At 41.2% G+C, this 72,089-nt stretch overlaps 5 protein-coding genes across 5 annotated transcripts in view; 4 read left to right on the top strand and 1 right to left on the bottom strand.

Annotated features, from left to right (window-relative positions):
* Window positions 1-415, bottom strand: part of LOC106398928 (F-box/LRR-repeat protein At1g48400-like) — a 1,399-nt gene extending 984 nt beyond the window's left edge. Inside the window, exons 1-2 of the mRNA XM_048766672.1 lie at window positions 279-415; window positions 1-165 (exon numbers count right to left, since the gene is read on the bottom strand). The exon at window positions 1-165 is cut by the window's left edge and continues 760 nt beyond it. Of these exons, the coding sequence (XP_048622629.1) occupies window positions 1-165; window positions 279-400 (287 nt within the window). The 5' untranslated portion in view covers window positions 401-415. The remainder of the gene's footprint in view (window positions 166-278) is intronic.
* A 12,315-nt stretch (window positions 416-12,730) lies between these two features.
* Window positions 12,731-13,150, top strand: LOC125591811. The gene has a single exon (XM_048766671.1). The coding sequence runs from the start codon at window positions 12,731-12,733 to the stop codon at window positions 13,148-13,150; it is 420 nt and encodes a 139-aa protein (XP_048622628.1).
* Window positions 13,151-24,229: 11,079 nt separating this feature from the next.
* Window positions 24,230-26,592, top strand: LOC106363332. Its single transcript, XM_022697856.2, has 3 exons — window positions 24,230-25,259; window positions 25,346-25,813; window positions 25,877-26,592. The coding sequence occupies exons 1-3, from the start codon at window positions 24,230-24,232 to the stop codon at window positions 26,590-26,592; spliced, it is 2,214 nt and encodes a 737-aa protein (XP_022553577.2).
* Window positions 26,593-27,248: 656 nt separating this feature from the next.
* On the top strand, window positions 27,249-28,019 carry LOC106398929 (zinc finger protein CONSTANS-LIKE 16-like). The gene is made up of 2 exons (XM_022698282.2): window positions 27,249-27,469; window positions 27,594-28,019. The coding sequence occupies exons 1-2, from the start codon at window positions 27,350-27,352 to the stop codon at window positions 27,849-27,851; spliced, it is 378 nt and encodes a 125-aa protein (XP_022554003.2). The 5' UTR covers window positions 27,249-27,349; the 3' UTR covers window positions 27,852-28,019.
* Window positions 28,020-32,094: 4,075 nt separating this feature from the next.
* Window positions 32,095-33,951, top strand: LOC125591810. The gene is made up of 4 exons (XM_048766670.1): window positions 32,095-33,079; window positions 33,252-33,649; window positions 33,764-33,824; window positions 33,911-33,951. Exons 1-4 carry the CDS (start codon window positions 32,095-32,097, stop codon window positions 33,949-33,951), a joined length of 1,485 nt encoding a protein of 494 aa, XP_048622627.1.
* Window positions 33,952-72,089: the final 38,138 nt, after the last annotated feature.

Here is a 72,089-nt window from a genome sequence, read left to right as displayed (position 1 = left end):
AAGAAGCGATGTGAACCACTTGCTGCTTCTTCTGGCTCTTCAAAGCAAAGGCTGTCGATAAGACCTAGCAGATTCCTCCACCTCTTGGACAGAACCGATGTGGAAGCAGCAACCTTTGTCGGAACTAAAGACAGGATTTTGCCAAGAATCTCATCTGCCAAATTGCTGATCAGATCCACCATACCAAATCAATTACGATTTTACCTAAATCACGATTAGGTGATCAATTCGAATTGAAAGAGATGGTAACTCAGGAAGAGGATTTGAGACAAACTCACAGCGACGGAGGGGACGAAGGAGATCGATTAATCCCTTGGTTTGCTTTAGGAAACAGATATAGTGTTATATTTCCTGTTTTCTGTTGGCTAATTGATAGTTTCCTGTTTTTCTTTTTTGTCATCTATATTATTATTAAACATTGAAAACCCAATACAAAATCCCAAACGTAAGAAAATACAGAGAAAGACCCACGATCGGCCCAGCAAACAAAAGAGCCCAAAGGAAGACGAGGCCCATACGGACACCACGCGTTAGAGATTAGCATGGCTAGGCCACGTGTTAAACTCTCGACAAAGGTGGTACACATGCCACACAAAGAATCCATCCGTCTTCAAAGACTTGCACGTCATCGCCGGAGCTACTAATCGGATTACCACCGGAAACACACCGGAAACAGGCACCGTTCAAAGAGCACCGCCATGACGAGATCTGAAAGTGATAGAGTTCTAAACCACAGCTTTCGTTTTCAACAACAGAAGACCGTAAAGACGCTTTGAAACAAACCAAAAGGATTTCCTTTTCCAGTAGAAAGTTTCAATTAATAACCTTAACGTTGAATCAACCAACGTAAGGAACGCTTGAAACAGAAGGAGCGTAGAGAAGAGAAAATCAAGCGGAATCCAGGAAACCCCGGAGTAAAGCCACCATCAACATCAACGGACGATGCGAGGCGGAGCCAAGTGCCGACAGACCACCACCGAAGAAGATGGCATGGTATCCGGAGGCAAAAGCCAACGACCGCATCAAGGAGATGACGCGCCGTCAGAGTCAAGAGCCGGCCGACCACCAAAGGGAAAGGTGCGACGCCGGAGAGGAGGGCCCAACCTAGGGCGGAGTATCGCCGGAGAGTTACCGGGTTGAAGTTTCTTCTCATCGTCTTTTCCTCTGTGAAGGATTCTAGAGAGAGAACAGAGGAAAAGGAGAGAGGTCAAATGGTCTTTGTCCAAATTTTATGATAGTTTCCTGTTTCAGTTGTGCTTTTTCTAATTTTTTTAAATGGGAAATTAATATACCATATAATTTAACTGTTTCACTGTTTCCCCGGCCAACAAAAAAAAATTTAAATAGCTAGAGTATACCTTATAATTTGTACTTTTCTGTTTTTAAAACATATCTCTTTAAAATACTTCAAATAAAAAAGAAAAATCTTTGTGAAACGGAAATAATATACTAATGCATTTTTATCCTTGTATGTAACCGAAATAACTTGTTGAAAATAAATTATTAAACTAAATAATTATCAAATAGTTTAGTAACTTGTGGATAACTTTTCTTCGCACATTATCTTCTGAGATCTGAAATTATATCAATGCTGACGATTCTGATCATACCCAATGCTTGAGTTGAAGAAGAAGAGAGGGGTGATGCCTTTGTAGATTGAAGAACGACACATTGGCACCACCACCATTACCGATTGTTTCATCGATGCCAAGTGTGCTCCTTGCCTTTGTAGATTGAAGAACGACACATTGGCACCACCACCATTACCGATTGTTTCATCGATGCCAAGTGTGCTCCTCTACTACTGTCGCCACCCATCGTCTCCTCATCTACATTCACCGTCTCTTCTTCTCCGCCACCTCCCATGGTTGTTTCTCCTCATCCTTCATCAACTCCAGAAACAACTCCACTAGATCTCATACAAATCATATCTACTCCTTCGCCTCCTGATTCTTCCCATTCGCTATTCCATGAGCTTCACCTCCGGTCTATTCATTGTGTAGATCCTAAAACTCACACTAAGAATTTGCTAGTGTTTGTTTGTAAAGTTAAAGAATAATAACTTGTGGTTAACAATATCTTTAGAAAACCAATGATGTAATCATATTAAAGTTGACAAAAAAGGATTATATATTAATATAAAAGGGTTTACAAGTGTTGATGAATACAAATAAGACTAAATTAAGAACAATGATTAAAACGAAGTCAAAATGCTTAGGGAGTGAGAGCTCGAAGTCCAAGTTGTTCAGAACTTTCGATAATTCCTCATCCAGTTGCTAATTTGATTGCGAATATCCCACTTTTACCCTCACTTTTTGTGAAGGGTAAAAAACATTTATACCCTTAGGGTTAACTAATCTATACTTAGGGTTTAGAGTTGAGGGGTGAGGTAGGGTTTTTGGAATGTGAATGCAACGTCGATCGACTGAGGATACAAACCATCGATCGACAGTCATCATCATCAGACCAACCGCAGACGAGCATTGACCGACATTGCCTACTACTCATCGATCGACGATGGAGTCGACCATGCACGGGAAGGAAACTATTCTATAGGCAGTTGGGAAGATGATCACTATCACGAGAGTTTTGCAGTAGAGACAGCAATATCTGAGCCACGTGCAGATGAACTTCATGAAGGTTTCACTACTGAGGAACTTCTCAACCTGCAAGAAAGTGAAGAAGTAGATCAACTTCAAGCAGAAGCTTGTGGGGAAGGAACTCGTTTCAGTCGTCCTTTCACCAGAGCCAATCGCCCGTCGATCGACAACAATGCCTCATCATCGATCGACATTCATCCAAAACCACCATCCAATGTAAGTGAAAAAGCTAAACATGATAATAAATATCTAACACCGGATGAGTTTGGTATTTTCAGGGATCCAGATGGATAGGCAAGAGCAATGGATGGACATGAACTGCAAGTATCCAGAGAGGACATTGCAGACATTCTTCAGATGGCTAATGGAGCAGAGAATCTCTTCGTGCAACAACACAACACCCCAGAACACAAGAAGATAGTTTCAAAGGAATCCTACAACACAGCTGGTGGAGTAGATGATCGCTTCAAGCCAAAGTATCAACACCATAATCAACCGTCGATTGACAGCAGAGTCCCACCATCGATCGATAGATGTTCAGAATTTGGAAACACAGCCTACAACCGTGATGGAATAAGGAGATTCCACTGGGAGTAGAAATATGAGTATGGAGTCTATAGAGATGCGCATGGACATGCACGAGGTATAAATGGAGATATCATCCATGTATCCAAAGATGACATCAGAAGCATCCTGGAAAGAGCCTCAATGGATGAGCACAACTACATATGTCTTCTAGAACATGCAGCATCATTCACACAGACCAAACTAGTGCCGGAGATCTACACCAAGGATGAGATAGATGAGATGGTCTATGGAATATGTGGAGCTCAGGGAAAGAACGAAGGTGAATTCCAGATGAAGCTTGATGGTGTATACTATCCATTGAATGAAAACATCAGTTAGTTGAATACATGCTTGGAAGAGATGAGGCAAGACATAGCCAGAATGCAGACACAATGTGAGACCGATGCAATCGCACCACTGTCGATCGACAGAAACATCTCAACATCGATCGACGATGACCCATCACCATCGATTCCAACAGAGTCCAAACCGGATTCTTACACCAGAGCAGAGATTGACCAGATAGTTCAAGAGATCTATGGAACTCTAGGAGCTTCAGAAGATAGACTCGACAGAAGATGTGATGACATCTATTTCCCATGGAATAACACCACCAGTTCTTTGACTTCTCAGACATAAGCAATGAAGAGGGAGATAGGCGAGATTCAGAGATACATCACGAGTCGTCCAGAAGTATCAACATCGATCGACAGACGTATCAACATATCGACCGACAGTCACAACACAACATCGATCGACGAAGCTAAACCAACAGACAGAAGAGAGCTAGTAACAAAGGTGACATCAGATATGTCTGATAGAATCAGCCATGGAAAGGAGATCTCAGACGACACATACGTCACACTTGTCAGAAATCAGTTCCAGCTTGAATGTCTTGGAGACAGATTGCAGAAGATAGAGAATGCAACTGCAACAATGAATGACAAATGGCGCAGAGGAGATGAAGCAATGAGAGACTTCACTGGTACATGGTTCAACAAAAGCAGAGAAGAGATGGAGACTTGCTTCCCAGCAAGTTCATGCCTTCCACCTTACTAGCGAAATCACCTCCAATGTCAAGCTAAATGACTATAACAAAGCGCTGAGTGGGAGGCAACCCACTATTTGGTAATATTTAATTGGTTATTATTAGTTTAGTACTTAAGCTAATTTTTGAATTTTTCTGCAGGTAATAAAAAAAAAAAGATCAGAGTAGACGATTGCCAATAGCATCGACCGACGAAACAGTGCCAACATCGATCGACAGAACATCAATTGCCGCGACCGATGACAACATCTTAACATCGATCGACATCTATTCCGGTCTGGTATATCGTTCTAATTTGTTACATTGAGTCCTTTTGCTTTAGTTATCACCATAACTCCGACTGAATTTACACTCGGGACAGTGTAGTTTAAGTTTGGGGGGGGGGAGGTATACTGATATTAGTTTATTTCATGAGTCTTATTAAAATGTTTTCTAATAAGTTTTATCGAGTCAAGAAAGGGACAATGAACTTATTGATTTTGCTTGTTATCTAACCATACCATTCTAGACTTTCTAGTTGCAGATGGCACTAAGATACTAAAGTGGATCAACTTGTCAACTATGTTACACTTGCTGAAAATGTTTGAAGGAACCAAAGCTGACCTAGCTGACCTCCAACCTAACTGAGCTCAACTTTGCTTGTCTTGGGGCTTGGTATACATGGGATCGAGTTCTTCAAATAAGTCTGGAAGGTAAAGCCTTGTGTAGATATATCACTCTCTCTCTCTCAATTTCGAAATTTAGATTAAAAATAATAATAATAAAAATAATTTATAATTATAGATAGTAATTAGGAAAAGAATTCGAATTTAACTTGGTGGCTACAACCATTAAGGCTTGATTCATAAGAATTCTATAGGTAAATGATAGACTATGAATTTGACCCATTTTCATCCATAGTTTATAGGTGTTTTTACTAATAATTATATTATTATAGAGTCTATTTATTACATTTATAAGATCAGGAATGTTTTGGAGATAAGTGGTGATTTTGGAGCATTTTGGAGATATTTGGAGCAAGCACCCGAGATGACCATCGAGATTGACTATCGGTCGATATTGGAGAGCAAGAATCGATCGATACACAAGACATGGTGTCAATCGACAGCGAAGCGCGCAGGAAGCCCGTTTAGACACAGCCGACTTGACGCCCAAGATTTCACTATTTTACAAGATTGCCCCTGACGAGTTTTTACCCTAATTATATAAGCTTTGCCGCCATGTTAGAGGCAAAGTATGCTTTCTTTGTGTTTCATTGTTTTATTGATAGATAGGAGAGAAGATCCAAAGTTATAATTTGTGATTGGAACTCCATTGATATCTATATTATTATTCTATGAAGTTTTTATACTTAACTGCTGCTATGAATTGCTTAGCCATGTCTGAGTAGTTCTCTTGTTAGATTTTAGGGTTTAAATTGGTTAGGACAGATTAGCCCCAACTATAGATTGCTGAATTGTGATAATCATCTTTAGGATTGTTCATTAATGCCTGTGTCTAGATTAGCTACCTAGAACCTGCCATTGGATTGATTGATAAAAGCAATAGCTTAATTCTCATCCTGAAAACATTCTAATAGAGCTATGTTTCTTGCTATGGGAAAGGCGAGAGCTGATCTAGTAAGCTTAGTAAGCATTCATTCAACCTGCGCATAAAGCTTGACTAGAGCGCGTCGATCGATATCACACTTGAATAATCGATCGACGGTTCAAAAGGTGTAATCGATCGATACGCCCATTGGAATATCGATCGACACTTTCTATAGATCAATATAACGAGAGTTGAGATCATAGATCTAGTTAATAGGCAACAAGTCAATGCCCGCAAGAGCTGAAAGACTTGTTGATCAAATAGTTGAGCTTTACATTATCATGCATGCAACTCATTAGGCATCTATAGGATTATAATTCCAACTATCCTGAATAAAAACCCTAAGTCTAGCTATTTCCTTTTTAAGCACCAAAACCCCAAAAACCTGCTATTGAACAAACACTTGTTCAATATAAAACTGCAATTTATTTTTAAAACTCTTAAAACATCTTTGCTTAACAAATCATATTAGAATCCTTAGGTTCCCTAGCTCCCTGTGAATTCGATCCCTAAGTACTACAACTCGACCTCTTATTTGAGAGAGTATAAATCACTCCTTAGGGTTTTTTGAGTGGTATCAGTAAAGGATTTGAACATGACTTGTGGCTACAAACATTAAGACTTGCTTCACAAAAATCTTAGGATATAGGTCGAAAAGAAGTGAACATGATTTGGTGGCTAAAACCATTAAAGCTTGGTTCATGGAAGCCTGTCCAATCTTGGTCAATGATCTTGCAATAAAGCAGACTTTGACTAAAAGAGAAATTAGTAGAGAGAGAGGAAAGAAACTCTTATTTACCTGCAGGTCCAGATACTTGTTTGAGCATCCTTGCATCCTATGATCGATACTCCCAAGGTAAAGTCTACACTTTTATTTATGCAGGAAATGAGGTTGGTAGAGGGGATTGTATGACATGATTTGCTAAGTTGTTGACTAGGTGAATTTGGTTGCTAGACTAAGATTTGATATAATGTGCTTCTGAGACTAGGATTTCCTAAGGTGATGATTATGAGTTTTAAATTTGTGAGTCCCTACTGTTTTCAAAATCCTTTCAGAGAGACTGCCTGTATGTTTTGCTTCAGGACAAGCAAACGGGTAAGGCTGGGGGAGTTGATATGCCACGGATTTGACCCACTTTTACCCATGGTTTATAAGTGTTTTAATAACTAATTACTATGTTTTAGAGTATATTTAGCATATTTATAGGTTCAGGAGTAATTTTAAGAAAATGACGATTTTGGAGCATTTCAGAGATAAAAGGAGAAGACATCCGAGCTGACCATCGAGCACGACCATCGGTCGACATTTAGAAGCAATAATCGATCGATGTTCACATCGTAACATCGATCGACAGCGAAGCACGCAGAAGCCCGTTTGGTCCAAGCCAACTTAAATCCCAAGGCTTCACCAAATTACAAGATTACCCCTGACGAGTTTTTAACCTAATATTTATAGTTTGCCAAAGTGTTAGAGGCAAAGTGTGCTTTCTTGTTCCCTTGTTTTCACAGCAAAAGGTTTAAAGGTTTTCTAGGATTTTTAGGAGAGTTGGAGAGAAGATCCCGAGAGATTTGTGATTGGAACTCCATTGATTTCTACCTTAATTCTATGCAGTTTTCTTACCTTATCTTAGTTGTTATGAATTGCTTAGCCATGTCTGAGTAGTTCCATTGTTAGATTTAGGGTTCAAATAGGTTATGAGGGATTAGCCCCAACTATAGATTGCTAAGTTGTGATATTCATCATTAGGATTGTCTTTAATGCCTGTTTCTAGTTTAGCTAGCTAGAACTTGACCTAGGAGTTGTAGATATAAGTGATAACTTGCATCTCACCCTGAATCCGTCCTAATTGAGCTAGGATTGCTAGAGTAAGGCGAAAGCTGATCTAGGACGCCTAGTGAGCATAATTCAACCCGTGCTTAAAGCTTGACTTAACGCTTGTCAATCGATATTCTTATAGAATAATCGATCAACAGCGAGATAGGTGTATCGATCGATATTCCTCTAGAATCATCGATTGACACTTTATCTGGTCAATAGACAAATCTAGAAAGCGAACGCCGATCGGTTTGTTGATAAGAGCTTGAGCTCTAAAATATCATGCATACAACTATTAGGCACCTATAGGATTATAATCCTGATTACCTGAATAGAAACCCTAAGTCTAGCTACTTTAATTAATTGTTTAAAACCCAAATCAGTCAACCGAGCAACTACCTTGCTCACTACCTGCTTATTAACATTTAAACATAATCAACCTAGCTTAATCACTCTGACTAGATTTATTAGGTTCTCTAGCTCCTTGTAGATTCGATCCCTAAGTACTATAGCTGAACCTCTTATTTGAGAGAGTAACTCACTCCTTAGGGTAATTTCAGTGAGACCAATTTTGAACCAAAACATGTTTGTTTTGATTTCCTCAGACAAAATTAAACAGAGGCATATTTGTTAACAAACCACGTGATTTTAGGTTCAATCGGTTTTGTTATTTGAGTCAAGTATACGTAAACTTATTAGGTAGAGTTAGTTGTTGGGGTCAAAAACGGTTATCTCGAAATCAACGTCTAAAATCACATTTCCTCGCGGAGACCTTCTCGACACACTCTCGGCAAAAGTTCCCGAGCGTAAGTTTCAAAGAGAGACGAACCCCGGAACTAAAAACAAACAGTCCAGCTTGGCAGATGGCCGAGCTGGTTCGAACACGCAACCAGCTCGGCCAGCTCGACCATCCGCCGAGCTGGACCAGTCCAATTCGACGGATGGCCGAGCTGGATTGAACGCACGACCAGCTCGGCCATCCGCCGAGCTGGATCGAACGCACGACCAGCTCGGCCATCCGCCGAGCTGGACTAGTCCAGTTTGGCGGATGGCCAAGCTGGAACGATCGCTCTGTTCTCGTCCTGACCGCAAGACTCCTCTCCTAGGATTGTATCAGACTCGTTCTTGTTTCGTATCGATCGGAGGTACCGTTGGAACTCTATGATTTAGGAATCGCAAGAACTCATTTTCTCGAATAACATTCGGATTGATCGTATAAAGCGATAACGGTCAGCTAAACACCTAGAATTGCCTATACGAGGAATTTGGATGCTCTTCGGAATCGACGTCATTTCGAAAGCATTCTTTTTATGAAATTGTAAAAACGCTTAAGTCGGAAAACGGCCCGAAAGAGCCTAGGACGCGGCAAAAAGCCCGCTTACAATTTTATGCGGAATCAAGCCCAGACGTTACGACGGTTTATCATTTATTACTCAAAAGAAGATAAATGTCAAGTTCAGAGGATAAATGTGAAGTTTCCGAAGATAAACACAAGGATCAAAGAAAAATGGAAAGTTTCCGCGAAGTGATAAACTCACCCAAAGACGAAAAAGGAAGGAGGAACTGACCTAGGAGGATATATAAGAGGAGCCAAAGCTATGGGAGAGGGAGAGAGAGATTTTTAGACCTAGAAGAACTCTGCTAGCTTAGGAAAACTTAGAATTTAGGCGGCTCGATTTTACTTACTCTTTTCGTTCTTGTTCTAAGACTAATTTGGCTAGCGAAACTCTTCCCGTCTTATCTCTTGCGAATCCTGTAACCACCTTGTTCTTTTATCAATCAATAATATGCCTCTGTGCAATTTACTTTCAATATTCTGTTAGCTTTGCCTCTTTCGTTTTTCGTGTGTTTACGCAGATAATTCGGGACCTCTGGGAAATTTAGGGTTTCTATCTTTCCTTATTTTACGGAAAATCGAAAGTGCGAATTTTGGTTCCCACAGTTTGGCGCTAGAAGGAGGGGGGGGGGGTCGGATTCTCTAACTCAAAAACCACCAAACGTCTGAGGCACATCATGTCTGATCAAACTGGCAACGACGTTATCTCCTTCAAGGAGAGAGCAACGGCCGATCCGGTAAAACCTCTCAATGATCTCCTTGTCGTTGAGCTGACAATCCAGAATATCGATATCGCAAGGATATTGGTCGACACCGGGAGCTCGGCCGATATCATCTTCAAGAGCACCCACGAGAGAATGTAAATCTGCCAATCCGAAATTGCGGATGATCCGAATCTAGTAGTAGGACTTTCGGGGGAAGCAACCATGACTCTCGGCACAATCAACCTCTCGGTTAAAGCCGGAAGCATGACGAAAATCATGGAGTTCTTGGTCATCGATTGACCTGCGTTGTATAACGCGATCGTAGGAACTCCGTGGCTGAATTCAATGCAAGCAGTCCCGTCAACGTACCACATGTGTCTCAAATTCCCAACCACTCGCGGAATCTAGACCATCTGGGGAGATCGGAGAATCTCGCGAGTATGCTTCGCCGCAGAATTAAATTGAAAAAACCCTTTAGCGGAGGTAACGCCTAAAAAGAAAAAGAAATCATCCGCCGTGGACAACGCCCCAGAACAAGACAAAACTGAGGTCTTTTGGCAGTCACGAGTAGCCGAAGCTTTGGAGGGAAAACGCGAACCAACCTGCGAGCCTGTTGTCTCAGTATGCTTAGACGAAGCATTCCCATATCGATGTGTCGAAATCGGAGCGAATCTGAGCGAGTCTCTGAAAATCGAGCTTATAGCCTGTTGTGGGAACCAAAATTCGCACTGTCGATTTCCGTTTAAATTAGGAAACTAGGAAAACCCTAGTTTCCCAGAGGTCCCGGATCTCTGCGGGGCCAACGACAAGTGACCAAATAGATGCGGAAAATATGAAAAGATAACAAAACGTATTTAGAGAAAACAGTAGATCTTATTTCGAATCCACGTAAGAGCGTTACGATCATTACAAGAGATTATAAAAGCTTTGGCCGCAAAGGATTTCAGCGAGTTACCTAGTTCTGGCGACCTAAAACCTTAAACCTAGTTGAGTCGCAGCTCGATAACAAAAGACGAAAAAGATACAAAAAAGGTTTTTGATTGATTTCAGACTAAACCTTATTAAAGGCTGCCTACGTACCCCTTTCGAGGATCAAGCTGAACGTAGGTCAATTGATAGAGCTGGACAAGAGATCGAACTGCCTGGGCGAGTTCGTCTAGTAATTGAGTGCCAGTCATGAAACCGAACTTGTCGAGAATAAAGCCTAAAGTTTCTAAGTGCAGAGAATTCTGACACTAAAAGAGTTCTTTCTCATGCCTCTCGTCTAGGACTCCTTATATACTCCTCCAGGGTCTGTTTATGCTTTTCCCCTTCTGCCCTTAAGCCGTCATAGCTCAAAAATGGAGATATTCCATTTTCCTCTATCTTCATGATTATCTTCGGAAACTTGACATTTATCCGCGGAAACTTGACATTTATCTTGCCTTACGAACCAAGCATAAACCGTCGTAGGGTTTATGGGCTTTTGGTAAGGAAATCGTAAGTGGGCTTCGAGTCGCGTTTTAAGTCTCTTTGGGCCGTCTTTCACTCTAAACGTTTATTATGGTTTCTTCGATAAAAAACAAACTTCCCGCGGTTTTTATCGTAAAGTTTGACTGATGACTCCGATCGATAAGGAACAACGAATGGTTAAACCATGGCCTACGGGAGATATCATTAAAGAGTAGACGAGAATGCATGGATTCGCTACGTAGCGATCGAGATGCGCACGTGCTCGGTCGCTACGCGGTGTACGTTGTTGGGGTCAAAAACGGTTACGACGAATTTAACATTAAAATGTACGTAAAAAGTAAGCAAGATCGTTTTTACGAAAAATAAACCTTCGAAAAAGATTTATTTTTACGAAGAATCTTGCGGATAAAACACATTCACGAAAAATCGAAGAAAGGCTCGAACAAGGTTGCCGCGTAGCAACCAGCGCACAAAGTTTGGTCGCTACGTAGCGACCAAGCATGCACACGGATCGGTCACTACGTAGCGACCGAGCTCTCGCCGAACCTCGGTCACTACGTAGCGACCGACAACGCGTACCACTCGGTCGCTACGTAGCGACCGAGCTCTCCCCGAAGCTTGGTCGCTACGTAGCGACAGAGCACGCATACGACTCGGTCGCTATGTTGCAATCGTGCTTTCTTTAAACGTCGATACGACACGATTCCATGCATTCTTTTCTACTCTTTAATGTCATCTCCCGAAGACCGTGGCATGCCCATTTCATGTTTCTCGTCATTTAAAGTCATCAATCGAACTTTACGATAAAAACCATGGAAAGTTCATTTTTATCGAAAGAAGCCGTAATAAACGTTTCGAGTCAAAAGACGGCCCAAAGAGACCTAAGACGTGACTCGAAACCCACTTACGATTTCTTAACCAAAAGCCCATAAACCGTAGGATGGTTTATGCTTGGTTCGCAAGGAAAGATAAATGTCAAGTTTCCGCGGATAAATACGAAGTTTTCGAAGATAATTACGAAGATCGGAAAAAATGGAATATCTCCATTTTTAAGCTATGACGGCTTAAGTGCATAAAAGGAAAAGGGTAAGCCGACCTAGGAGCGAGTATATAAGGAGTCCTAGGCGAGAGGCACAAGGAGCAACTTTTCACACAAAAAACTTAGCACTTAGAGTAATTAGGCAACTTTCCGTTTTTGTTATTTCGAGCTGCGACACAACTAGGTTTTACAGTCTTAGGTTGTTAGAACTAGGGATCTCGCCGACAGCTCTCATAGCCGAGGCTTCTACCTTGTTCAGATATCCGGGACCTCTGGGAAACTAGGGTTCTCCTACTTTCCTAATTTAAAAGGAAATTGATAGTGCGAATTTCGGTTCCCACAGTTTGGTGCTAGAAGGAGGGGGGGGGGGGTACGGATCAATCTAACCCGCAAAATCCACTCAACGATCAGAAACGATATGCAAAATCTCGTTCAAGGGGTGAGCAACGGTCGATCATGCCAAACCTCGTAACGATCTCCTTGTTATCGAGCTAACGATTCGTGACATCGATATCGCTAGGGTATTAATCGATACTGGAAGTTCGGCTGATATCATCTTCAAAGATACTCTCGAGAAGATGGAGATCGATCCATCCGAAATTGTGGAAAATCCTAGCCCACTATTGGGACTCTCGGGAGAAACCACCATAGCTTTCGGATCGATTAATCTCGCAGTCAAAGCTGGGACCGTGATAGAGTTTCTAGTCGTAGACCGTCCCGCGTCGTACAACGTTATCATGGGAACACCATGGTTGAATTCCATGCGCGCGATCCCATCAACGTACCACTTTTGCCTCAAATTTCCAACTCCTAACGGAATCGAGGTAATATGGGGAAATCCGAGAGTATCGCGGGTGTGTTTCGCAGCAGAACAAAAACGAAACAGGCCAGACCACGAAACCATTCCTAGAAAGGAGAAGAAAATGGCTTCCGACAAAAACACTCGAAGTCAGGATTTAGCGAAACTCTTCTGGCAATCCCATAAAATCGTGGCCTAGATGAAAAACGCGAACCAACTTGCGAACCCGTGGTGACGGTATATCTCGACTAAGCGTTCCAAAAATGGTGTGTCAAGATCGGAGCCAATCTCCGCGAGCCCTTGAGGACATAACTCATAACCTGTCTGAAAAAGAACCTTAATACTTTCGCATGGGCTGTGGAGGATATGCCAGGGATCGACATTAACATAACATGTCACGAACTGAATATCGATCCAACTTTCAAACCAGTCAAACAAAAAAGACGTAAGCTGGGACCCGAACGCGCTTCCGCATCGAACGACAAGGTCGAGAAATTGCTTAAAGTTGGATCGATAACATAAGTGAGATATCCAGACTGGCTCGCCAACCCTGTAGTGGTCAAGAAGAAAAACGGAAAGTGGCGAGTCTGCGTGAACTTTACTGACCTTAACAAAGCCTGTCCAAAGGATAGTTTCCCTTTACCGCACATTGATCGGCTGGTCGAAGCAACAGCGGGAAACGGACTTCTATCTTTCATGGATGCCTTCTCGGGTTACAATCAAATTATGATGAATCCCGACGATCGCGAGAAGACTGCGTTCATTACTGATCGCGGAACTTATTGCTACAAGGTAATGCCCTTCGGCCTCAAAAACGCCGGTGCAACTTACCAATGACTCGTGAACCGTATGTTCTCCGAACAACTCGGTAAAACGATGGAGGTCTATATCGACGGCATGCTCGTCAAATCCCTCCAGGCAAGAGATCACGTATCACATCTTGAGGAATGTTTCGCACAACTAAATTCCCATAACATGAAGCTTAACCCGGCAAAATGTAGATTCGCCGTAGCATCGGGAGAGTTCCTCGGTTACCTAGTGACATACCGCGGTATCGAAGCTAATCCGAAACAAATCAATGCATTGATCGAGATGGCTTCGCCCAAGAATAAGCGGGAAGTTCAGAGATTGACCGGTAGAGTCGCAGCACTTAACCGATTCATTTCACGGTCAACGTACAAGTGTTTACCTTTCTACGATATCCTACGGGGAAATAAAAAATTCGAAAGGTCAGAAGAGTGCAAAAACATTTTCCAACAGCTGAAACGATACTTAGCTACTCCTCTAGTCCTCGCAAAACCCGTGGAAGGAGAACCTTTGTTCTTATACATTGCGGTATCGGCAACATCTGTGAGCGGCGTCCTGATCAGGGAAGAGCGCGGCGAACAGAAACCTATTTTCTATATAAGCAAAACCTTGCTGGACGCTGAATCCAGGTATCCAATAATGGAAAAATTAGCATGCGTAGTCGTAACATCGGCGCGGAAGCTAAGGCCATATTTCCAATCCCACACGATCGTCATCCTCACGACCTTCCCCTACGGACAATTTTGTATAGACCGAGTCAGTCGGGCCGACTAGCCAAATGGGCAGTCGAGTTGAGCGAGTACGATATCGAATACCGACCAAGAATGAGTGCAAAATCCCAAGTACTCGCAGACTTCTTAGTCGAACTACCAACGGGGACCGTAACCAACGAGGAACCAAATTCGACCTGGCTCCTTCACGTCGACGGATCCTCATCCAAGCAAGGAACGGGCATCGGAATCCGCCTCACGTCTCCGACTGGAGAGATCTTAGAACAGTCGTTTAGGCAGGAATTTCATGCCTCAACAACGAGGCCGAGTACGAAGCACTCATCGCAGGGCTGCGTTTAGCTCACGGGTTGAAGATACGCAACATCCACGCCTACTGTGATTCCCAGCTAGTTGCAAGTCAATATAGCGGAGAATATGAAGCACGGGACGAAAGAATGGACGCGTATCTCAAACTAGTCCAAAATCTAGCCCAAGAATTTGACTGCTTCGCTCTTATGCGAATCCCCCGTTCCGAAAACGTCCAGGCCGATGCTCTCGCGGCCCTGGCGTCAAGTTCCGACCCAGGTCTTAAAAGAGTAATTCCGGTCGAATTCATCGAACACCCAAGTATCGGACCACAAATCGTCGTCAACATCATCGGGGATCAAGACGACGAGGTAGAGGAAGTTGCACTACAGCCGGAACCGGAACAATCCGATTACGGCTACGATACCCCATGGCTGCAAACGATTCGAGCCTACATCACCGACGGAAAATTACCTCCAGAAAAATGGGCGGCCCGCAAAATCCGAATGCAGGCCATGCGTTACGTAACGGTCGACGGCGAAATTTACAAATGAAAATTTTCCGGACCACTCATGACCTGTCTGGAAGGAGAGAAGGCGAGAAAGGTTATGGAGGAAGTTCATTCTAGGTCCTGCAGAAACCATTCCGGTGGAAGGTCACTAGCAGTGAAAATTAAACGCCATGGATACTACTGGCCAACGATGATCGGAGATTGTGAGAAATTCGCACGAAAATGCGAAAAATGCCAAAGGCATGCTCCAACCATCCGACAACCAGCAGAAGTTCTTCCCTCTATCACGTCACCATATCCCTTCATGCGCTGGGCCATGGACATCGTCGGACCTCTTCACAATTTAAAGAAAAAGTGTTTCCTCTAGTCCTCACCGATTTCTTCTCAAAATGGGTAGAGGCAGACTCATACGCACGTACACGGCTCGGTCGCTACGTAGTGACCGAGCTCTCCCCAAAGCTCTCCCCGAAGCTTCGTTGCTACGTAGCGACCGAGCTCTCCCCGAAGCTTCGTCGCTACGTAGCGACCGAGCTCTTAGCGAAGCTCGGTAGCTACGTAGCGACCGAGCACGCATATGGCTCGGTCGCTACGTAGCAACCGTGCTTTCTTTAAACGTCGATACGACACGAATCCATGCTTTCTCGTCTACTCTTTAATGCCATCTCCCGAAGACCGTGGCAAGCCCATTTCATGTTTCTTGTCATTTGAAGTCATCAATCGAACTTTACGATAAAAACCGCGAAAAGTTCATTTTTATCGAAAGAAGCCGTAATAAACGTTTCGAGTCAAAAGACGGCCCAAAGAGACCTAAGACATGACTCGAAACCCACTTACGATTTCTTAACCAAAAGCCCATAGACCGTAGGACGGTTTATGCTTGGTTCGCAAGGAAAGATAAATGTCAAGTTTCCGCGGATAAATACGAAGTTTTCGAAGATAATTACGAAGATCGGGAAAAATGGAATATCTCCATTTTTAAGCTATGACGGCTTAAGGGCAGAAGAAGAAAAGCGTAAGCCGACCTAGGAGCGAGTATATAAGGAGTCCTAGGCGAGAGGCACAAGGAGAAACTTTTCACACAAAAGACTTAGCACTTAGAGTAATTAGGCAACTTTTTGTTTTTGTTATTTAACTAGGTTTTGCAGTCTTAGGTTGTTAGAACTAGGGATCTCGCCGACAGCTCTCATAGCCGAGGCTTCTACCTTGTTCAGATATCCGGGACCTCTGGGAAACTAGGGTTCACCTACTTTCCTAATTTAAACGGAAATCGACGGTGCGAATTTCGGCTCCCACATACGTGCTCGGTCGCTACGTTGCGACCGAGCTTGGCTAGAGCTCGATCGCTATGTAGCGATCGAGCCGTGTTCGTGCTCGGTCGCTACGTAGCGATTGAGCTTGGCTAGAGCTCGGTCGCTACATAGTGACCGAGCCGTGTTCGTGCTCGGTCGCTATGTTACGACCGAGGGTGGCTTATGCGTGGTCCGATGGCCATACTTGACCATTGCTTTTGGACAATCGTTGTTTAGTTTTGATGAATTAACCGAGATTAAAACAAGATTTTACCGCAAAGCTCTTTGCAAAGATTCTTTTTACGAAGAGTAACTTTCCTAAAAAATGTTCATGCTTATTTTTAAGGAGATTTGGATGTTAACTTCGTCGTGGCTGTTTTTGACCCCAACAGTTAGCCCCCCAGCCCTTAGAATCGTGGATCGTTGATAAGATTCTAGCGTGCGGTTAGACGAGTTAGGCAAGATAGGCATGTTGGACGAAGTTCGTAGACAAACATTGACGAAGAAAAACTTGTGCATAAAATGAAGAGTTTTTATTTTTGTTTTGTTTTGTTTTGTTTTTTTATTGGGGCTGCGCCTTATGTAGGCTGCCTACGTACCCTTGTCGAAGGGATCAAGCCTTTCGTAGCTCGTCTTGGAGTTAAGATGCTTACGATCTGTTTTCCAATGAGACATTTACGGTTTAGTTATGTGTCATGTAGAGATTATCAGGCATGTTGCTGTTGATGGCATTTTATATCGGACCTTTGTCGGCCTTGAAACTACCCTTGTTGGCTGTTTGCTTTGGCCAAGTGTGGCCGTATTTATGTTTTCGGGACTGAAAGCGTGTGGCTTCGAATCCCAGCCGCTTTGCGACTTTTTTTAACAAATTGTGTTTCGTGTTTTAAGAACATGTTTGTAACATGTTTGTATTCGTTCGATTGTAGAGGGAAGAGTATGAGTTGTCATCTCATATCTAACTCTTTGTAGATCGTTATATTCACTGTTCGTTTTAGATGCGAATGTACAAAAATTTTGCTTTTCGGAACTTCATGAACATTGGAATACAAGCGAAGAGACATATTTTGGGATCTCGTATCTTTTGATATCATGCCTAGAGATGTTAGAGACCAGTGTGCTGGGTTTAGGGCAAGACCTAGGCTTACTTCTGGTTTTAGGGGGTGCGATGACTAATTCGGCTTACGTATCCCGTTACAGTTTCAACCTGATTCCATACCAATTTAAAGTCCGCGATTGGTTCTCGGCTTATATGACTTGTATGGTTGGAACCGAGCATCTCTCCAAGGACAATTTCTAAGTCTCCTGGAAGTACTGACCAAAATTTTGGATTTATTTTATAGCGCTATTACCCTTGTGTCGGGTGTATGAGAGCTATCTCTACGAGATGGCTAAGTCTGTATAGGACTGTTAAGAGTTTGTTGTGATCAGCAACAAACTTATTGGTAGATATTACCGTTTTTGAATCTTCGCGAAGGATACGTGTTTTAAGAGGGTGTTAGTGCGTATGATTGTTTGGTCCTCCAAGATGGTGTTTTTATCGAGGAAGGTATTTTTGTCGAAAAATGTTTCTTCAAGTGTCTGCGACGTCTCGCAATGCTGAAGATTGGTTTCTCTTTCGTATGCCGCATTTCGTGCTCGAAATGTTCGTGGGCTTGAAGATGTTATGTGGTATTGCAAGGGTTTAGTCTTAACCCTGCGTTTGAGAAACATTTTGGTTTGTCTACGGATGTTCGCAGCCAAAATTGTTGTTCCTGTTTGGATTTGATTTGCAATCGAGGAGTTAGGACCAAGGGGTTGGGTAAATTTGTCCCCGGAAAGAGGCATCCTCCTATACTGTGCTTGTGAGGTGTTGGCCTTCCGAGATTTCTTTCGTGTATATTTGAGGATGTTTCGTATAGCTATAGGAGCTCTGTTACGAGTTTTCCTTACATGCCGCATTTTACGAGTAAAACACATCGGGCTTAAAGTGAATCGTAGTATATGGAACTTGGTCGATTTTTGACAAGTTCAACCTTTCCGTTAACTGTTTGGTTGTTAGGACTGAGTTTTGTTATGACGAATTTATCGTATGATTTACGTTTCTGGGTCATACGATAATTGTTTGTGTAATCGTTACTTGGCGTTTCAAGACAAATTGCGGATTACCGTTTAGCCGTCAAGTTATTGGAGCGGTGGTCGCTCAATTGTTTTGGATTTGCAAGAAGGCTGTGCTCAGCTTTATAGCCAAGGACGTTGTTGGTAAAGGATTAAACCATGGCACTTTTGTGTTAACACCAAGGCCGTGTTAGTTTACGATTTTTCCTTAAAGGGATGCCGAATTCTGGTTCGGCCTTTACGGGAAGGCGTAGTTAACCGAGGGCCAAAGGGCGTTTGTCGAGATTGATAGGCCAAGTAAGCCGGAGCTTTCATGTTTTAAGATGGCCCATGGGTGTAGAAAACGATCTTTGCTTTAGGTTTCAGTTATACGACGGATATTTCGTATAATGTTTCCTTTAGTCATATGAAAATTGTTTCCTTTTTATCCGAGGGAGACGAAGCCTAAGAGTCTCGACCCAGAACCCGTGCAGAGTCAGTTTCGAGGTTATTTCCTGCTCGGATATATCAGAGGGAAGTGAAACTTAGAAGTCAGCGCTCTACAATGATAGTAAATCGGATATGTCAAAGTAGCGATGTTTCCACAGATTTTACGGGACGCGTTTCTGCTTTGATTTCGATCTTTGGTGAGATTTCCTTGGAATCACTCATGGAGTTTTACCAAAGGTTATTTTGTTATGATATAGTTGTGAGAAATTTTTTCGATTCTTTTCCGTGACTTACTAGGTTCAACGGAAACTGAATTCAATGCTGGTGGTTGAAGATTTTCTCGTATAATTTTTGACTTTTATACGAAACTCATTTTATTTAAGTCGAAAGGGTCTTCCAGACTTTGGCTAATCGTCAAGTTTTAGTTTGATATTGGTACGGGTTTTCTAAACGCATGATCGCTATAAGCGTTGCTGTATAGTCCTCAAGATTATGTTCGTGATGTTTTAGATATGTTGTTGGCGTTTAGACATACCTACTCCCTCCCTTTTTTTTCGAGGAATAGAATGACCGACAATCCGGGTCGGTTTGAAGACGACACTAGGATTGCGACTTGGTGGTTTTCAGGTTGACAACTTGGAATATGTCGGTTTTTAAGAAAGTTGCTTGGAAAGAACCGATTTTAAGACGATGTGCGTGTCTCTAGTTCTTTTTTTTTGGGAAGCGAGCTAAGTATGCGTGGCAATCGTTTCTCGTTTTTGCGAGAGTTTAGATCGGTTAGCAAGATCTGCCAGAGCAATAGGAAAAATTGCCTATGACTTAATTCACTAGACTATCCACCTAAGTTTTAAATTCCTTAATATTCGATGGCAGTCTCAAAAGCGTTTTATTGCTCAGTACCTTCCTACGAAAATTCCAAGTTTGATCTTGAAACAAGTCGGACATACCTTAGTGTTCTCGGAGATGCAGTTTTGTCTCTTCTCAGTTTTGCTTGCTTATTTCCCCTTCCTCTTCTCGTGTATGTTCGCCATTTTCGATATTGGTGTTTATCCTTCGAAACTTGACATTTATCTTCCGAACTTGACTGTTATCTTCTCCTTAGATACGACGTCAATTTTTATAAAAAGGTTCAACGTAATCATATAGTTGAGGCGGCTAAGGTGTTAAGTTAACCGTTGCCGTTTTATACGATTAATTTGAATTCATGCGAGAAAACAAGTCTTTGCAGTTTTTTATCGTAAAGTTTCAATGGTAACTCCAATCGAGACGACACAAGAGAGGTTTTGATCAAGATTCGAAGGAGAACGCAAAGATGGAGGTAAGGGCGAGTAGGAGCAAGCCAAGGAGTTTAGACGAGTCTTACTTGTTTTCGTCGTAAAATCTCAACGGAAACTCTGATTGAGACGAAACCAAAAGAGTTTCGACCGGGATTCAAAAGAGAACGCAAAGGAGGATCTTTTTGAGGCCTGACAGGTCACTATGTAGCGAGTCTGAGGTCTGACAGGTCGCTATGTAGTGAGTAGGAGCAAGCCAAGAAGTTTAGAGGAGTCTAACTTGTTTTCGTCGTAAAATCTCAACGGAAATTCCAATTGAGACGAAACGAAAAATGTTTCGATGAGGATTCAAAAGAGAACGCAAAGGAGGACCTTTTTGAGGCCTGACAGGTTGTTATGTAGCGACCTGGTTAGGGCACTGGCTGGTCTAACTCGAGTTTTGATGATACGTTGATGCGGTCATTTCATAGATGCTGCCAATTTTTCTACGAAAGTCTCATCATAAAATATTGACTCTTTTCACTTTGCAAATGATGTTCCGTAAAACATTTTCGAGTTTAATTTTACGAAAGCTGTTTCGGAAAATATTGTCAAGCTTTTATGAAAGTTATTCCGCAAAATGTCATTATTTTAGTTTTACGAAAGCTGTGTAAAAAATGTTCCTGAGTTTAATTTACGAATGATGTTTCGTAAAATGTTATCGAGTTCAGATTGACGAAAGCAGTTTGTTAAATGTTGTCAAGCTTAATTTTACGAAAGTTATTCCGGAAAACTATTATGAGTTTAATTTTACGAAAGTTGTTTCATAAACATGTTTTCGAGTTCGGATTGACGAAAGTTGTCTCGTAAAATGTTGTCAAGCTTAATTTTAAGAAAGCTATTCCGCAAAACTAATATGAGTTTAATTTTACGAAAGCTGTTTCGTAAACATGTTTTCGAGTTCGGCTGTGGAAGAGCCCTTTTTCGGAAAAGTAATGTTTTGCGGCTCTTCTGCAACTTTAGTTTCTGGGTTCAAGTACCATAAACTTTGGCTGTGACGAGCTTAATTTATTGCGACTCAACTTAATCAGAAATTTTCTCGTTTTCTGCAGGATTGATCCGAGGAAGTTCTGAGTAATTTTTCCGTAATAAGCTCGAATTCGACGATTTATGTTAACATGGAAGCGAGTCTTAAGTATTTTATGAAACCTTAGGTTACAGAAAACGTTTTAGCAGTGAGGGAAACGATCTCCCGTTTTGCATTGTTTCGTCTCCGTCAACCGTTTTTAGGTTTCGAATGATTTTTAAGAAATCAACTTTGTTTCTCCGAAAGTTATCAAGAAGAAGTACAGCAGTGGGGGTTGTGTACCCGATTTCATGTTCTTCTTCTTTCTGCGAGTAATCTAAGGTTTTTCCGCGAGTAACCTATGGTTTTTCCGTAGTTTCTGGGAGAGCAAGTTTTATTTTTCAAGTTTTCGGAAAGTCTTTTGGTCAAACCCTAATACGCTGAGATTTCTCCAACTCGGTAATAAGAAGAACTTTTCGATTTTGTTGAACACGGCGGTGTTTCCGTAAGCGTTGACCATAGGAGCAGTCAGTGCTGCGAGTTTATCTTTCATATATCCAGACATCGTTTCGATCAAGCGTTTTGTGGTCATGAGTAAGAGTAATCCGTAACCCCCCTCCTTCTAGCGCCAAACTGTGGGAACCGAAATTCGCACTGTCGATTTCCGTTTAAATTAGGAAACTAGGAAAACCCTAATTTCCCAGAGGTCCCGGATCTCTGCGGGGCCAACGACAAGTGACCAAATAGATGCGGAAAATATGAAAAGATAACAAAACAAATTTAGAGAAAATAGTAGATCTTATTTCGAATCTGCGTAAGAGCGTTACGATCATTACAAGAGATTATAAAAGCTTTTGCCGCAAAGGCTGTCAGCGAGTTACCTAGTTCCGGCGACCTAAAACCTTAAACCTAGTTGAGTCGCAGCTTGATAGACCATGGATTTTACCCGTTTTTAACCATGGTTTATGAGTATTTTAAGATATATTATTATTATATAGAGTCTATTTAGAGTAATTACAGGTTCAGGTACTATCTGGAAGAAAGTGATGTATTGGGAGCTATTTGGAGATCTTTTGAGCTTCGCTGGAAGCAAGGGATGGTCGACGGTCAAAACTCAGTATCGACCGACAGTTATCACCAAATATCGATCGATGTTGGACTCCTCACGTCGATCGATTATGAAGCCACCCGAGAGTTAATAACAAATTAGAAGATTCCAAGTTTCAAAAGAGTCTTAATAATTACATCATTAGTCCCTGGCCGCCTGTTAGGCTATTTATTAGGGTTTTGTATCATTTTAGAGGCAGATTTGCCTAGAGACCTTTTTAGACCTAATTTGGAGGAAGCAAGAAGCTACCATTGAAAGAAGAGAGTTTAGAGCTGGAGAGAGAGATCAACACTGCAAAACAGAGAAGATCTTGAACTCCTTTGCTTTATTTCATTTGTTGCTTACTCTATTTATTCATTTTTATTAAGTATTATTCAGACCATCATAACCATGTGTTCCATGCATATGTCTGAGTAGTCCTTACTGTTAGATTTAGGTTTCTCAATAGGTTGATAAATGTATTACTGACAATAATAATTGTTAGGGTGTTTAGAAATATGATTCTTTTAACTAGTTATGCTTAAAGCTAAGTTTAGGATTGATCAGCCTAAAACTTAGATCTTAGGACTAATTGGGATCAAGCCATTGCGTGACTCAATACCTGAAAAAAAACTATAATGATCTATATGATTAGATACGAACGAGAGTTGGTCTAGTGAGTTAGAGAATTTAGATCAAACCTGACCATAAAGCTTTCTGGAAGAAGTATTGATCGACGCAGCGATAGCTCTGTCGATCGATATTTTGAAAGGTGTATCGATCGATATTCACAAAGAATTATCGATCGCCACTTTATCGTGATTAACATACGAGAGTTGAAATCCGAGATCCATATTAGATAATCAATTTGATTATACCTTAGTTTGAATTCAAGAATAATTGATATTATTAAACCTCTAATACTCAAATTAAGTTTTACTTATCACACCTGAGAATAAACCTGAGTCTAGCTATTTCCCTCAACTGTTAACAACCTCAAAACAAATCAAACGAGCAATTTACTTGCTCACCAATCCATTTACTGCTTTAAAACCGTTTAATCTAGATTTATTCCAAGACCATAATCTATTGTGTAATCCTAGAGTCTCTGTGGATTCGATCCCTAAGTACTACATCCGAACCTCTTATTTGAGAGAATAAATCACTCCTTAGGGTAATTTGAGTGATATCAAATTTGGCGCCGTTGCTGGAGACTCTTTCTTATTACCATTAGATTACATTTAGAATTTAATCTAGATTTTGTTACTAAAATTGCTAAAAGTTTTCTCTCTTTTCCTGCTGACACAGGAGTTGCAAGATGGAAAACATGGATTTCGGCTGGACATCGATCGACGAAGCGACAGAAATATCGATCGACAAAGCAAGAGAAATATCGATCGACATGTCGACAGGAATATCGGTTGACACAAAACATCATACATCGATCGATCGAAGTTCGGGTAAGTTTTCTTTTACCAATAATACCAATGAGAAAGTAGTCCTAGGAGAACCTAAAGGTCAACTAAGCAACGCAAACAACCCAATTATAAACGAACAGGGGACTGCAATCCCTGTTCAAATTAATTCAATCTCAAAAAGAGATCATGAATGGAAATTACCTTTGCAAGACTACTTAAACCCTGGCAGAACCTATTCCAATAGGTCCGCCATTAAATTACCAAAAGATGGTACCGAGAAATTCGGGGATAGCCTCGAATACTTATTTATGGTACGTCAAAACCCTTTCCGTGAAACCATCTCAGAGCATCCACACGATCACATCGAGTATCTAGAAGATATGATGGATGACGAATACAATCTTTGTAAACTCTTTCCATTTTCCTTAGAAGGTGACGCCAGAAAATGGCTAGACCAACTACCAACAGGATCGCTGACCTGTTGGAAGGAGATAAGGAGTATCTTCATCAATCAATTCTTCGATGAGACGCGCTATTGGGATATAAGGAAGAAAATCTCCACCTTCTGTCAAGGTCCACGGGAATCATTCAGAAACGCATGGGAGAGATTTAAGAGCTACCAACTTGAATGTCCCCATCACGGCTACTCAGAGCCACAACTCATTAGTACCTTTTACGGGGGTGTTAACTTGCACTACCAGATCACGCTTGACACAGCCCGTGAAGGAAGCTTCAGTACCAGGAACCCTGAAGAAGGGAAGCATCTGATAAAGACTATAGCTACGGGTAGATCCTACGAAATGATGGAGGTAGAGCGAGTAAGGAGAGTTGACTCAATTGATGAGTCACCTTTAGCACAAATCAAAGTATCTCTGGATTCTTTTCATTCCGCTCTTGAGGAACGGAACCAATTTGGGATTTACCAAATTGACGATGACACCCTATCTAAACTAGAACAACAAGTAGATTTCGTGGATATCCGAACTTCGAAAAACGAGTATCCTAACCTCGATAGCTTTACCCAAAATTACGATGCTACTGTTGGATCACGCCAGGGCAGAGCGAAGTTTAGACTAAACCAAGCTTTCACGGGAAATCACAGATTGGCCACTAACCTTAACGGAAAAATAGACATAATGTACAGTGAGCTAATAAGGAAGTTCGACGCTTTAAGTGAACACATTAAGAGACTAGACGGTCAAGTCACGGAAAACGCAACTGCCATCAAAAGAGAGGCAGGACGTCTCCCTGGGCGGACTGACGCGAACCCAAAACGTCAAATTAATGCTGTGTTACTAAGGATCGGAAAACGCCTAATCCCGAGCACGATAGAAATCAGTAACACAGAAAACATGTTATAATTGAGGAAAACGGTGAAAATACGTCACGCCCGATAATCCTCGATGATTCCAATACCGAGTCAGAAATCCCTCGAGAGAAGGAGCTTCCCAACACTGAGGAAACAGCCATCAACCTCGAGGAGGAGGAAGAAGAGTTGGAGGAAGATGTGGAAATCGATCGACAAGAGAGAACCAACGTCGATCGACATGCTATGGGAAATATCTATCGACATTCTGGAAACAATATCGATCGACGATCGACTCCTGCTGAACCAGCTGTGGAAAGAGTATATAGGCCCCTACCACCCTTCCCTCCTAACAAGACGCAGACTAAGCGCGAATTGGATAAAGCTATATGCAAGAAAGCATTCGATAAGATCATGTTGGAAATGCCATTGAGTGATGCCGTAAAGGTATCGCCTTCAATAAAAAAATATGTAAAAGACATAGTATCCAACAGCTTTCCAGCCGCTGAGCGTAGCGTCATGATGGTTTCAGAGGAAGTTAGTGCAATAATCCAAGGAGGAAATCCAATCAAGAGGCCCGATCCGGGTAGTTTCGTTTTGGATTGCAACATATGAAATAAAAATTTTCCTCGATCCCTTTGTGACCTAGGTTCCAGCGTAAACCTCATGCCGCACTCTGTCGCGATATCTCTAGGATACGACAAGTTCAAACCTACCAAATTAACTCTGGTTCTGGCCGATAGATCCGTTAGATTACCTGAGGGAGTGCTCGACGACGTGCCAATAAGGATCAATGATTGCAACGTCCCAACGGATTTCATGGTACTGAAATACCGGAATGAACCAAAAGATCCCTTAATTTTGGGTAGACCATTTCTAGCTACAGCAGGTGCGATAATCGATGTCAAGGAAGGTCGAATATGTCTGAACATTGGGAATATTCCGATGACCTTCGACATGGATAAGATGATAAGTCGACCCTTAGTCGATAAACAGACTTCCTATGTGGATGATATCGGTGAACTGTCTGAAGAGTCTTTCGAAAACCTGCACTCAGATGATCCTCTAGAGAAAGTACTCACATCTAGTGAAGAAAAAACATTCAGTGTCACCAGTAGAGCTGAAGAATACACGCGATTAATGGACGCAAGTATGGAAATAGCAAACGTTGATGACATAGAGGATGACAATTCAGAAATCAACGTCGATCGATATTTGATGGAAGCCGTCGATCGACAGCCATCTTCTTTGGAAAAATGGGATCCCGAGAAGGCACCAAAAAATGAGTTAAAACAGCTACCAGCTGGACTCAAATATGCTTTTCTTTATAAAAATTCCTACTCCGTAATCGTGAACGCCACCTGACCAATGGAGAACTAGCGTTGTTGTTAAATAAACTACGCAAATATAGGAAAGCCCTCGGATACTCTCTCGAGGGTATTCCTGGCATTTCTCCAGATCTGTGTATGCACCGGATTCACCTAGAAGACGTTCAAAATCGCCAGTGGAACACCAAAGGCGGCTGAACTCGAACTTAAAAGAAGTTGTTAAAAAGGAAATAATTAAAATTCTAGACGCCGGAGTCATTTACCCGATTTCGGATAGCAATTGGGTTAGCCCCGTGCATGTTGTACCAAAGAAGGGCGGAATCACTGTAGTGAAGAATGATAAGGACGAACTCATTCCCGCATGAACTGTCACTGGGCATCGAATGTGTATCGACTATAGAAAGCTGAACGCTGCCACCAGAAAAGATCATTTTCCCTTACCCTTCATTGATCAAATGTTGTAGAGATTGACAAATCACCAATACTACTGTTTTCTTGACGGATACCCCAGATTTTTCCAAATCCCTATACATCCTGACGATCAAGAAAAGACCACTTTTACATTCCTTTATGGAACATTCGCATAACGCAGAATACCATTCGGTCTTTGTAACGCCCCCGCCATTTTCCAACGATGCATGATGTCAATCTTTACTGATATGATAGAAGATTTCATGGAAGTCTTTATGGAAGACTTCTCAGTATACAACACATACGAATAAGAGGTAATAAAGAATATTGAAGGTAGTGGTGAATGTGTAAAGGTGAAGGAGGAAGAGAAAAAGAATGTTCTGATGCTGAGATTAAACTATGACTCGGTGATATCAACTTGGGGAGGCGAAGGTCCACCGTGGACATCAGGAGAGCCACCAGAACGTGACATAGATATCAGCAGTTGGCCATTTGTTTCCATGGTATGTTATATAAACTCATTATTTATTAATCTAAAGTGAGTTTCGCTAATAGCTATATTTATATATTTAACTTAGGTCCAAGTTAATCCTAACAAACTAAAGTTGAATTTTTTTGTGTTTTAAGGGGGGAAATGTTAGAGAAAATCAGCAGAAGCATCACGTTGGTGGATGTTTACCCTCGAGTGGGTTTGGGGATGGAGGAAGAGAAGCTAGAGTCTCGAGGTACAGGGAGAAGAGGAGGACGAGATTGTTTTCGAAGAAGATAAGGTACGAAGTACGTAAACTGAATGCAGAGAAAAGACCTCGAATGAAAGGAAGATTCGTTAAGAGAGCTTCCCTTGCTGTTTCTGTTATGAACTCACCATTAGGTGTGAATTACTGAATATTCCTGTTATATCTCACTTTAGCTTTTTATTTTAAAGAAGCTGAAGTTTTTGTAAGTTTTTTTTTCTTCTGCAACGACAGAAGTTTTGTTTTTTGCACTTAATTGTGCTTTCTGGACTTGGTATGTGCACAGGAAAACCAATAATGTGACTTTCTTGTCTGGATAGAGCTGACGTATATATTATCTGGTAATAATAATCCCGTTTGGTCACAGCCGATTTCGGCTGCCAAATAGTTGACGTCTCTGAAGAATTTCTTTCTCATATATCCCTTGAGTTCTTCAGGTTCGACTTCGGCTGCCAAATAGTTGACTATATCAGCATACCAGGGTCGATCTTGTGAGTTTCTACCAATTGCGTGCACCTCACGTTGCGTTTCTTCATTAGGTGTGAGATTTATCTTATCACCCGCAACGTTGACCGTTATGTCAATTTTTATTTTTATAGACGAGGTGCTGTGAATGTGGTTACTAGGGATTTGAGGTGTTGCGATATTGTCGTTATCGATCGATGTATCACTACTTGAATTGATCGATATGTTTTCCTTCGCATCGATCGATGTCTCATCGGAGGTGAGAGATATTTGACCTACGACAGATGTGCCTATGTGTGCAACGTTCTATGTTGGGAAGAAATCGTCTATTGGGACGTTATCTTCTATACTGATTCGAGGGAGATGGTCAGCGACTCCATTATCTACTACTCGTTTATCTTTAATTTCAATATCAAACTCTTGGAGTAGTAAAATCCAGCGTATGAGTCGAGGTTTTGCATCTTTCTTCTGCATCAAATATTTAATGGCAGCGTGGTCAGTGTGAACTATCACATGTGTGCCAATTAAATATTGACGGAATTTTTCAAATGCATAAACTACGGCGAGTAGTTCTTTTTCTGTTCTTGCATAATTCCGTTGCGCTTCATCAAGCGTACGACTAGCATAGTAGATGGCATGCAGATTTTCATCTTTCCTTTGGCCCAAAACTGCTCCTATCGCAAAATCACTCGCATCGCACATGATCTCGAAAGGGAGATTCCAGTCGGGGGCTTGAACGACGGGGGCAGTTATAAGGGATTTTTTTAAATCATCGAAAGCTTTCATGCATTCTGGGGTAAAGTCGAACTTTATTTCCTTGCACAAGAGGTTATTTAAAGGTCTAGCGATTTTGCTAAAATCTCGTATAAACCTCCTATAAAATCCGGCGTGTCCGAGAAAACTTCGCACGTCTTTTACATTTTTGGGTGCTGGTAGACCGGTCATCACCTCGATTTTAGCTCTGTCTACCTCTATACCAGTGGCGGAAACCCTATGTCCTAACACGATGCCATCGTTAACCATAAAATGGCATTTTTCCCAATTTAGGACAAGGTTCTTTTCTTCGCATCTTTCCAATACCTTGCATAAATTATCGAGGCAACTCTTAAAATTTGATCCGTAGACTGAAAAGTCATCCATAAAGACTTCCATAAAGTCCTCGGTCATATCTGTAAAGATTGACATCATGCAACGTTGGAAGGTGGCGGGAGCATTACAAAGACCAAATGGCATTCTGCGATACGCAAACGTTCCATAGGGGTATGTAAAGGTTGTCTTTTCTTGATCATCCGGATGTATGGGAATTTGAAAGAATCCGGAATATCCATCAAGAAAACAATAATACTGGTGATTGGTTAAACGCTCCAGCATTTGATCAATAAAGGGCAGGGGAAAGTGATCTTTCCTAGTAGCGGCATTTAATTTCCTATAGTCGATACACATCCTATGTCGAGTAACAGTACGGGTCGGGATGAGTTCATCATTTTCGTTCTTCACTACTGTAATACCTCCTTTTTTGGGTACAACATGTACGGGGCTTACCCATTTACTATCCGAAATAGGATAGATAACTCCAGCATATAGGAATTTAATGATTTCCTTGACTACTTCTTTTAAATTCGGGTTTAATCTCCTTTGCTGTTCTACCGATGTTTTTGCGTCGTCTTCCAAATGAATGCGGTGCATGCAGAGATCAGGAGAAATACCAGGAATATCATCGAGAGAACACCCGATTGCTTTCCTGTGCTTGCGTAGTTTATTTAATAATAACGCAAGTTCTCCGCTAGTGAGAGTAGCATTGACAATAACAGGATAGGATTGGTCATAGAGGAATGCATATTTAAGACCACCGGGGAGGGGTTTTAAATCAACTTTTGGTGCTTTGTCTTTAGACCAATTAGATAATGAGGATGGTTGTCGGTCGACGGCCTCTATGAGGTGTCGATCGACGATAATGTCTGAGTCATCATCTTCTTTGATGTTTGTAACCTCGATACTTGCATCCATCAGTCGCACGTAATCGTCTGTTCTGTTATCTATGATGAAAATATCCCTTTCTACATGGGTAAGAACGTTTTCTAAGGGGTCGTCTGAGCACATGTCTATGAAAGATTCCTTTTCCAGCTCAGAAACTTCTTCCACATAGAAGGCTTGGTCATCTATCAAGGGTTGCTTGATTAGCTTTTCCATATCAAAGACCATCGAGATGTCCCCGATGTTCAAATTTATCCGTCCTTCTTTCACATCAATGATCGCTCCAGCCGTAGCTAGGAATGGCCGACCCAGAATGAGGGGGTCTTTTGGTTCCTGTCTGTATTTTAACACAACAAAATCCGTAGGCATGAAACAATTATTAATTTTTACGGGAACGTCTTCGAGTATTCCTTCAGGTACCCTGATTGATCGATCAGCTAGAACCAAGGTTATCGGAGTTGTCATAAAGTCGTTATATCCCAAGGTTACTGCGACGGAGTAAGGCATAAGATTTACGCTAGAGCCAAGATGACATAGTGATCGAGGAAAGCGCGTGTTATGTATATTGCAATCTAGGACGAAACTACCAGGATCAGGTCTCTTTGCTGGAGTTTCTCCTTGAATCATGGCGCTTACTTCCTCTGACACCATCATCACGCTATGTTCAGCGGTTGGATAATTTGGAGACGTCATATCCTTCACATACTTCTTTATCGAAGGTGCTATTTTCATAGCGTCACTAAGGGACATCTGCATAGTAATTTTATCCAATGCTTTCTTGCAGATCACATATTCTAATGATTTCTTAGTCTGCGATTTAGGAGGATAAGGGGGTAGGGTTCTATAGACTCTCTCAATCGTTGGTTCGGGCCGAGTGGGACGTCGATCGATAGGGTTACTCGGATGTTCACTACAAGAAAGCACGCCTGTTGCAAGGGAAATTTGCGGGGGAAATATTTCCTCGCAAATTCGCAACGGATTCGCAAGGGAATTGCGAGGAAAAAAATTTTCCTCGCAAAACGCTCGCAAATTTGCGTCAAAATATTTTCCTCGCAAAATTGCAACCAATTTGCGAGACTTTTCCGCAAACTCACGCAAAACCGTCGCAAATTTGCGATAGAATCTGTAGTCGCAAATCCGTTACAAATTTGCAAGGAATTTGCGTGTGAATTGCAATACCATATACGTTCTTTGCAATTCTGTCGCAAAAAAAAACAGATAGGTTGGTGATACACGTTTTTAATTTTGTGTAACTAATTTATGAAAGACATTTAATATCGCAAAAAAACGGATAGGTTGGTGATACACGTTTTTTCTAAGTGTATCTAATATTTGCAAGGGACAAATCTCTCTCGCTAATCCCTTGCAAAGGGGAATGGCATCGCAATTCCGTTGCAATATCCGTCGCAATTCCCTTGCAAGTGTCTTGCAAATATTTTTCATATGTCTATATATAGCAGCTGTGAGAAGTGAGCGACCATTGGAAAAAAAAAACGAAAGAAAAAAGAAAAAAAAATGAAAAAAAAAGAAAAATAAAATAAGAAAAAGTTGAGATAAATATATTTCCGTGAGTTGTGAGTAAGAAAAAAATAGAAAGTTGAGAGAAAAATGGCGTCCGGACATGAAATATACGCGCTACGGGCGTGGATGTCAATCATAAAGGTCCGGAGACTGGTGAAGTAACGAAAGAGTATCGTGCTGGACTACGAGGATTCTTACAACAGGCAACCAACCAACCATTCGCAAGGGAACATGGTAAAATCTTTTGTCCCTGTAGAAAATGCAAGAACTAGCCATATTTAGAAATAGATACTGTGAAGAGGCATTTATATAATAGAGGATTTAGACCAAACTACTACATATGGTTTTTGCATGGGGAAGGTGCATCAAGTAGTAGTACGGGTCAGGGATTTGAACTGCCAAATTATAATGCGGGTGATGGATATGAGCAAAATATGTTTGGAAATAATGCGGGGGATGGGTATGAGCAAAATATGTTTGGAAACAATGCGGGGGATGGGTATGAGCAACAGGGAAATAGGTATCATGATATGGTTACAGATACATTGCATGAAGCTGCTATTCCTGATAGTAGTAGGGAAGAACCTAACATAGACGCACAACGATTTTATAATATGTTAGACGCTGCCAATGAACCCATCTACGAAGGATGTAGAGAAGGGCTTTCTAGATTATCACTAGCATCTAGGATGATGACCATTAAAAGTGATCATAATCTAAATGAGAAGTGCATGGATTCGTGGGCTCAACTCATTAATGAGTATTTACCAGAAGGTAATCTTGCTGCGGATAATTTCTATGAAATTCAGAAGCTAGTTGCCGGTCTTGGTCTACCATCTGAAATGATTGATGTATGCGTTGACAACTGCATGATTTACTGGAAAGATGATGAAAAACTGACGGAGTGTCGATTTTGTCAAAAGCCAAGATATCAAGAAACCACAGGAAGGAATCCTGTGCCGTACAAACGTATGTGGTACTTACCGATCACAGATAGATTGAAGCGTTTATACCACTCAGAAAGGACAGCCGCGTCGATGAGATGGCATGCCCAACATTCGGTGAAAGATGGCGAGATTACACATCCCTCAGATGCAAAGGCATGGAAACCCTTTCAAACTGTATATTCCGACTTTGCGAGTGAGTTTAGAAACGTTTATCATGGCTTATGCACGGATGACTTTAGTCCATTTGGTATGTCTGGAAGGCAATACTCTTTATTGCCTGTCATCTTGACGCCATACAATCTCCCTCCGGAGATGTGCATGCAAAGAGAATTTTTGTTCTTGAGTATTCTAGTGCCTGGTCCAAAACATCTAAAGCGAGCACTTGATGTTTTTTTGCAACCTTTGATCCATGAGCTGAAGATGTTCTGGCATTATGGCGTGAAGACATGGGATTACTCGCAGCAACAGAACTGTAAAATGCGTGCAGTACTTATGTGGACCATTAGTGACTTCCCCGCATATGGAATGTTATCGGGTTGGACCACACATGGAAGATTATCATGTCCATATTGTATGGATAGGACAGATGCTTTTCAGCTGAAAAATGGGAGGAAGTCATGTTGGTTTGCATGTTCCTCCCCCAGTATTGCAATCAGAAGCATCTTTGTTAGAGCAGATTGATTATTACGGTGCTAAGGAAACATGTAAAGTTGGAGGAAATTGGCACACTCCACCTACCATGCCAGACGGGTATACGGCATCTCATAATTGGCATAAGAAGAGCATATTTTGGGAACTTCCATATTGGAAGGATCATCTCTTAAGGCACAACCTTGATGTGATGCACATAGAGAAGAATGTTTTTGAGAATATCATGAACACTTTTTTGGATGTGACGGGAAAGAGTAAAGATAATTTGAAATCGAGGTTGGATTTGCCAGAGTTATGTGCAAGACCAGAGCTGCATGTGACAAGAGAAGGAAAATTACCAGTTCTGAATTTTAGATTGCCTGGGGTGGCGAAGCAAAAGTTGTTTGACTGGGTAAATTCTGATGTAAAGTTGCCAGATGGATATGTGTCAAAATTCTCAAGATGCATCGAGCAAGGAAAAAAATTTTCTGGTATGAAGAGTCATGACTGTCACATTTTCATGCAGCGGCTCCTACCGTTCGCAATGACAGAGCTATTAGCAAAACATGTCCATGAAGCAATAGCCGGTAATAAAAGTGACTTTTAAAATTATATATAAATTTATTGTCTTTGTTAATTGTAATAATATTTTTGTTTGATGATGAATTTGTAGGAGTTGGAGCATTTTTAGGGATTTATGCACTCGAACATTGACTGAGGATGGGATCGAGTTGTTAGCCAAGAATATTCCGGTTTTGCTTTGCAATCTGGAAAAAGTCTTCCCCCCATCTTTTTTTGACGTAATGGAACATCTCATGATTCATCTACCTCTTGAAGCAGCTCTTGGGGGCCCTGTGCAATTTCGATGGATGTATGTATTTGAGAGATTCGTGGAATATCTCAAAAAGTTTGCCAAAAATCTGGCCAAAGTCGAGGGCTCGATAGTTGCAGGAAGTTTGACAGTGGAAACTTCGCACTTTACATCCTACTACTTTAGCCCAACCGTTAGAACGAAGAAGACCGCTCCTAGACAATATGACGAGGGAGGAGTTGCGCCTTCATATCTTGTTACAGACGTTCCTGACATATTTTGTCAGATTGGAGGACTTGCTGGCAAAGTGAGAGAAGTTTGGTGGGAAGATCATGCACATGCTCATGCGGCTCGCACATGCTCATGCGGCTCACATTTATATTATGCGAAACATTGACTACTTGCAGGAATTTGAAAGGTACTCATACAACTTGAACATATATAAATTTTATTGATTACTTTGGTTTTATATTTACATATATGCCTGACAAATAACATTTCTTATATGCAGCATATTCAACTTACAAATTCGAGAACACTATCCTAATTTAGAAGAAAAGGATTATTAGCAGTTGAACGAACGAGATTATCCTGGGTGGTTAGAATACTATGTACGTACAATCTTTAGAATTTTAAAAATTAAAATGACTTATTTTAATATTTATATATTTTGAGCAGGTGAAAAATAGATGTCATGACAAACCAATTCCGCGATGGTTGTATCAATTTGTTGACAAACCGGTTGCTAAGATCACTACTGCTCCAATGTACTTCACTCGTGGATACACTTTTCATACGTACACACACGGTTCGAAGAGATCAACCGCAAATTTTGGAATCCAACTCCAAGGTGAAACTGACTTCTACGGTGTATTGCAACAGATCATAGAAGTCACTTACCCGGGAACCATCAACTTAAAATGCGTATTATTTAAGTGTGATTGGTATGATCCAACGAGTGGCCGAGGGGTCCGAAAAAATAACCTTGGGGTCATTGATGTCAATGCAAATAGACGTTATACAAAATTCGAACCATATTGCCTTGCATCACAAGCAGATCAAGTGTGTTTTCTTCCATATCCAAGGATTAGAGAAATGCGTGAAAGGTGGTTATCAGTGATTAAAGTGAATCCGTGAGGGCGTATAATCGTCGGAGAAATTGCCGATATCGCTATGCAGGCCGAAAGAGTTGCTGAAATGTCCGTCCCAACCGAATCGACTGAGAATATCGTACACATCGATCCAGATAACCAAGAAGCAGAAGTCATTGTTGATGATTCCACCGAAGGGTCTGTTTCAGAAGAAGACGAGTTTGATGCTGAAACTGACGAAGATGAAATCACAAATGATGAGGCTGAAAATAGAGACAATGAAAATGTATCTGAAAATGAGTCTTATTAGACAAAATTTCACATTTACGCTGTATTGTCTTGTATTTGAATTTTTTTTTAAAAAAAATATAACAAAATGCGACGGAATTGCGACGGATTTGCATGATTCGCTCGCAATTCCGTCGCAACTCTTCGACACTAGCCAAAACCCTAAACGAATCCCTAAAACACATTCGTTGCAATTCGCTCGCAAATTTGCAAGGGATTTGCGTCGGAGATTAGGTTAATATATAAGGACAGTTAACCCTTCTTCTTCATTAATCTCTGCCGTCAAAGGAAAAAAAAGAATCGAAAGCTCTCCGATCCGTCCTCTCTGCGTCTCCTCTCCGCGTCCCCTCTCCGCGTCTCCTCTCCTCTCCGCGTCTCCTCTCCGCGTTTCCTCTCCGCGTCTCCTCTCCGTGCTCTCTCTCCCCGCAGCCTGACGTCTCCTGTCAAGTCTCGCCGGATTCTCCCGCCTCTCCTCTCCGCCGTATCTCTCTCTCTGTGCCTCTCTTTTCGCAGCCGACGTCTCAGTCTTGCCGGACTCTCCCGCCTCTCCTCTCCGCCGTATCTCCCTCTCTGTGCCTCTCCTCTCCGATGTCTCAGTCTCGCCGGATCTCATTCTCTCCACTCTCTCCTCGCCGATCCACTTCGATCTAGGTCTCCTCGCCGGATCTCCTTCTCTCAACCCGTCCGTCGTCGGATCTCTCTCCTCACGGTCGCCCTCATCTGCCGTCATACTCGCCGGACTTCCACCCTCATTATCTCGAACCGGCTCTGTTTCTTTGAAAGGTTACAAATTTTGGTTTATGTTTAAGTTTAATTATCAGTTTAGGTTTTGATTATCAGTTTAGGTTTTGATTATCAGTTTTGGTTCTCGATTTGTGATGATTCTGTGTTTGGTTAGGGTTTTAACTATTTAGGTTTGGTTAATTTCTTTGCAGATGTCAGGAAATGATTATAGCCGCTATCTATCTGCTGGTAGTAAGAAGAGTTCTGGTAGTACGAAGAGTTCATCCCGTCATACCAATCCGGGTAGTTCTTCTAATTCCCAGATGGCCGAGAGTTTGGTTGTTCCTAATAGCCAGACGCAAGCTTCCCCTCCAGCTCCCACCCCAGCTCCTCCAGCTCCCGCCCCAGCTCCTGCAGCTCCTGCAGCTCCCGCCCCAGCTCCTGCAGCTCCCGCCCCAGCTCCTGCAGCTCCCGTCCCAGCTCCTGCTGCTCCCACCCCAGACCCGGCGGCAGATTTAATGTCAATCAATTTGATTTTGGCTAGTCCGGGACATGATCGTCTTCCTCACCTCCATCCAGATCGCCCTTCAAATACGCTTTGGTAAGCTTTTTAATTTTAATTCATTGTAACTAATTATAATATTTTCATATTTTTATAATATAATTCTCTCAATTGCCTTGAATTTCCTGTGATAGGTTTGATGACGATGTAAGCGTTGCTGCATCGGTCCGTCAAATATTTGAAAGAGATTTCAAAGAACAGCATGCTAATTGGAAGCAAACCCCCGGGGATGTTGTGAGACGTTGGTTTGAATCCTTTGCGGTAATTCATTTAATTTTCTTGAATTTTAAAATTTGTAAAAAATTAATTTTATGTTCATGAATGTCTATTAATTTGCCTTTTTGTTGTGTCAGCAAATGTATCATTTGGATTCCGGTATAACAATCCTCGTTCGCAACTCTTTCGAGGCTAAATTGAAACTCCAGTTGACTCGCCAAGTTAGTCGGTGGAAGAGTAAATGGCGGAAAAAAGGCGATGCAGCTATGCCTTTGTGGTTTGACCCAAATGTTTGGGGTGGTCTTGTTGCTTATTGGTTAGATCCAGAATCTGAAGTCCGGAGTTGTAACAGTCGGGCAGCTCGTTACTCTGACCCTGATGGACATGGATCATCTAAGCATCGTTCAGGTCAGACTTCCTTCAGGGCCCGTGCACGAGTGATTGTAAGTTCTTGTTTTTATTATCTTAGTTAATTCAAGTTGTGGTCTGAAATTGCCTATTTTATCTAAGTTGTGATCTCATTTTTATGGTTTAACTTAATCTTTTAAATTGTAGGCTGAGTAAACTGGATGTTCTATTCCAGACTTGCTTGGGGTTCTCGAGATCACTAAATGAAACCCGGATGGTTCTTTTGTTGACGGCAAATCTCAGCAGCTCTACAATGATGTGACATCTAAACTTCAGGAGTTATCTCAGGCTGCTAGTAATGATCCCGAGAGCACTGGTTCTAATGGCCTCTCTCCAGCGGAAAAGAACAAGATCTATTGTGAGGTAAATTATTACGGCTCTCAAGCTCAAAATTTTTTAAGTCTTCTTTGATATTGATCATTTTCTGATTTTTTATGCAGATCGCTCCCCGCAAAATGGGACGACTGTATGGAGTGGGTTCTCTAAATACATCTTTAGGATCTGTTCCTGCTTCGTTTCCTTCTAGCAGTACTGAAGACCCATCTTTGAAGAAGATCATCTATGACCAAGCTCAAAAGATTGAGAGCCAGGGAAATGAAATTTCGAAGCTGTACAAGATTGTTCGTCATCTCGCTAGCAAAGACCCTACCGTGGCCGACATTCTCCGGTCTGAAGCGTCTTCTGGTTCTGGGGATGATGATGAATCTAATGCTATTTAGTTTGTTTTCTATCTCTTTCAAATGACTTGAAACTTCTATGTATGTGTTTGTGTAATGACTCTTGAATTTCTTTCTATTTCAGTAATATTTTCGTTAACTATTTAATTTTCTTCAGAATTTTATAAATATATAACAATTTATAAAATTTCAAATTCTGCAAGAAAAAACAAGTACTCGCAAATGACTTGCAAAATTGCAATGGAACGACCCTCGCAATTTTGCAACGAAATAACACCCTTGCAAAATTGCGACGGAACTCTTAATTGCAAATTTGCGAGGAAAACAATCCTTGCAAAATTGCGACGAAATAGTTAATAGCAAATTTGCGAGGAACAACTAAACCGTTGCAAATGTTTGCGAGAAAATCAGTTCCGTCGCAATTTTGCAAGAAACACATTTCCGTCGCAAATTTGCAAGGAATTTATCTCCGTCGCAAATTTGCGAGCGTTTTGCGAGTGATTTTCATTTGCGACAAGCGATTTGCGAGGGAACGTGGTTTCTCGCAAAACCCTCGCAATAAGCGATTTGCAACGGAATTGCGATGCAATTTTCCCTTGCAACTGACGTGTTTTCTTGTAGTGGTTGATCGACGACAGGATCCACTGGTCGATCGACGTGGGTGCCATACTGTCGATCGATTTCGGCCTCAATTTCCGAATCGTCTTCTACTTCTAAGTCTATAGTTTTTTCCTTATTAATATCAGCGGTAGACTTCCCGTTTTCGCGAGAAGGTTTTGGGTCAGGGTCATCAAGAAGTATAGGCTGAGAATCGCTCTTACCTGTTTCATCAGCATTGGAAGAATTGCCAATTTCGGTGTTGCTCTTTGTGTTGGTCGCGAGACGTTTTCCGCTACGCAACATTACGGCACTGACTTGACGTCTCGGGTTTAAATCAGTTCTACCGGGAAGACGTCCTGTTTCTCTTTTGATGGCAGTCGTAATTTCAGCTACTTGACTTTCTAATTTTCGAATAAGTTCACCCAAAGAATCTGCTTTCTCCATTAACTTTCCGTAAACCATATTTATTTTTCCAAAAAAATTTGACTTTGCTTTACGGTTGCCAGTGAGTGCTTGTCGGATATTGAACTTTTCCTTTCCAGTGCGTGATTTCACAGCAATGTCATAGGCTTGGGTGAAACTATCTATGTTAAACACGGGATAGGGGTCTGAATAGTTTTTCTCTTCTTCTAATTGATTTTCCATATCAGACAAGGCATCATCTTCGACCTGGGCTATATCAGATCGGTGTTGATTCTGAAGAAAAGAGTGGAGTGAATTGAGGGAATTCTTGATCTCTTCCAATTCGGAATTATCTTTTGAATTTATCGAATTTCCTATTTCTTCATCCATCTTTTCATAGGATTTTCCCGTTGCTACATTTTCGATAAGGCGTCTAGCATCTTCGGGGCTCCTAGTGACGAAATTTCCTTCACTCGCCGTGTTGAGTGTGGTCTTGTAGCTCAGGTTAACACCTCCATAGAAGATGTTAAGGAATTGTGGTTCTGAATAACCATGATGGGGACATTCAAGTTCATAGCTCTTGAATCTTCCCCAGGCGTTTTTAAACGATTCACGTGGATCTTGGCGGAATGTAAAGATTTGTCTCCTTACTTCCCAATAGCAATCATCATCGAAAAATTTCTTAAGGAAGGCGTTTCTATTCTCTTCCCAACAAGTAAGGGATCCTGTTGTTAAACAGTTTAGCCATCTGAGAGCTTCTCCCTCTAAGGAAAATGAGAATTGTTTGCAACGATTGTATTCATCTGGGATTAATTCTTCCAAACCTTCGATGTGATCATGTGGGTGCTCAGAGAGAGATCCACGGAATGGGTTTCGACGAACCATACAGTAGTAATCTGCGTTAAACTTAGATTTCTTGGTATCGTCTCCTGGTATTTTAATAGCGGACCTATTGGAATAGGTTCTACCAGGGTCTAGGTAGTCTTGCATAGGCAATCTGATCTCTTCACCTTTTTATCAAGGTGGGATTTATCTTAACAGGGATTTCAGTCCCCTGTTTAGTTTGGCTAGTTTCATTGCTTAATTGACCTATTGGTTCAGTTTGGGCTACCTCCTCATTAATAAGCTCGGTAAGAGAAGACTTACATGCTTCCTGCTGGGCGGTGTCGAACGATGTCGGGAGCTCCGTGTCAGTCGATTCTTTGGTCTCCACGTCGCTTGACAACATTACATCTTTGTCGATCGATGCTCGGCCGAGTTCTTTGTTCTCCATTCTTAAGCTGTGTAGACAAGGAAAGAAAGAAAACTTAGCAAGTTTTTCGTAACAAGTCTATACCAAATTCTAAATTAAATCTAATGGTAATAAGAAAGAGTCGATATTTGCGAAAGGTGTATCGATCGATATCCCTATAGGACCATCGATCGACACTTTCTTGTGGTCAAAAAACGACAGTTGAGATCCAAGATCTAGTTAGTTAACCAGTGAAACATTGCCAACGCTGATCACTGTGTTTAAGGGGTTGAGCTCTAATATATCATGCATGCAACTGATAGGCATCTATAGGATTATAATCTCCAACACCTGAATAGAAACCCTGCATCTAATACCTTTCCAATAAGTTACACCCCAATCATCTTGTTAGTCGAGCAATAGACTTGCTCAATTAGGATTGTTATTTCCTTTAAAACCATAAAACAACAAACACTTAGAATTAATAAATTACTAGATTTAATAGGTTCCCTAGCTCCTTGTGGATTCGATCCCTAAGTACTACAATTGAACCTCTTATTTGAGAGAGTAATTCACTCCTTAGGGTAATTTGAGTGGTATCAAATTTGGCGCCGTTGCCAGGGATTGAACCCGGGTCACCCGCATGACAGGCGGGAATACTTACCACTATACTAGTTGTTTATAGAGTCTATTTAGCATATTTATAGGATGAGGAGTGATTTGGAGATAAGTGATGATTTTGGAGCATTTTGGGGATATTTGGAGCAATCACCCGAGATGACCATCGAGCTCGACCATCGATCGATACTGAAGAGGAATAATCGATCGATGTTCATGTCTTGACATCGATCGACGGCGAAGCGCGTAGAAAGCCCGTTTGGTCACAGCCGACTTGAAGCCCAAGTCTTCACCAATTTACAAGATTACCCCTGACGAGTTTTAACCTAATAATATAAGCTTTGCCACCATGTTATAGGAAAGTGTGCTTTCTTGTTTTATTATTTTCACAGCAAGGTTTTTTAGGATTTTGATAGATTGGAGGGACGATCTAAAGATATAATTTGTGATTGAAACTCCATTAATATCTAATTACTATTCTAATGAAGTTTTCTTACCTAATTGCTGTTATGAATTGCTTAGCAATGTCTTAGTAGTTCCATTGTTAGATTTTAGGGTTTAAATAGGCTAGGAGGGATTAGCCCCAACTATAGATTGCTGAGTTGTGGTAATTGTCATTAGGATTATTCATTAATGCCTGTTTCTAGATTAGCTACCTAGAACTTGCCCGAGGATTGATAGATAAAAGCGAGAGCTTCATTCTCATCCTGAAAACATTCTAACTGAGCTAAGTTTCTTGCTATGAGTAAGGCGAGAGCTGATCTAGTGAGCTTAGTAAGCTATCAATCAACCCGCGCATAAAGCTTAACTAGAAGCTCGTCGATCGATATCATTATTGAATAATCGATCGGTGGAGCGAAAGGTGAATCTATTGATATCCCTATAGGATCATCGATTGATACTTTCTAATTGATCGACAAACAATAGTTGAGATCATTAGATCTAGTTAATAGACAAGTCCAAACATGCGAAAGCTGATAGACCTGTTGACTAAGTAGTTGAGCTTTACATTATCATGCATGCAACTCATTAGGCATCTGTAGGATTATAATCCCAAGTTTCCTAAATAAAAACCCTAAGTCTAGCTATTTCCTTTTAAGCACCAAAACCTCAACCAATCAACTAAGCAAACACTTGCTTGATAAAAACTGCAATTTACATTTTAATCACTAAAACATCTTGCTTAACAAATCATATTAGATTTCTTAGGTTCGCTAGCTCCATGTGAATTCGATCCCTAAGTACTACCACTCGACCTCTTATTTGAGAGAGTATAAATCACTCCTTAAGGTAATTTGAGTGGTATCAAATTTGGCGCCGTTGCCGGGGAGCTTTGATCGCCTATTCAATCTAATTTTTGTTAAGTTTCTGACACAAATTTTTTTTCTTGGATTTTCATGTACATGCCCAGCAGTACTAGAAGCAACAAGGAATCTCACCAGATCCTGCAAGTTTTGAGCGTTCAATCTGCAAAGAAGCGCACTCCTCATCGATCGACAATAACACCTGTTCGTCGCTCGATTTCGTTCAACCACCATCGATCCAGGCACGAGACCCGTCGACCGATACTCGCTCACCATCGTCGATGGAAGATGTCGACCGAAGACATTCATCTTCCACGACCGACATTGATTGATACTCCAGTCCGTACATCGACCGATACTGAGCCGCGAGACATGGTTGCGACTTTGATACTTGTACGAGATGAGAGAGGAGACCTGCATGACCAGGAAAGTCATCTGCGTAATGCAGCAAGTCAGAGGATAGATGCTCAAGGGGTTGCAATCCCTGAGTCTGATGCTAATGATACAGGAACTACTCTACCTGTAGATGAGGCTGCGCGATCCAAAACGTTGGCTGACTAAAACCGTCCAGATCAGTTCTACACCAACAGATCAGCCATTCGTCCTCCCACTATCCAGAGGGATTTTGAGTTGAAGGTGCAGTACTACACACTCGTGGGACAGATACCCTACCATGGATTATCTCACGAGCATCCTATGGACCATCGAGAGAGGTTCGAGGATCTGATATCTGCTATTAAGGTCAAGGGAGTCCCTGGCGATTATCTCTTATGCATGCTCTTCAAGTTCTCACTTGCTGGAGAAGTTTCGAATTGGCTTAAGCAATTACCACCAGGATCTCTCACATCCTGGAGCGACATCAAGAATGCATCCTTATGCAATTTCATTGATGAAGCACGTGCTGAAGACTTGAGGGGCAAGATTGCTACTTTCACTCAGGAGCCTGTAGAATCATTCAGAGGCTCTTAGATCAGATTCAAGTCTTATCAGAGAGACTGTCCACACCATGAATTCAATGAAGTACAACTGCACAATACTTTTTACAGAGGCATCGCGGTGCACTACCAGATGGCTCTTGATGCTTCCAGCAATGGGAACTTCTACACCATGAATCCAGAGGAGGCAGTACAGGTTATTGAAAACCTAGCATCTAGCAACAGCACCAAGAACACTGATTTTGAGAGGAAAAAGTCTGCCACCATCCTTGGGAATGATCAGATGGATGAGGTGAAGGCAAAGCTGGACAGTGTTCACAAGCTTCTCAGGAAGCAGGTCTGCTTGGTTGAAGATGCAGAGGCTGTAAACACAGAGGGTAGAGCAGTGGAAGAAGAAGAGGTGAACTTTGATATCACTCAAATTACCCTAAGAAGTGATTTATACTCTCTCAAATAAGAAGTCGAGTTGTAGTACTTAGGGATCGAATTCACAGGGAGCTAGGGAACCAATTAGATCTAAACAGTTTATGATTAAGCTAGGCTAATAGTTTATAAAGCAGTAAATAAGCAGTAAACAAGTTGAACAAGACAATTGTTCAGCTTGGCAGGGAGTTGTTTGATGGAAGGATGCTTTGCTAGATCTAGGGTTTCTTTTCAGGAAATCAGGATTATAATGATATAAATGCATAAGATGTTTCTTGGATGCACAAGAACTCAAACAATAACAATAATCTACCAGCTCTTGCGTGTCTAGATTATCTATCACTAGATCTAAGATCTCAACTCTCGCATGTTGATCTGTAGAGAGTGTCGATCGACGATTCGATTAGAATGTGGATCGATACACCTTTCAGACCGTCGATCGATATAACTACCGAGTTATCGATCGACAATCCTTCCAGCGAGCTTTACCGAGCAGGTTCGAACTATGTTCACTAGGTTCCTAGATCAACTCTCGTCTTTCTCTAGGAATCCTAGCACAATATGAATTATTCAAGAGATAAACCATGCTCTCGCGTGTGCCTATTCATCTTAACATCATGGTTCTAGTTCGCGACTCTAGAACACAAGCAATAAGTAAAATTCAATTGATGGACATCCTAACAACTTAGCAATCTATATTTGGGGCTAATCCCTCATCCTATCTGAACCCTAAACCTAACAGGTGGATCTATTCAGACATGAAGTTGTCACAGAAAATCATAGATGAATAGAAAAAAGCAATAAAGAATCCAAAAGAGTTCCAGGAGGACTCTGAAGGAGTTCATCCTTTCACTCCTAACTAAGAACAAGAATCAAAGAAAGCTTCGATAGCGTGTAGCCATCAACAAATGCTTATAAATCACATAAATAGGGTTTATGGTCGTCCAAGGGTATTCTGGTAATTTGGGGTTGTTTCTGGGCTTCAGCGGTCGTAAAATATGCTCAGCCCATATTCTGGCATCACTGTCGACCGACACCAATGCTGCAACATCGATCGACAGTCCTTCATCTCCTCGACAGCTTTCAATCGCGAGGCAGACTGACCACTCTTCAGTAAAACTGGCATAAAGTCTGCTACAGAATGCTGATTGACCTCAAACCGGTGGCATTGGAAAGCTAACTCAATACACTATCTTATATCAAAAGATGGGAGAAATATAAAGGTAGAAAAATCTCCATCCATAACTAAACATCTGACGCGTCTGTGCAGTTCTACACCTCAAAAGGCTCCAGAATCACTATATTTCACCAAAACGTACATGAACCTGTAAATACTCTAAATAGACTCTATATAATAGTAATTAGTTATTAAAACACTTATAGACCATGGCTACAAGTGGGTAAAATTCATGGTCTATCAAACTTCATTGGTGGAACTGGATTCCAAGGTTCTGGAAACCAGGGTGGAAACAGAAACTCCTATGGAAATAAGGGTAATTTCAACCAGAGTTTGCAGTACCAGAAACCCTACAGCAACAACTACAACAACAATAGGAATTATGGAAACTCCTTCTACCAGGAGCCACCGCCGCCTACTAAAGAGAGCAAGATTGAAGAGATGCTTGATAGGGTTCTTGAGGCACAGCAGCGCATGACAGTGGACTTCAATGGGAAGATTGATTCTGTCTTCACCAACCTGAACACAAAGCTTGAAACTTTGAGCACTCATGTGAAGAAACTAGAGATGCAGGTTGTTCAGACAGGAGAACCTGTTAAGAGGCAAGAAGCCTTGACAAGAGGGGTAGGAGATGATGTGATGAAACACCACGTGAATGCCATCATTGGGGATGATTTCTGGCAAGTGATGAAGGAAAAGAAGCTGCAAGAAGGAGATTTCGAAGTAGAAAGTCTGACGAGCTTCGGCGGATCACATTGGTGTCGATCGACGCTAGACCATGAACATCGATCGACGGTCCCTAGTCCAAATCGATCGATAGGATCTCCAGAGCATCGATCAATGACACCTACGGAGTCAACCGCATCTTGCTATGCCGTGAGGATTCTGACTAACGAGGAGTTCGCAGCAAAACACCCACATCCGCCCAACCCTGATAACGTAAGAATCGCTCGACGTGCTGCCACCCCCATCGATCGACAAACAGATGTCGATATCGATCGACAACCTCCAGCGCCCATCGATCAACGAGCACCTATTACGTACAGAGTGCAGATGCCAAAGATAGATGTTGCACGTCTTAATGCACTCAGGCCCAAACCCAAACCTTCAGAAAACCCACCAGACACCATCAGGATACCTTCAGATGATGGAGAATATTCGATGGAAGTCGATAGGAAATACCCTAAGGAAAAGAAAGGAAAAAGTGGAGAAGCATCTGAAGAGAGGGGCCAATGATAAGGAAAAGGAAAGCTTCTGAAAAAGAGTCTTCAGAATTCCTCTAGATAAGCCATTCGAGGAGGCTTATGACACTCACAGATTGTGGATGTTCTTCAGAGAAACAAATGAGAAAGAAGAAGACATCAAGAGAATGTTCTGTGAAGCTAGAGAAAAGATGAGGAAGAGGGTTACATTGAAGAAGAAGAGTGATCATGGGCAATTTTCAATACCATGCACGGTGAAGGGTATTGAGTTCCCACATGCCTTGTGCGACACAGGAGAATCAGTCAGTATCTTACCTAGGGTTATGGCAAACCATCTGGGTCTGCAGGTGGAGCCTTCCAACGAATAGTTCACTTTTGTAGATTGTTCTCAGAAAAATTCAAGAGGGATTGTGCGAGACCTAGAGGTGCAGATTGGTAATGCCCTAGTTCCAGTTGATTTCCATGTCCTGGAACATTAAGCTAAACTGGAACTCTTCTCTATTGCTTGGGAGAGCCTTCTTGCCAACAGTAGGAGCAGTGTGCAACCTGCAATCCAATCAGTTGTGCTCGACGCTCATAGATCCTCATACCCACTACGACCCCATTCCAGTCAAGAAGCCACAGACGTCCTCCAAAAGAATCAATGATCCATGAATCATTGCAGCTTTCCATAGTGGAGTGGAATACGAGACAGATTACTTGGAGTGGATCGAAACTCACACAACAACATCGATCGACAGTGGCCATCAGAAATCGACCAATACACCACATGAAGAATCGGTCGACAGTAGTCCAGATGATTGGGAGAACGACTACTACAACCCCATCATGGCAGTAAACGATGCACCACCTGAGACCCCTGATGATTTGTATGATGAAGAATACAGAAAGAAAGAAATTCTAGTCTACAAATTTCGTCCTCTAAGACCCGAGATTCATGCACAAGTGAAAACAGATTCACTTCTTGCAGAAGCTTATGGAAAAGGAACCAGCTCTAGCCGAATCAGTGAAGCAGATAGACGAGCAGCGATCGACAGAGAGATACAAGCATCGATCGACAGAGCCAGGAAGAAACCGTTTGATGTCAACATGCCACCATCGATCGATAGACGTCTAGAATTCGGCAAAAGAGCCTTTGACCTTTTTGGAGCCAGAAAATTCTACTGGGAAGACAAATACGAGTATGGAATCTACAAAGATGATCAGGGATGTTCAAGAGACATTGATGGACACATCATCAGTGTGTCCAAGGAGGAGATCAGAAAGCTAATGGAAATAGCTTCGCGAGATGAGCCAGGTTACATATGTCTTCCTGAACATGCTAGCTCATTCACACAGACCAAGCTGGTACCATAGATCTACACCAAAGATGAGATAAATGAGATGTTCTATGGAGTCTATGGAGCCCAAGAGAAGTATGAGGGTGATTTCCAAATGAAGCTTGATGGTGTCTACCATCCACTGAATGATAGCATCGGTTGGTTAACTACATGCATGGAAGAGATGAGGCAAGATATAGCCAGAATTCAGCAAGCGACCGATGCTTCACGCCATACATCGATCGACAAAAGGCATCATGCATTGATCGATAGTCACTTACCAACATCGATCGACCAACGCTTACCAGCTTTGGTCGACAACAATCCACCACACTCACCTCCGATGAAGTCTCCACAAGATTTTCACACCAGAGAAGAGATAGATCAGTTGGTAGAAGAGATCTATAAAGCTCTGGACACTACAGAAGAGAGGCTAGATGGGAGATGTGATGACATCTATTTCCCAATGGATCTTAGCATTAGTGCTTTGACTTCCAAGATTGAAGCTATACAAGGGGAATTGGTGGAGATTCAGAGTTACATTGCCCGTCGACCAGAAGTATCCGCATCGATCGACAGACACAACAACATCTCGACCGACATTCGTAGACAGACATCGGTCGACGAAGCTGCAAACCAAGGGTGACATCTGACATGTCTGACACACATTACCATGGAGAGGAGATCTCAGCTGACACTTACGCCACACTCAGAAGACATCAGTTCAACCTTGAGAGTCTTGGAGATAGATTGTAGAGGATGGAAAACACAACTGCAACAATGAAGAAAAAATGGCGCAGAGGGGACGAAGCGATGAGAGACTTCACTGGTACATGGTTCAACAAGCGCATAGAAGAGATGGATACTTGTTTTCCAACAAGTTCCAGTTTTCAACACTATAGCCCAATCACCTCCAAAGTCAAGCTAAATGACTATAACAAAGCGCTGAGTGGGAGGCAACCCATTATTAGGTAATATTTTTTTAGTTTTTATTGATATACTATTTGTGTTGATTTTTAATTATTGCAGGTCATAAAAAAAAGAACCGAGTAGACGATTGCCGTGAGTATCGACCGACGAGAAGTTGTCGACATCGATCGACATTGCCTTACCTGCCACGACCGATATCAACATCCTTACATCGGTCGACATCCATTCCGGTCTGGTATATCGTTCTAACTTGTTACATTGAGTCCTTATGATTTAGTTCTCACCATAACTTCGACTGAATTTACACTAGGGACAGTGTAGTTTAAGTCTGGGGGGAGGTTTACTGATAGTAATTTATTTATGAGTCTTATCAAATGTTTTCAAAAAAGTTTTTATTGAGTCAAGAAGGAGATAATGAACTTTTAGATTTTTTCTTGCTATCTAACCACTCTTTAGCACCATTCTAGACTTACTGATTGTAGATAGTACTAAAGATACTAAAGTGGATCAACCTGTCAACTATCCACACTTGCTGGGATTGTGCTATACGATAATTATTCTCTTAATAGCCACACAACGTTTTTAGACAGATCGTAGATTGTCGTTTAGTCGTTAATTGATGGAGCGATGATTTCTCAAATAGTTTGGCTTGGCGTGAAGGATGTGTTCACTTAGATAGCCAAGGGTGTTGTAGGTCAATGATTAGACCATGGTACTTTAATATTTAAGGTCATGTTAGTTTACGATCGTCCTTAAAGGGGATGGCAAATTCTGGTTTGGACCTTTACTGGAAGGCGTAATTGACCGAGGGCCAAAGAGCGCTTGTCGAGATTGATAGGCTAAGTTTGCCAGAGTTTTCCGTGTTAAGATGGCTGATAGTCATAGAAAATGATTCTATGCTTTAGGTTTCAGTTATACGATGAATGTTTCGTATAATGTTACATATAGTCTTAAGAAAATTGATTTTTTTTTTGTCTGAGGAAGACGTAGCCTAAGAGGTTTGATACATAACCAGTGCGGAGTCAGTTGCGGGACGATTGCCTGCTCGGATGTGACTGAGGGGAATGAAACGCAGAAGCCAGTGAGCCGCATGGATAAAATATGAAATCTATTAAATCGTAATGCGAAGAGATCTCTCTTTAGATTTGTCATCCAAAGTCAGATTTTACAGCCTTGTGTTTTCTTTACAAAATATACTTCTGCGTAAAATTAGTTTTACTTTCAAAAGTTTCTTCGTAAGACTTGGTCTGATTGTACGAAGGATTTTTCGTTTAAGTAATGGGGACCACTTTTACGAAGATTGTAAATCGGTGATATGTATACACATGTCAAAGTAGCATTGTTTCTGCGGGTTTTACGAGAAACGTTTCTGCTGTGATTTCGATCTTAGGTGAAAGTTGCTTGGAGTTACTCATGGAGTGTTACCGAAGTTTATTTACTATCATCTAGTCGCAGAACGTTTTTCATTGGTTTTTTGAGAGGATTCTCATGACACATTCGTTTGTGGAACGAATTGGTCAACCAGAGGTAGATCTAGCCAACGATCGGGAAGAAGGTGTTCCCTTTAATGTGCTCGATGCTGCATTTATTCTCGAGTTTTCTTCGTCACAAATGTTTTCGATGCTTTTCCGTGACTCACTTGGTTCAACGGAAACAGAAAGAAATGCTTTGATGCTTGAGGATTTCTTGTAGAAATTTTTATATGAAAATGGGTTTATAAAGCCGGAAAGGGCTTCAAGACTTTGGCTAATCGTCGAGTTTCAGTTTGATATTGGTGCAGGTTTTCTATACGCATGATTGCGGCAAGAAATGTTATATAGTCTTTTGAGATATGTTCATGATCGTCTGGATATGTCGCTAGCGTTTAGACGAATTTTAGATTGTCGTTTGCTTTTTTGGTACGATTTATGGAGGCATCGTATTGCCTAAATGTTTTTCTGCCTATTGTTGTGAGAGTTTGCTTTGACGAAAGTGTTTTCTTGATGACAAGGGAAAAGGTTTTGAAGTTTGGGAGTATACTAGTATAGTATATGTACCTACTCCCCCGCTTTTTTTTTACGAAAGAAAACGGTTGAACCGATACTTTGAAGGGTTGTGTACGTTTCTTCTTCCGAGGATTGGAATGATCGACAGTATTGGTCAATTTAAAGACGACGGTGGGACTGTGAATTGGATGTTGACGACTTGGGATATATCGGCTTTAAGAAAATCACTAGAAACGAATCGGTTTTAAGACGACGTTCGTGTCTCTAGTTCTTTCTTTCTTTAGGAAGTGATCTGAATAATACCGGGCAGGAAAAATCGCCTAGGACTTAGGTCGCTAGACTATCCACCTAGGTTTTAAGTTCCCTAAAGTTCTACGGCAGTCTCAAAGGCGTTTCTATTTCTTAGTAATTTCCTATGAAAATTCGAAGCCTGATTTCAAGTCGGAAATACCTTCGTTCTCTCGAAGATTCGGGTTAGCCTCTTCTCCATTTTGCTTGCTCATTTCCCCTCACTCTTTTCGTGTCTGTCTGCCCATTTCGAATAGCAAGAATATTGATTCTTCCTGGACTTCTCTGCTTTCTTGGCCGTGTTTAGGCTGCTGCCAATATTTGTGGTTTTCGTGATCCATGTTTCAATCTTAGTATCATTGGATTTACAAAAATGAATAAGCATCTCATCGAAAACCTTTTTAGCGTTTTAGGAATAACCAGGGATGATCAAGAGGTGCCAAGGATGATCAGGAAGACTTGCCAGGTGATGATATTTTGGCGACAGATCGAGGCGCGAGAGGAAGGATGGTGAGACCGTGGAGAGAGGCAGATGGGCGAATTTTGATTCTCGGATTTTGCTCCATCTCTTTCCTTATCCGAGATTCTTTTTCTACGATTGTTGTTAGATTTTCGAAGGTTGTCAAATATAGCCAACTTTAGTTTTACGAAAGTTTTTTCGAAAAATAATATCGAGTTAAATTTTAAGAAAGTTATTCCGCAAAATGTTATCGATTTTAATTTTACGAAAGTTGTTTCGTAAAAGGTTGTCGAGCTTAATTTTTGCAAAGGTTATTTCGCAAGATGTTGTCGAGCATAATTTTACGAGATTTGTTCCGTAAAGAAATTTTCAAGATTTGGTTGTACGAGAGCCGTGACGAGGTTAATTATTGCAACCAAACTTAATCAGAAGTTTTTCTCATATCCGTGGGATTGATCCGTGGAAGTTTCGAATAGTTTTTTTCCAAAGTAAGATTTAGGTGACAAACATCGACAACTCGCAGAATTTTTTACTATGGAAGTGATACTTGAATTCTTACGAAACCTTAGGCTTCAGGAAACATTTTAGCGGTGGGGATACGATCTCCCGTTTTGCTTTATTTAGTCTTCGTCAGCCGTTTTAGGTTTCGAGTGATCCTATAGAAATTAACTTCGTTTCTCTGAAAGTTATTTGGAAGAAGTACAGCTGTGGGGGTTTCATAACCGATTTGCTGCGCTTCCTTTTTCTACGATATATCTAGGGTTTTTCCGAAAGATATTCGGAAGAAGTACAGCGGCGAGTTATGTACCCGATTTGTTGTGCTTCCTTTTTTCCGCGACTAACCTAGGGTTTTTCCGCAAGATAGTCGGAAGAAGTACAGCGGCGAGTTATGTACCCGATTTTCTGTGCTTCCTTTTTTCCGCGACTAACCTAGGGTTTTTCCGCAAGATAGTTGGAAGAAGCACAGCGGTGAGTTATGTACACGATTTGTTGTGCTTCCTTTTTCTGCGATTAACCTAAGGTTTTTCTGCAATTTTGGGGAGAGAAAGTTTTACTTTTCCGAAAAGTTTTCGGAAAACGTGTTTTGGTAAAACCCTTACACGTTGAGATTTCCTTGGTTCGGTAATGAGCCAAACTTACGGGGTTTGATAAGATTTATCGTTTCCCTTTATGTTTAGAAAGAGAAATCGCGAGCTCGTTTCATTGCACTTCCTGTGGCGAAAAGTCGCGGCAAGGTTTTCGATTTTCTCAAGAACTGTGGCATTTGCGTAAGCATTGGCCATAGGCGTAGTGGCGGCTGGAGTTGTCTTACCAGCGTTGTTGTGAACTGCGATTTTGTCATTCTTATTTCCAGACATTTTTTGATCAAGCGTTTTGCGGCTATGAGTTAGAGTAATCCGTACCCCCCCTCCTTCTAGCGCCAAACTGTGGGAACCGAAATTCGCACAGTCGATTTCCATTTAAATAAGGAAAGTTAGGAAAACTTTAATTTCCCTGAGGTCCCGGATATCTACTAAACCACACGCCAAGCAATCAGAACACGAATAAAGATGAGAAAAATAAGAAATCGAAAAGAGAGCAAAATAGATCTTATTCCGAATCCGCGTTTGAGCGTTACAACAAGGTATGAGCCTGGGCTACGAGAGCTGTCGGCGAGTTTCATAGTTCTAGAACCCTAAGACTGCAAGACCTAATTGAGTCGCAGCTCGAATAACAAAAACGGAAAGTTGCCTAAAATTGCTCGAAGTGCTAAGTTTTCTCTGAAAAAGTTCTCCCTTTGCGCCTCTCGCCTAGGACTCCTTATATACTCCTCTAAAGTCGGTTTTAGCTTTTCCCTTCCTGCCCTTAAGCCGTCTTAAGTGAAAAATGGAGATATTACATTTTTTCCGATCTTCATGTTTATCCGCGAAAACTTAACATTTTTTCTGCGGAAACTTATCTTTATATTTGTTTTTATAATAAAAACATAAACCGCCATAGTATCTACGAGCTCATTCTTAAAGAACCGTAAGTGGGCTTGTAGTCGCGTTTTAGACCTCGTTGGGCCGTCTTTCGACATCAAACGTTTGTCATGATTTTCTTTTCGACAAAAAGAAGTTCTCGCGATTTTTATCGTAAAGTTTCAACGGTAACTTTGATCGGAATGATGTGAGAAATGATATGGCTGTGGTACATGGGAGCTAGCATTGAGGAACATACGAGAATGGATGGATTTTGGTCGTACCCGTTGATCGATGTCCGAGACAGTTCGGTCGCTACGTAGCAACCTGGTCCGCGCTGGATCGGTCGCTACGTAGCGACCGAACAAATGGTTTGGTCGGTCGCTACGTAGCGACCGACTGGTTCGCGGACCGGTCGCTACGTAGCGACCGACTCGTTCGCGGACCGGTCGCTACGTGGTGACCTTGTTTGGATCCTTTTCTGACGTTTTATGAACGTGTTCTTGGACTATGGGTGTTTAGTTTCGATGAATCAACCGAGATCAGTGCAAGATTTCACCGCATAGTTCTTCGTAAAGATTTCTTTACGGAGATTACTTTTCGTAAAAACTTTCATGCTGATTTTTACGGATATTTGGATGTTAACTTCGTCGTGTCCGTTTTTGACCCCAACATATTTCCGTAAGGGTTTCTTTACGAAAATTAGTTTTCCGAGAAGTGTTTTTATTGCGGAAAATATTTTCCGGGGACTTTCAGACATTGATTCCGTCATGACCGATTTTGACCCCAACAGTCAACCAACAGTACGACCTCAACGTCGATCGACGGTATGACATCAACGTCGACCAACAGCACGACCTCAACCTCGATTGACGGTACGACCTTAGAAATGATCGACAACACCATCTCAGCGTTGATCGACGTTACGACCTCAGAATCGATCGACAACACCATCTTATCATCGATCGACAGAAACCCCTGTTGCCGATTGACACCTATTCAAATCCACGAAAGTTCGAGTTGTCCTCAGGACATTACAGACTCGACATTGGAGAGCACCGATGAATCAAGCTGTTATCTTTCCTCAGATGTAGACAGAGAAATCACCATGGAATTTCTTGGAGCTAGAAGAATTTTTTGAACTAGAGGATGGAGAAAAGCTTGAAGATTGGGATATTAATAAAGAGATCACTATGGAAGATTTTTTGGAGCTAGAGGATTTCTTGGAGGTATTGGATGAAGCACAGCCTGAGAATTTGGGTCAGGACTCGGAGTTAAAGCTGGATGACGATCAGCACACTTCGGGAAAAGATTTGGGAAGTTCACCAAAGGCCAGCATCGATTGACACCGCCCACCCCACATCTATCGACACTGCCAACTTGATATCGATCGACACCAGCCACCTGATATCGATCGATGCCCATTGATGAACGATCCGCGAGGTTGCATAGTTGAGATGAAGCCGATTGAGGAGAGAATGCACAAGTCTGATACTTCACACCTTGCTGTCCATGAACATCTGAGACCAACTATTTGTGCAGAAGAAGCTACTAGGTTTCACAAAAGAGTGAAGAGGATACATGACCCTGTGAAGAAGTATGACGATTACAGACTACCTTCCTTTTATTGAGAAGATCAGAAAGAAGATAAGCACTTCGACAGGGAGGTTCCCCTCTTATGCAGGAATGATGCAGATGATTAAATCAGTCATTAAAAGTTTAACCAACTTCTGGATGGCTGCATTTCGTCTATCAAGTGCATGTGTAAAAGAAATAGAAAGGTTATGCTCAGCCTATTTGTGGTCGGGGACGGATTTAAATGGAAGGAAGATGAAGATAAATTGGAAGGAGATCTGTAAAACTATGAAGGAAGGTGGATTGTGAATTAGGGCGTTGAAAGAAACAAATTTGGTGTGCTGTTTGAAGTTGATTTGGCGGATATGATCAGCTCACTCTCTATGGGTTAATTGGATGGTTAATTGGATAAATGTTTATCTGATATGGAAAGGATCAATATGGACGATGAAAGAGACTACTCAATAAGGTTCATGGATGTGGAGAAAGTTTCTAAAGTGCAGAGACGTGGCAAAAAAGTTCTATAGAGTGGAAGTGAAAGATGGGAGAAAGACTTATTTCTGGTATGAATCATGGAATTCGTTGGGTTGTCTGGCAGATATACTGGAGGGTAGAGGATATATTGATCTGGGAATTCCAATTAACGCAGTAGTGAGTGCAAGTAGAAGTCATCGGAAAAGGTACCACATGATCACAATTCTCAACAGAATAGAAATGGAGATAGAAAGATATAAAAGCAGCATAGTGGAGGAAGAGAACATATCATTGTGGAGAAATGGAGGAGGCAAATTCAAAAAAACTTTCATTTCTAATGAAACTTGGCAGGTGCTACGAGAAAGACACCAAGAATGTCATTGGGGGAAAGCGGTTTGGTTCAGATATGCTACACCAAAATACTCTTTCATTCTATGGATTGCTATAAAGGAAACATTATCAACAGGGGATCGTATGCAAAGTTGGAATGGAAATATTGATCCATCATGTTTGTGTTATGTCAAGATCCTATGGAGACAAGAAGACATCTTTTCTTTGAGTGTCCTTATTCCGCGCAAATTTGGGATGCTCTGATGACATTCTTTGCTGCAGATTTCACAAATGGGTTAGATTTAGGATTAAATCTATTTTGTTTATAACTATTAACTTGTATTAATAATCTCATCTATTAAAACAGAAGTACAATTAGCAAGTTAACCCTAACGTTTCCTTAATATTTACTATTGAATGCCACTGAGCTTATACACTGTGTTTTATAACTTAACTAATGTGGGAACCAAAATTCGCACTACCAAAATTCGCATTGTCGATTTTCCGTAAAATAAGGAAAGGTAGAAACCCTAAATTTCTCAGAGGTCCCGGATTATCTGCGTAAACACACGAAAAACGAAAGAGGCAAAGTAACAGAATATTGAAAGTAATTTGCACAGAGGCGTATTATTGATTGATAAAAGAACAAGGTTACAGGATTCGCTAGAGATAAGACGGGCAGAGTTTCGCTAGCCAAGTTAGTCTTAGAACAAGTGATACCACTCAAATTACCCTAAGGAGTGATTTATACTCTCTCAAATAAGAGGTCGAGTTGTAGTACTTAGGGATCGAATTCACAGGGAGCTAGGGAACCTAAGAAATCTAATATGATTTGTTAAGCAAGATGTTTTAATGATTTAAATGTCAATTGCAGTTTTTATCAAGCAAGTGTTTGCTCAATTGATTGGTTGAGGTTTTGGTGCTTAAAAGGAAATAGCTAGACTTAGGGTTTTTATTCAGGAAACTTGGGATTATAATCCTACAGATGCCTAATGAGTTTTAGGCATGATAATGTAAAGCTCAACTACTTAGTCAACAAGTCTATCAACTTTCACATGTTTGGATTTGTCTATTAACTAGATCTAATGATCTCAACTATCATTTGTCGATCAATTAGAAAGGGTTGATCGATGATCCTATAGAGATATCGATCGATTCACCTTTCGCTCCGTCAATCGATTTTCAATAATGATATCGATCGACGCGCTTCTAGTTAAGCTTTATGTGCGGGTTGATTGATAGCTTACTATGCTCACTAGATCAGCTCTCGCCTTACTTATAGCAAGAAACTTAGCTCAATTAGAATGTTTTCATGATGAGAATGAAGCTCTCGCTTTTATCTATCAATCCTAGGGCAAGTTCTAGGTAGGTAATATTGAAACATCCATTAATTATAATCCTAATGACAATTACCACAACTCAGCAATCTATAGTTGGGGCTAATCCCTCCTAACCTATTTAAACCCTAAAATCTAACAATGGAACTACTCAGACATGGCTAAGAAATTCATAACAGAAATTAGGTAAAAAAACTTCATTAGAATTGTAAATAGATATTAATGAAGTTCCAATCACAAATTATATCTTTGGATCTTCTCTACAATCTATCAAAATCCTAGAAAACCTTGCTGTGAAAATAATAAAACAAGAAAACACACTTTTCCTCTAACATGGTGGCAAAGCTTATATAATTAGGTTAAAACTCAACAGGGGTAATCTTGTAAATTGGTGAAGACTTGGGCTTCAAGTCGGCTGTGACCAAACGGGCTTTCTTGTCTGGGCTTCAAGTCGGCTGTGAGATGTTTTACTCCATAGAACATCTCACAGTCGGAAATCATGTGATAAATTCTTCGTAACGAGACTCAGTCCTAACAACCAAACGGTTAACGGAAAACCAAAACTTGTCGACAATTGACCAAGTTCGATACATTCCACAATTAACTTTAAGCCCGCTATATTTTACCCATAATATGCGACATGTAAGGAAAATTCGTAACAAAGCTTCTAGAGCTATACGAAATATCCTCAAAAATGCACGAAATAGATCTCTGAAGGCCAACACTTCACTAAACACTATGAAGGAAAACGCTTCTTCCCATGGACAAATTTACGCGACCCCTCAGTCCTAATTCCTCGATTGCAAATCAAATTATTAGCATCCAAACAGGAACAACAATTTTGGCTGCAAACATCCGTAGAAAACCCAGAATGTTTCTCAAACGCGGGGCTAAGACTAAACCCTTGTAATATCGCGAAACATCTTGAAGCCCGCGAACATTCAAGCACGAAACGCGGCATACAAAAGAAAAAAATCAATCTTCAGCATTGCGAGACGTAGCAGACGCCTGAAGAACCATTTTTCGACGAAATTACCTTCCTCGATAAAGGCACCTTCTTGGAAGACCAAACAGTCATACATACTAACATCTTCTCAAACACGTATTCTTCGCGAAGACTAAAAAACGGTAATATCTACCGATAAGTTTGTTGCTGATCACAACAAACTCTTAACGTCCTAAACAGACTTAGCCATCTCGTAGCGATTCCTCTCGTACACCCGACACAAGGGTAATAGCGCTATATAAAAAAATCCGTAATTTTGGTCAGCACTTTCGGGAGACTTAAAAATTGTCCTCGAAGAGATGCTCGATTCCTACCATACAATTCACGTAAGCCGAGAACATATCGCGGACTTTAAAGCTGGATGGAATCAGGTCGAAAACAATACGGGTAACGTAAGTCAAAGTAGTCATAGCACCCCCTAAAGTCGTGATTAGACCTAGGTCTTGACCTAAACCCAGCACACTGGTCTCTAACATCTCTAGGCATAGTATCAAACACCCTGATACGAGATCCCAAAATTTGTCTCTTGGCCAATATTCGAGCATCTTCAGAAATCCCGTAAGTTTACACACTGCGAAAAACTCTCGAAACAGATCATGGATATAGCAGTTCACATAGAGTTAGATTACGAGATGACAACTCGTAGTCTTCCCTCTACACCCATATAAAATGCCATCGGCAGCAACATGCCTGATAACCTCTACATATAAACTAGACTGTAAAGGTCTCGCTGGAAAACAGGTCATAAGAACCTTAACTCCAAGATGAACTACGAAAGGCTTGATCCCTTCAACAAGGGTACGTAGCCAGCCGTCATAAGATGCAGCCCCAATCTTATCGCGTTCCACTCTTAGAAGAGCGAGAAGACCACTTACCATGGACCTTTTCAACCATTAATTCCGCCTAACATACCTAATTTGCCTAACTTGCCAAGCCACTCGCTAGAACCTCACGCTAGAAGCTCATGGTTCTACCGAGCTGGGGGGCTAACCGTTGGGGTCAAAATCGGTCACGACGGAATCAATGTCTGAGGGTCCCCAGAAAATATTTCCCGCAATAAAAACACCTCTCGGAAAAGTAATTTTCGTAAAGAAACAATTGCGGAAATATGTTGGGGTCAAAAATGGACACGACAAAGTTAACATCGAAATATCCGTAAAAATCAGCATGAACATTTTTACGAAAAGTAATCTTCGTAAAGAAATCTTTACGAAGAACTTTGCGGTGAAATCTTGCACTAGTCTCGGTTGATTCATCGAAACTAAACACCCATAGTCCAAGAACACGTTCATAAAACGTCAGAAATGGATCCAAACAAGGTCGTCACGTAGCGACCGGTCCGCGAACGAGCTGGTCGCTATGTAGCGACCAACCAAGCCACTCGGTTGGTCGGTACGTAGCGACCAACCTGTGAACGAGTCGGTCGCTACGTATCGACCGGCCTGCGAACGAGTCGGTCGCTACATAGCGACCGACCAAGCTGCTCGGTCGGTCGCTACGTATGATAGACTATGGATTTGACCCATTTTCATCCATAGTTTCACTACAAGAAAACACACCGAATTCCGACGGAGGTTCCGACGGACACCAAGGTCGTCGGACATTTGCGACGGAATACTGACAAATTTCCGACCAAATCCAAAAAAATGAAGTCGTCGGAATTCCGTCGGCCATTTCCGACGGAATTCCGACGACATACGGTTCGTCGGAATTTTCCGACGACTTTTCGACGACATTCCGATAAAAAATGTAACCGTTGTAGTCGTCGGAAGTTCGTCGGTATATTCCGACGGAATTCCGACGACATTCCGATTAACAGCAAAGTCGTCGGAATTCCATCGGTATTTTCCGACGGAATTCCGACGAACCATGTGACCGTTGCCGACAAATACATATGACCGTTGTATAGCCGTTTGGGATTGGACAATTCCGACGGAATTCCGACGGACTTCTTTACATCCGTCGGAATTTCGTCGGAAAGTCGTCGGAGGTCCGTAAGCAATTTCCTATAAATACAACCCCTCCTCATTCAACTCATTCACACTTCATTCTCTCTTCATTCTCTTTAGTCATAACAATTCCGTGAAAATCATGTCTTCAGAAGTTTATTATCGTTCGTGGATGGATAAACCTCATTTGGATCCGAACACCAATTTGCTTACGGAAGAATACGTTCAAGGGATTGGAGAATTCATGAGGCTTGTTCAACAGCAACCGGATGCAAAAAGTGGTATGTTAAGATGTCCCTGCTCTTCTTGCAATAATAATAAGGTTATAAAAGAATTTGATGTTTGGACTCATTTGTATATGAAAGGGTTTTCACGTAATTATAAAGTTTGGTACCTTCATGGGGAAACTGGTTATGAATATGGTAGTACTAGCGAACCTCAGCCTGTTAGTGAACCTCAGCCTGATATTAGGTTAGAAGAATCTAGAACGGATATAGATTATGGTGTAGGTACTGAGCAGATGGTACATGATCATTATAGAGGGGAAGAACCAAACCCCGAGTCTAGGAGATTTTTTGACATGTTGGATGCAGGAAAACAACCTTTGTATCAAAATTGTAGAGATGGTCATTCAGTCTTATCATCTGCAACTAGATTAATGGGTATTAAGACAGACTATAATTTGGCTGAAGAATGTATGGATGCGATTACTGATTTTGTCAAAGGTATTCTACCTGAGGATAACCTTGCACCGGGTTCATACTACGAGGTTCAGAAACTTGTTGCAGGTCTTCAACTACCGTATGAAGTGATAGATGTATGTATTGACAACTGCATGATCTACTGGAGAGCGGATGAGACACGGAATGTATGCAAATTTTGTGGGAAACCTCGTTATCAGGAGACGAGGGGAAGAGTTCCGATCCCATTCAAAAGAATGTGGTATTTGCCTTTGACGGAAAGATTGAAGAGGTTGTATCAGTGTGAGCGCACAGCAAAAGCAATGAGATGGCATGCAGAGCATTCCACAAATGGTGAGATTAGACATCCTTCAGATGCAAAGGCTTGGAAACATTTCCAGTCAACATATCCAGAATTTGCGGAAGAGAGAAGAAATGTTTATCTTGGATTATCTACTGATGGTTTCAGCCCATTTGGAAAGCATGGAAGGCAGTATTCTCTATGGCCAGTTATTGTGACACCGTACAACTTACGGCCGAGCTTGTGCATGCGACGAGAGTTTTTGTTTCTCTCAATTCTAGTCCCCGGGCCAGATCATCCTAAAAGATCACTAGATGTGTTTCTTCAACCACTAATATATGAGTTGCAACAACTATGGGCGCATGGTTTTGAGACATACGATGTTTCGCGCAAAGAAAACTTTCAGATGCGGGCAGTACTTATGTGGACAATAAGTGACTTTCCAGCATATGGTATGTTATCTGGATGGACAACACATGGGAAGCTATCATGTCCATATTGTCAAGATGACACAGATGCTTTCCAACTAAAGAACGGAAGGAAAACGTGTTGGTTTGACTGTCACAGACGATTTCTACCACCTGATCATCCATACCGCAGGAGTAAGACTTCGTTTACGAAGAACAAGCAGGTGTTTGATGGTCCACCTGAGGAAGTTAGTGGGAAAGATTTGTTGAAGCAGTTTAGGTATTTTGATGCAGAAAGGACGCCAGATGTAGGTGGACATGAAAACATTCGAGTCAATGCGGTTGGAGAGCTACATAACTGGCACAAAAAGAGTATTTTCTGGGATCTACCATATTGGGAGAGTCATCTATTGCGGCATAATTTAGATGTCATGCATATTGAGAAGAACTTCTTCGATAATCTGATGAACACAGTCCTTAACATCCAAGGTAAAACGAAGGATAATTTGAAGTCAAGGTTGGATTTAGTCGATATTTGTGATCGTTCTGAACTTCACGTTGATGAGAACGGTACGGCCCCTTTTCCCATTTATCGGCTAGATGGTGCTAGAAAAGAAGAGTTCTTTGATTGGATTACAGAGAAAGTGAAATTTCCTGACGGATATGCATCAAATTTGGGGAACTGCGTTGATAGAAGCGAAGGAAAGTTTACTGGCTTGAAGAGTCATGATTGTCATGTAATTATGCAGCGCCTCCTTCCGTTTGCCTTTTCAGCATTATTGCCACGTAATGTTCATGAAGCAATTGCAGGGATTAGTGTTTTTTTCCGTGACTTATGCAGCAGAGTATTGACTGAAGAGGGTATTAATAATTTGAAGACAAACGCACCAGTCAGCATGTGCAACCTTGAGAAGATATTTCCTCCATCATTCTTTGATGTAATGGAACATCTTGCTATTCATCTCGCAAGAGAATTGGAACTTGGTGGTCCTGTGCAGTACAGATGGATGTATATTTTTGAGCGTTATATGCATCATCTGAAGAAGATGGTCAAAAATCAAAGCAGGGTGGAAGGATCTATAGTGGCACAGGTGATCAATGAAGAAACTGCAATCTTTGCTGAAAATTATTTTCCACCAGAAGTGCAAACAAAACACCGAAGACCTGCTCGGCATGATGATAGAGGGGAGAGAGCAACATATCATGTTACTGTCCCAAGCATGTTCAAGGAAATAGGACGACTTAGTGGAAAATTCACGAAGCGGAGACTTACGGACACTGAGAACGCTCATTTGCAAACATATTTGCTCACCAACTGTGAAGATGTTCTACAATATGAGAGGTAAAAATATTTATTCATTTATTGTTAGATTAATATTCAATAAATTTATTTCATATTGATAATATTTTTGTATATAGTGTATATATGGCGGAGTTGCGTATGACTCACAGGCATGCAACAGAAGATGAGCTTCGACAACTTAGAGATAACGGATTTGCTGCGTGGCTTCGTAGTTATGTGAGTCATATATCCTATTACCCTATGCAAATGATTAGTTTAAATTTAATATATATAAACTAATTAATTTTGCAATCATATATGTTTTTTTTTATAGGTGAATGATGGTTTGGCCAGAGGTCTTGTGTTCGATGATTGGATACGCGAATTTGTGCAGGGACCAAACTATGTGGTCAAATCATATCCTAAATTTTGTACGCGAGGATATGCATTCACAAGGAAAGGTCATTCTAAGACAACATATGATGCTGGTGTTTCATCTTCTTCTGGTGACGATGTCTACTACGGCAACATAAAAGAAATATTGGAAATCCAATTTCCTGGAATGGTTGGATTGCGTTGTGTAGTATTCTATTGTGATTGGTATGACACCACCCCAGATAGAGGAGTGAAGATTGATGCGTTTGGTGTTACATCAGTTCATTCGCGGCGGAAACTTCAATATTATGATCCCTTCATTCTTGGTTCGCAAGCTGATCAGGTATGTCAATATATTCATAATTTTTTACCAATATAATTAATTAATGTTATATATTGAACTAATACTTTGTATAATTGATATGTATAGGTGTGCTACATCAGTTACCCTCGGGTGACGTACAGAGACGATCCATGGGTTACTGTAACGCAAATCAACCCAAGAGGACGAGTGGATGGAACTTCTGATGATGATGAACCATTGCAACCAGAGTCTACCAGCAACGCCCAGGCAGTTGAAGATTTGGAAAATGTTCAACTCGTTGAGAATTTGACTGTGTTTGGACATGATGCTGTCGTACATTCAGAGCCGGAAGCCGAGGTTGGGGAGTTTGATGAAGATTCAGAAGATTCTGATTAGTTTTTTTTTTTTTTTTTTTTTAATGGTCCGTCGGAAATCCCTCGCAATATACCGACGACATAGCGACGACAACGGGTTTCATTGAAAATTGGAAAGGTCGTCGGTATTTCGTCGGAAAATACCGACGACATTCCGACGAACTTGTCGAGTTCGTCGGAATGTCGTCGGTATTTTCCGACGAAATACCGACGACATGTTTTTCTATAAAGTTTCAATCATAAAAATCTATAAATTTAGATGCCAAAACTATGAAAATAACACATAATAAGTGTTTAGTATAGTATTAGATCGCAACCGTTCAAATATAACAACTCATTAAAATATTTATGTATGCATATCATTGTTTTCATAACATCTCATCTTAACATTATGTACTTATACAATCATATTTATATAAGCTTACACTACAAAAAATATTGTTGTGTAAAATCGTGTTATAAAACATTTTTATTGTTAAATCTTTATGCAAATACTATATATATTATCAAAGGTTTGGATTTTGCATTTAGAAACTTGAAAAGAACACCCTAAACACTAAGTCGTCGGAATTCCGTCGGAATATACCGACGGAATGTGTCCGTCGGAAAATACTGACGGACACGTTCCGTCGGAATTTCAATTAGCCCGGGAGAACCAAACCGCTTGAAAATTTTCGCGAATCGGCATTTGGTATATTTTAAATATACCGACGGAATACCGACGAACCCGTGTCCGTCGGAATCCACGGAAATAAAAACCCTTCTCCTTTCTTCTTCGTTATCTCCGCGGCCTCTCTCTCTCTCAAAACTCTCCGGCGATTTCGGCGATTTCGGCGACTCTCCGGCGATTCCGGCCTCTCTTCACCGGCGAATCCTCTCCTCACCCTCCTATCTCTTCCCCAAACCCCAAATCATGTAAGAATCATCCCAAACCTTTTTTTTTTCAATTGTTTAGGGTTTTGGAAGTTGATCTCGGATTTTAGGTTGTTTGATTGAACATTTTAGGATTGAATGGATAGTTTAGGATATATAAGTTAGGATTGTTGTTTTAGTTTTTTTTGGAACATTTTTTGATTTTTAAAAACGTTTTTTGATTTTTTAAAACGTTTTTTTTTATTTTTAAAAACGTTTTTTGATTTTTAAAAACGTTTTTTGATTTTTAAAAACGTTTTTTGATTTTTAAAAACGTTTTTTGATTTTTAAAAACGTTTTTTTGAAAAAAATATAAATATTTAACACCATTTTTCTTCATTTATAAATTTTAACAACATTTTTCTATATTTATAAATTTTTTATAATTTTGTATACATATATATATATGTAAATCATGTATAGTAAAATTTTAAAATTTTAAAATTTTTTATATTTTTTTTTAAGTTTCCACTAATAAATATTTAACAACATTTTTTTTTTAAATATAAATATTAAACAACATTTTTCTTCATTTATAAATTTTTAACAACATTTTTCTATATTTATAAATTTTTTATAATTTTGTATACATATATATATATATATATAAAAGGTTTAATAGTTTTTTTTAAAACGTTTATAAAACCTTTTGTAAATATATAAATGAAAATATGTTTGATGGGTTAATTTTTTTTTTTTAGGGCCGAGGATGAAGCCCGCCCCGCAGCCCGTCTTCGACGTAGTTCGGTGAGCGGTTCCCGTGCATCGGTATCGTCTCATGACTCGGTTCCCGCATATATTCCCGCTCCAGCTCCCTCTGCCCCTCACGCTGCCCCTCACGCTGCTGCTCAACAGGATCCGGGGGTCATGCCGGTTCATCTATTGGTTCAACAACCAGGTCGAGAGCATCTCCCGTTTCTCCAACTCAACCCACGACGAGGCCATAGCACTTGGTTAGTATTTTTTTTATTTGTACCGTTATATTTTTTGCTTTAATTAACTTGCTAACTTGTATTTTTTTTAAAGGTTCACCAAGTCGAAAAATGGCATTAGCCGGAGCATCAACCAGATGATGTACTCCATGCTCCGTTTTGGATATCCAAAGTGGAGTGTGATCCCTTCCGACGAACGAGAGTTGTGGTTTCGTCAGTTTGCGGTATAGTAACCCTTCATTTTTTTTAAGTTTTTACATTTTTTTACATATATTTACTTATTAAATTGTGTTTGTTTTGTAGCAAGAGTTCAACTGGCACTCCGATCTTACGGAAACAGTCCGTAAGAAATTCAACGAAAAGGCCATGGACTCTTACACAAAGCAGATAAACGCGTGGAAGACAGTTTGGCAGAAGAACAAGAAGCCACGGTTCATCAACGGGGGGGTGTGGGAGCAGTTGATAGCTCATTGGGAGAGGGAAGACACTGCAGAGACGTCTTCTAGGAACTCCAGGAACCGGAAGAGCGATCGTGGCGGGAAAGGTATGTATGTGCACAACCTCGGCGCTTGCTCCATGTCTACTAAGGAGGATGAACTTGTAAGTTTTTTATTATTATTTATCTTTATATTTTTTAAATAAATATTTTATATATTTTTTGGCTAATAATGGCGGTTTTTTTAGATCGAAGCAAATGACGGTAATCCCGTTGATCGTCTCCAACTCATTAAGGTGGCTCACACTAACAAGACGACGGGTCAAATTCAGGACCCCGTGATCAGAGGTGTAGTTGATTTGGTGGAAGCTGAGATAGTTTCTCAATCTCAGCCTCTCTCTGATGACGGCGACTCCACGGGAGCTTCAACCAACCTGTCTCTATTGCAAATAAATGAGATGGTTGAAAAGGTAATTTTTTTTATTAATATATTTTTGGGTTGGCCCGTCGTGCTTCTTCGTATCCGGCATCTTCTTCGCAAGCTCCGTATGCCGATCCCATGATTCTCGAGGAGCTACATGACAAAGATGAACGGATTGGGGCATTGGAGGAGCAGAACACCACTATCCTTTCGGAGAATGCCACTATCCGTTCGGAGAATGCCACTATCCTTGCTGAGTTGGCATCCCAGAAGAAGTTCAACACCGAGATTATGCAGAAGCTAGATCGTTTGATGTCTTCGAGTTCATCTTAGTTTATTTCGGCTTTATAAAACTTTCGGAATGTTTTTTTTTTCTATTTCGGTTTGTATGAATTTTAAACTTTATGAATGTTTTTTTCCTATTTCGGTTTTTATGAATTTAAATTTTATAATATTATTAGTTTTAAATTTCCAATTTTTTAAATTTATTAATATCAAAAAATATATAAAAATGCAAAATTAATTTGTAAAAAAAAAAGGGTATATACCGACGGACAACGGTCGTCGGAATATACCGACGGACATATATCCGTCGGAATTTACCGACAAACTCATTTCCGTCGGAATATACCGACGAACGTGGTTCGTCGGTATATTCCGACGACCGATGTCCGTCGGTAAATTCCGACGCCCAAAGTTCGTCGGAATAAACCGAGGAACCACGTTCGTCGGAATTGTAGTTTTCCGATGAACTCTGGTCTCGTGTAGCCGCATCGTAATATCGTCGGAAGTTCGTCAGAATGATGTTTCTCGGTATTCGTCAGAAAGTCGTCGGAATTTCTGACGAAATTCCGACGAATTTTTTTTTTCCGACGAAACGATACCGACGGACGGGTTCGTCGGAAATTCGTCGGAATAGACCGATTCCGACGAATTTCCGACGATTTCGGCCATCATAATCCCCCTGTTTTCTTGTAGTGTTTATAGGTGTTTTTACTAATAATTATTATATTATAGAGTCTATTTATTATATTTAATTTGGAGATAAGTGATGATTTTAGAGCATTTTGGAGATATTTGGAGCACGCACCCGTGATTACCATCGAGCTCGACCATCGGTCGATATTGGAGATGAATAATTGATCGATACTCACTTCTGTGTATCGATCGACGGCGAAGCACGCATAAAGCCCGTTTGGTCACAGCCGACTTGAAGCCCAAGTATTCACCATTTTACACGATTAACCTTGACGAGTTTTACCCTAATTATATAAGCTTTGCCGCCATGTTAGAGGCAAAGTGTGTTTTTCTTGTTTTATTATTTTCACAGAAAAGGTTTTTAGGATTTTGATAGATTGGAGAGAAGATCCAAAGTTATATTTTGTGATTGGAACTCCATTAATATCTATTTACTATTCTAATGAAGCTTTCATACATAATTATTGTTATGAATTGCTTAGCCATATCTGAGTAGTTCCATTGTTAGATTTTAGGATTTAAATAGGTTAGGAGGGATTAGCCCCAACTATAGATTGCTGAGTTGTGATAATCATTATTAGGCTTGTTCATTAATGCATGTGTCTAGATTAGCTACCTAGAACTTTCCCTAGGATTGATTGATAAAAGCGAGAGCTTCATTCTCATCCTGAAAACATTCTAATTGAACTATGTTTTTTGCTATGAACAAGGCGAGAGCTGATCTAGTGAGCTTAGTAAGCTATTATTCAACCCGCTCATAAAGCTTGACTAGAGCGCGTCGATCGATATCATACTTGAATAATCGATCGACAGAGCAAAAGGTGTATCGATCGATATCCCTATAGGATTATCGATCAACACTTTCTATTGATCAAAATAACGAGAGTTGAGATCATTAGATCTAGTTAATAGACAAGTCAAAACATGCGAGAGCTGATTGACTTATTGATCAAGTAGTTGAGCTTTACATTATCATGCATGCAACTAATTAGGCATCTGTAGGATTATAATCCCAATTTTGCTGAATAAAAACCCTAAGTCTAACTATTCCTTTTTAAGCACCAAAACCTCAACCAATCATATTGAACAAACACTTGTTTAATATTAAACTGCAATTTACATTTAAATCTCTAAAACCATCTTGCTTAACAAATCATATTAGATTTCTTAGGTTCCCTAGCTCCCTGTGATTCGATCCCTAAGTACTACAACTCGACCTCTTATTTGAGATAGTATAAATCACTCCTTAGGGTAATTTGAGTGGTATCAAATTTGGTGCCGTTGCCGGGGAGCTTTGATCGCCTATTTATCTTATTTTTGTTAAGTTTCTGACATAAATTTTTTCTTGGATTTTCAGGTACATGCCCAGTAGTACCAGAAGCAACAAGGAAACTCAACTGCTATTATCAACAGATCCTTCATGTTTGGAACGTTCGATCCGCAAGGAAGCGCGCTCCTCATAGACCGACAACAACACTTGTGTGTCGCTCGATTCTGCTCAACCACCGTCGACCCAGACACTAGTCCCGTCGACCGATACTCGCTCACCACTATCGACCGTCAACACTCACCTTCCGTCGACCGACAACTTTCATCTGACATCGATCGATACTCCATCCCAGACATCGATCGAGACTGAGCCACGAGAGATGGTTGCGCCTTTGATACTTGTACGAGATAACAATGGAGACCTACATGACCAGGAGGGTCATATGCGTAATGCAGCAGGTCAGAGGATAGATGCTCAGGGGGATGCAATCCCTGAGCCTGATGCTAAAGCTACATGTACTACTTTACCTGTGGATGAGGCTGCGTAACCCAAAACGTTGGCTGACTACAACAGTCCAGATCGATACTACACCAACAGATCAACCATTCGTCCTCCCACTATCGAAAGGGATTTTGAGTTGAAAGCGCAGTACTACACGCTTGTGGGACAGCTACTCTACCACGGATTATCCCACGAGCATCCTATGGACCATCTATAGAGGTTCGAGGATCTGATTTCTGCTATTAGAGTCGAGGGAGTCTCTGAGGACTACCTGTTATGCAAGCTCTTCAGGTACTCACTTGCTGGAGAAGCTCTGCATTGGCTCAAGCAGTTACAACCAGGATCTCTTAAATCCTGGAGCAACATCAAGAACGCATTCTTATGCAATTTCTTTGATGCAGCGCGTGCTGAAGACTTGAGGATCAAGATTGCTACATTCACTAAGGAGCCTGCAGAATCATTCAGGGGCTCTTGGATCTGATTCAAGTCTTATCAGATAGATCTGAGGTGAAGGCAAAGCTGGATAGTGTTCAGAAGCTTCTCAGGAAGCATGTTAGCTTTGTTGAAGATTCAGAAGCTGTAGAGGGTAGAGAAGAGGAAGAAGAGGTGAACTGGATTCCAAAGTTCTGGAAACCAGGGTGGACACAGAAACTCCTATGGAAATAGGAGTAATTTCAACCAAAATTCACAATAGCAGAAACCCTACAACAACAACTACAGCAACAACATGAATTATGGAAGTTCCTACTACCAGAAGCCACCGCCGCCTTCTCAAGAGAGCAAGACTGAAGAGATGCTTGATAGAGTTCTTGAGGCACAATAGCGAATGGCAGTGGACTTCAATGGGAAGATAGATTCTGTCTACACCAACCTGAACACAAAGTTTGAGACTTTGAGCACTCATGTGAAGAAGCTGGAGATGCAAGTTGTGCAGACAGGAGATGCTGTTAGGAGGCAGGAAGCCTCGACAAGAGGGGTAGGGGATGATGTGATGAAACACCACGTGAATGCTGTTAGAGGACTTTTATGTAGGAACTTTTAGAGTACTACGGAACGATGGATAAGCTGGGTTTCATATAGATTTTAGAGTAGTAAAATAAATTATGACTTGAATAAGCGTTTATTAGATCAAACTAGAAGATATTACAAAGTATTGAGTAAGAAACCCTAGTCTAGCCGTCAAATTCTAGTCTTCAAGTCTAAAAGAGTCGATCCCTTGTCTAGGGTTTGGGTTCCCCTTGTATAGTCGTCTATCGGTCGGTTGGAGTAGATGGAAGTCTTCCATATTCGGAAATATGGAAGGTTCTCCTTATCGGCAATTTGCCTTTTCTTGGAGCTGGAGGCGGTTCCTGGAACCGATGCCGGGGTACCCGATACTGGGGATCCTGGGTGTTCCTAAAACGGAGACCCGGAGGTCTGAGTCCTGCCTGGTGCAGCCATGAGTAGAGACCTTGGATAGCTGAGCGAGTCTGACGAGGGAGAGCCAGACTTGAGTAGATAAGAGCCAGACTTGAGCAGAGAAGAACCAAATGAGCTAGCCAGCTTGTGGAGTGGACCAGTAACCAGATCAAGACTGAGATCACAAGAGAAGAGCCTTCAACACTTAGGCAAATCCGTGGGGCTTAAATCAGAAGAGGAGAACCAAGATAAACCAACATGTTGGTTTATTTAAATTAAACCAATTTCGGGTAGGATTAGGATTTAATAAAAACCAATTTCGATTGGGTTTAGATTAGGAATTAGATTAAACCATCTTGGTTTATGGTTAGGGTTGTTGGGAGTTTTCAATTTATCTTTCTACGCAGACTTTGTGAAATTCATTCAACTTTTCGATCAAAAACTTACAGCAAAGAGTCATTTCCTGCTTTCTCTGTTCAGCTAAAGGAACATTGATCTCACCTTAGCAAAGGAATTCCTTAGTGGAAACCATCTTAGACAATACAGGGTAATCTTGTGTCTTTGAGTAGCAAATCATCTCTGTCGCCATTCCATAGCTTCAGAGAGACGTCCATAGTCCAGCAGAGTGCTAGTAGCCTCCAAGGACAACCCCCTTTCATTCATCTTCAAGTGATCCAAGAGCAGAAGCCATACCCATGCTGCACCTAGTGGTATCAGAGCCACTTGAAGGTTAGGGTTTGCGATTTGTCTACTCAGATCATTCACTCCATCAAACACTTCTCTTATCTTTCTATATGTTGTAAGCCAGCTGAGCCAACCCTGCAAATCAAAAAAAAAAAAAAAAAAGAGATCTCTGATCCAAAAAAAAAAAAAAAAAAAAAAAGAAAGCTGAAGAGTAATCCAGCTAGCTGAAGAGTAATCCAGCTAGCTGAAGAGTAATCCAGCTAGCTGAAGAGAAATCCAGCTCAGGGTGGTAAAGTCAGATGGTGCCTAAATCTCTTAATACTTTCTTTCTGATTCATTGGGGTTTAGTTCTAGATCTTAGGCATAGAGATTTGAATCTAAACAGAACTTGTGAGAAAGGCAGAGACTTGGCAGCTGAAATTGAGTGAGAGAGAGTTTGTTTTAATTTTTTCTGTGTTTCTTTGTCTTTGCTAACTTGTCTTTCAGGGACAATGGCTGATGGACGAGATGGAGAGGAAGTAGGAGAACCGGCTGCTCAGCAAATCAACCTCAACCAAGTTCAATTTGAGGCTATGATGGCTGAGATAACTAGAAGAATGCAAGCTAATTACAACCATGCTCAACAAGTTAATGAAAGTTTACTTGATGACAATGCAGGACAAGAGAGGGGAGCTGCTGTTGGAGCTGAGAGAGCACGCATAGGGCCTAGAAGGGGACCAGGAGTTGTAGTTGTAGGTCATAGGATCTATGGTGAACAAGTTCAAGAGGATTCAGCTGATGAGAGTGATAATGAATCTCAGGCTAGCCAACACAGTAGACACCATAACCGCAGAATCTCAAGCTGAGAATACCTCCATTCCATAGGAAGAATGATCCAGATGCCTATTTGGAGTGGGAAAAGAAGATAGAGTTGGTTTTCAATTGCCAGCAGTTTACTGAGGAGAGGAAGGTCAGATTAGCAGCCGCTGAATTTTGTGGTTATGCTATAAACTAGTGGGAGCAGATTGTCACTACTAGGAGACGCAATGGAGAGCCTCAGATAGCTTCCTGGTTTGAGATGAAGACTGTGATGAAGAAGAGGTTTGTTCCTACTCACTATGGGCGAGATCTTCACCAGAAATTGAGAAGGCTTTCTCAAGGAGCCAAGAGTGTAGAAGACTACCACCAGGAGATGGAGACACTCATCTTGAAAGATGACTTGATTGAGGGTGCTGAGGAAACTATGGCTAGGTTCCAAGGAGGGTTAAACAGAGATATACAAGACAGATTGGAGCTACAAGAGTATCAGGACATGGATGAGCTACTGCACAAAGCTATTCTGATTGAGCAGCAAAAC

The sequence above is a fragment of the Brassica napus genome, chromosome C8 (genome assembly GCF_020379485.1).
Source record: "Brassica napus cultivar Da-Ae chromosome C8, Da-Ae, whole genome shotgun sequence".
Classification (NCBI taxonomy): domain Eukaryota; kingdom Viridiplantae; phylum Streptophyta; class Magnoliopsida; order Brassicales; family Brassicaceae; genus Brassica; species Brassica napus.
Note: the sequence above shows the minus strand (reverse complement) of the source record. Positions and strands in the feature narration are given on the sequence as shown.

What these genes read in the sequence shown, in the direction of transcription:
- LOC125591811 (XM_048766671.1), top strand. Translation starts at nt 12,731, where the DNA reads ATGGAGATCGATCCATCCGAAATTGTGGAAAATCCTAGCCCACTATTG.
- LOC125591810 (XM_048766670.1), top strand. Translation starts at nt 32,095, where the DNA reads ATGTTTGGAAATAATGCGGGGGATGGGTATGAGCAAAATATGTTTGGA. An exon ending in AGCAAAAGTTGTTTGACTGG is followed by an intron (nt 33,650 to 33,763) that starts GTAAATTCTGAT and finishes ATTTTCATGCAG; the next exon opens with CGGCTCCTACCGTTCGCAAT. An exon ending in TGTCCATGAAGCAATAGCCG is followed by an intron (nt 33,825 to 33,910) that starts GTAATAAAAGTG and finishes ATGAATTTGTAG; the next exon opens with GAGTTGGAGCATTTTTAGGG.
- LOC106363332 (XM_022697856.2), top strand. Translation starts at nt 24,230, where the DNA reads ATGGTACGTCAAAACCCTTTCCGTGAAACCATCTCAGAGCATCCACAC. An exon ending in CCCGAGCACGATAGAAATCA is followed by an intron (nt 25,260 to 25,345) that starts GTAACACAGAAA and finishes ATACCGAGTCAG; the next exon opens with AAATCCCTCGAGAGAAGGAG. An exon ending in AATCAAGAGGCCCGATCCGG is followed by an intron (nt 25,814 to 25,876) that starts GTAGTTTCGTTT and finishes TTTGTGACCTAG; the next exon opens with GTTCCAGCGTAAACCTCATG.
- LOC106398929 (XM_022698282.2), top strand. Translation starts at nt 27,350, where the DNA reads ATGCTGAGATTAAACTATGACTCGGTGATATCAACTTGGGGAGGCGAA. An exon ending in GTTGGCCATTTGTTTCCATG is followed by an intron (nt 27,470 to 27,593) that starts GTATGTTATATA and finishes TTGTGTTTTAAG; the next exon opens with GGGGGAAATGTTAGAGAAAA.